Source organism: Taudactylus pleione, unplaced genomic scaffold (genome assembly GCF_031769625.1).
Source record: "Taudactylus pleione unplaced genomic scaffold, aTauple2 ptg000968l, whole genome shotgun sequence".
Classification (NCBI taxonomy): domain Eukaryota; kingdom Metazoa; phylum Chordata; class Amphibia; order Anura; family Myobatrachidae; genus Taudactylus; species Taudactylus pleione.
The window spans coordinates 168661-240749 of record NW_028285369.1 but is presented as its reverse complement, the minus strand read 5'-3'; the positions used below and the strand labels follow the sequence as shown (position 1 = coordinate 240749).

At 46.1% G+C, this 72089-nt stretch overlaps 2 protein-coding genes and 1 pseudogene across 6 annotated transcripts; 2 read left to right on the top strand and 1 right to left on the bottom strand.

Moving 5' to 3' along the window:
* Positions 1-982: 982 nt before the first annotated feature.
* On the top strand, positions 983-3871 carry LOC148454903 (uncharacterized; annotated as a pseudogene).
* Positions 3872-23574: 19703 nt separating this feature from the next.
* On the bottom strand, positions 23575-52482 carry LOC148454902 (uncharacterized). 3 transcript variants are annotated; one of them, XM_088460629.1, is made up of 8 exons: positions 52398-52482; positions 50743-50819; positions 43209-43355; positions 40453-40644; positions 39920-39998; positions 39703-39800; positions 39036-39240; positions 23575-25242 (listed from the first exon to the last, which is right to left on the bottom strand). In XM_088460629.1, the coding sequence occupies exons 3-8, from the start codon at positions 43278-43280 to the stop codon at positions 24668-24670; spliced, it is 1221 nt and encodes a 406-aa protein (XP_088316755.1). In that variant the 5' UTR covers positions 43281-43355; positions 50743-50819; positions 52398-52482; the 3' UTR covers positions 23575-24667. The 3 variants fall into 3 exon arrangements, with proteins under 3 accessions (XP_088316755.1, XP_088316757.1, XP_088316756.1); XM_088460631.1 differs by having other exon boundaries at positions 23575-25239; XM_088460630.1 differs by lacking the exon at positions 50743-50819 and having other exon boundaries at positions 52398-52429.
* Positions 52483-52780: 298 nt separating this feature from the next.
* On the top strand, positions 52781-69816 carry LOC148454901 (uncharacterized). 3 transcript variants are annotated; one of them, XM_088460624.1, is made up of 6 exons: positions 52781-52833; positions 62826-63017; positions 63275-63353; positions 63473-63570; positions 63707-64055; positions 65579-69816. In XM_088460624.1, exons 2-6 carry the CDS (start codon positions 62976-62978, stop codon positions 67249-67251), a joined length of 2241 nt encoding a protein of 746 aa, XP_088316750.1. In that variant the 5' UTR covers positions 52781-52833; positions 62826-62975; the 3' UTR covers positions 67252-69816. The 3 variants fall into 3 exon arrangements, with proteins under 3 accessions (XP_088316750.1, XP_088316751.1, XP_088316752.1); XM_088460625.1 differs by lacking the exons at positions 52781-52833; positions 62826-63017 and having other exon boundaries at positions 63269-63353; XM_088460626.1 differs by lacking the exons at positions 52781-52833; positions 62826-63017 and having other exon boundaries at positions 63714-64055.
* The last annotated feature ends 2273 nt before the right edge of the window (positions 69817-72089 follow it).

Sequence of the window (72089 nt, the reverse complement as noted above, 5' to 3'; positions counted from 1 at the left end):
CCTGACACTGGACAGGTACTAACAGATTTATTGAGCAGTGATACAGCGCACTCGGGGGCAATAATGAAATTGTTATAAATAATAGACTTGAACTACAAGTCCCAGTAATCTTGCACATATGTAAACGGATATTTGGAAACTAAAATGGTCACAAGATATATAAGGCAGACTTATTGGTGGATAGCGGAATGGAGTGAGCCATGGGGAGTAGAGCACAGAGGCAGGATAGGAGGCACAGAATAAATGCACTGATAAGCTGTGTGGGAAAAGAAAGGCTGCGGATGCAGGGCTGTGTAGGAGTAGTGAGGTATGAGGCACACGTACTGATGGACTGCAAGGCTGCACAGGCATAGCAATATTTACACTATGACACTTCTGTACTTTATAGTGGGACAGAGTGTAACTTGCAGGATCAGAGCATCAGGTGCTGGGTATATATATGGGCACCAGTGTGTACAATTTATATGTAATAATTACACTATGACACACCTGTAATGGATAGCAGCACCGTGTACATTATCAGGACAGCGTGTAACTTGCAGGCTCAGAGCAGCAGGTGCTGGGTATATATACGAGCACCAGTGTGTACAATGTATATGTAGCCATAGCTTGTTCTAGAGGTAAGACCTCTGCATTGCTGCAGGTACAGTTCTCCTGGATATTGCTCATCTTACCTACAAGCCTGGAGGCAGCCGTATTATTCTCACATTTCTGCTGTAATTTTATATAAACACCGGTCTGATATATTACAGCACATGTTATAGCTGTATTATCACCACACGTTGCTGTCATATTACAGAGTAAATTCCAGCACAAATGATTATAATAAAGCTGTAATCCCTGCTCTATGTATAACGAAGCATAAAATGTCAGGTGATGAGTTTTATATTGTGCCTTGGAGCATCTTGAGTTTATCCATTTGATGGTGATTTAAGGTCATTTGATAAGTCTTTATTGGAAAATTAAATTTATGTGGCATCAGTCATATATTTATTTTATTCTCAGCAGATGGAGGTAACAGCAGGAATATCTTGAAGGAAAATCTATATTTATCTCCAGATTGTGAAATAGAAGATAATGACATCAAAGAAGATTCTCCAAGAGAAAACCCTGTTACCCCAATTATACATCCAGTACCTCACAGTGCAGATGTATCACCTCCTGCTTATAATGAGGAATGTTCTCCTGGTACCTCTATCGCAGCTCTTAGAGTAGATAAAGTATTTCCCTCTTCTATAGATGACAAATGTTTTACACAGAATACAAAGCCTATTACCAATCAGCCAGCTAAGGCAGGTGATAGGCCATTTCCATGTTCTGAGTGTGAGAAATGTTTTAAATATAAATCACATCTTGTTACACATCAGAGAAGTCACACAGGTGAGAAACTATTTTCATGTTCCGAATGTGGGAAATGTTTTACAAACAAATCACAGCTTATTAGACATCTGAGAAGTCACACAGGTGAGAAACCTTTTCCATGTTCTGAGTGTGGAAAATGTTTTACCCGGAAATTACAACTTGGTGTACATCAGAGAAGTCACACAGGTGAGAAACTATTTGCATGCTCTGAGTGTGAGAAATGTTTTATAGGGAAATCACAGCTTGTTATACATCAGAGAAGTCACACAGGTGAGAAACCATTTTCATGTTCCGAATGTGGGAAATGTTTTACAAACAAATCACAGCTTATTAGACATCTGAGAAGTCACACATGTGAGAAGCCATTTCCATGCTTTGAGTGTGGGAAATGTTTTACAAACAAATCACAGCTTATTAGACATCTGAGAAGTCACACAGGTGAGAAACCATTTCCATGTTCTGAGTGTGGGAAATATTTTACATACAAATCAAAACTAATTATACATGAGAGAGTTCACACTGGTGAGAAACCATTTCCATGCACTGAGTGTGGGAAATGTTTTACATATAAAATTGATCTTGTTAGACATCAGAGAAGTCACACAGATGAGAAACCATTTTCGTGTTCTGAGTGTGGGAAATGTTTTATAGGGAAATCACATCTTGTTATACATCAAAGAACTCACACAGGTGAGAAACCATTTCCATGTTCTGAGTGTGGGAAATGTTTTTCACAAAAATCAAATCTTGTTAAACATCAGAGAAGTCACACAGGTGAGAAACCATTTCCATGTTCTGAGTGTGGGAAATGTTTTACACAAAAATCACAACTTGTTAAACATCAGAGAACTCACACAGGTGAGAAACCATTTCCATGTTCTGAGTGTGGAGTAAGTTTTAAACAGAAATCAGATCTTGTTTCACATGAGAGATGTCATACAGGTGAGAAACCATTTCCATGTTCTGAGTGTGGGAAATGTTTCCAACAAAAATCAGATCTTGTTAAACATCAGAGAACTCACACAGGTGAGAAACCATTTCCATGTTCTGAGTGTGGAGTAAGTTTTAAACAGAAATCAGATCTTGTTTCACATGAGAGATGTCATACAGGTGAGAAACCATTTCCATGTTCTGTGTGTGGGAAATGTTTTTCACTAAAATCAAATCTTGTTGCACATCAGAGAAGTCACACAGGTGAGAAACCATTTCCATGTTCTGAGTGTGGGAAATGTTTTACACAGAAATCAAATCTTATTACACATCAGAGACATCACACAGGTGAGAAACCATTTCCATGTTCTGAGTGTGGAATAAGTTTTACACAAAAATCAGATCTTGTTGCTCATCAGAGACGTCATACAGGTGAGAAACCATTTCCATGTTCTGAGTGTGGGAAATGTTTTTCACAAAAATCAAATCTTGTTAAACATCAGAGAAGTCACATAGGTAAGAAACCATTTCCATGATCTGAGTGTGGGAAATGTTTTTTGCAAAAATCATATCTTGTTAAACATCACAGACATTACTCAGATTAGTTATTCTCATGATCTGATTGTTAGAAATGACAAAACTAATCTCATTAAACCATTAATTGTATCCTTGAGTTATTTAGTAACTGCAGTCTTTATAGCAATTTGGTATTGGATCACCTTAAAGGTATAAAAGTGTGTAGGAAGTCATGAGGAACAGTGGCTAAGGCGGTAACAATGCTGTCATCTAATAATAGATCATAAGGTCTGAGACCTGACAGACCAGTTCCTGCCACCCACCTCATCCCCTCCATGTAATACCTATTATATGCTGCAGGGAAGCCAGGTGCCCAGAGCAATGGGATGATATAAACAGTTATATCAGATTAATTTGCTAGAGAAAGAAATAAAAGCTGTCACCATCAGGACACAACAGTGAGGAGAGAGGACTGTCCTTTATGTGGGTGTCCCTGGTGCTCCAGGTGGTGTCCCCAGTATATGTATCTTTTATTTTAAATAAACTACTTTTTGTCTACTTCTCTTAACTGAGATTAGAGGATGATGCTGTTAAGATCTATTTATGTAACAAAATTGTGCAGTATGTACTAATACAATATACCTGCTACATTGTAATATGGATTTCCATGTACAAAATGCCAGACGAACATCTACTTTCCACTATTGGGATTTGAGGGAATGTCATATGCTAATTAACTAAGGGAAGTATAAAAGCTTTTATTTTTATTCAGTATACCTGTGTTTGAGTTAATGAATAGACCGATATACCTAACACAAATTATACTGTTTCCAGACAGAATTACTGCCCTCAGAGCCACTCTATAGCCAAGCGTGAACATTGAGATTGAAGCTGGGCATATACTTACAGTCCTTTAGAGGAACACCACAGCTGGACACAGAAATGGCTGGATACAGCTCTCATTAATATTAACCCAGAGGTCTGTATTTAACATACAGGAGTTATTTGATGAGATACCAACCAGATTGATTGTTATAACAAACATTAAACTGGACACATTAGAGCGATCATATGTAATAATAAGATATAATTACCTTGGGAAGTTACAATCCATCTTTATCTAGAAGTGAGATCCAGTGAGCATATTATTCAGTGCCTATATTTTTATATATATGCTTATTGTGATTTAATATATATTTTTTGTTGAGTGTAAAAAGATTTTTTCAATGTTTTTCTTGCGTCTTGATCATTATTGGTTGTGCCATGCCTAGTACTTGTGTAGTTAATAGGTGGAATTAATTAGCGCAAAACCTTGTTTCTTCTTCTGGTTCCATAGGGCTCCACAGGGAGACATTGGGGGGAAGGGAAGTGTAGATGGTGGATGAAGACCGGACACCAGTTAAGCTTTTGGACTCTCAGAATGCTAAAGTCCTTCCCTCCTATACCCTGAGGCAAATCAGTTTGCCAGGTGTCCGGCAGGAGCTGGATCACATCTATAACGGTGGGCTGCATAATGCAACCCAAGCTTTTAATTTTATTTTTTACTTTTTTTCTACAATGAGCAAGCAGCACTAGACGTCTGTGCTGCCGCTCCATCACCCCTCAGCAGCGACTCAGCAGGGCTCCCGGGGACCGTGCTAGCGGACCCTGCGGGTGGACCCCAGGCTGCAGCCAAAACTTCAGGGGACAGAAGCGGTAACCCGCATTTCAGCACTTACCTCCATCTGAGGGGACAGGCCGGAGGCGCTGAGTGTGGACAACAGTGTATCTGGAACTCAACGGCACCACCAGGGTACATATTGGAGTGGGAGTCCAGCATCCCAGTGGTTAATAATCAGCCAGGGGATGTCAGCTCACCCTTCATGTGGCCCCTCAACTTGCCGCCCTGAGCTGTTCATCCTCCTATGCCCCCTCAGATCCCTGGCATCCATTTTCTTCAGGCACAGCCACAGCTGTTTCGAAGAGAAAAATAACTTTTTGGGGCACTCAAATACAAATATTGATAAACTTAAAACGTAGCTTTTATTTTATCTTTATCAATATTTGTCTTTGAGTGTTCCCAAACAGAGTTCTTTTTCTCTTCGAAACCAATTTCCCATGTCTATATATTCAGGGGAGCACCTCCACGCCTGTTATTTGTGATACTCTGACTAGGGTATAATTCTGAAAAATTGTGGATAATTATACACTGTTTTATATCATCTATACTGTTTCTATGATCCTGTGCTCAAAATATATTCCCCGACTTCCCTTTTCTAGTTTGTGACAGCCACAGCTGTCTCTGGGAACGCTGGGCCTGGTCCCCTCATACCTCTCCTAAGAGCCAGGTTATGTAGCACTAAAGCCTACCTGATACTGCGGTCTGAGTAGCTGATTGTAGTGCCCTTTGCAGTTATATTGATTTCTGCATTGTATGTGACTTATGCTAGCGCTGTCTGTGTATTCTCACTGTTCTGTCAGCTTATACCTTTCCCTTTTGTCTCACTATAAACCCTAACATCTGTGTATAGAGGGTCCACTGTACTTCACATCTACTTGTATTTGTGAAGGCTGTCACATACTGGGTTATTGCACTCTGCTCAGGGCCATATTCTGTGCTGTGTTCCCCTGCAGGTGTATCTAAACTAAGGCAGGGACACTGTACTACATATACACTTGTATTTGTGAAAAGCTGTCACATACTTAGTGGTTGCATGCTACTCAGTGCCATATTGTGTGCTATACTATCCTGCAGCTACATCTAGCAAAGGCAAGGGTAGCAAGAAATTTGCTGCACCTACAGTATACTGCTCTCATGCAAATCCTGTACAGCAGGCTTAACTCAGGAGGATTTAATTCAGGATGGGCTATGTGCAACGTGTTATAACATACCAGGCCAATCAGCCCCTGCCCAGGAACCCCCTGGGCTTCCTTCTCACAGGTGTTAGCTACTATAGCAGACCGCCTCAGCCTTGGCAGTAATTCCCCCTATGGGGTTGCCACAACATGTCAGGCGATACAAGTGCCTCCTATGCCTCCTCCATGGGTAGACATACTCTAACTCTACAGAGTCTAGCGGCTACCTCCATGCCCTTTCAAAATATGTTGCAATGTGAGAAGCCCCTACCCATTAAAACTACTAAAGGTGCCTACACTCATAGCGATGTACTCACGATCTGACATTGTGTACAATTTCCCCTGAACTCTTCCCTGGAGCTCCCCGGCAGTTGTGGTCACGATTAGGTCAAAAAAGCTGCCAATTTGACACATGATCTATCATGAATCGTGTCAGAATTCTAAATCGGGAGATCGTGCACGATAAATCATGAGTTTACCAAACAACATACAAGGATCTTCACGATTGGTGGGAAATTATCAGTATAAAGTGTTTGGTCACCCAAGCTGGGGTCAAGGTGATCCAGGAGAGGGCCCAGCAAAGTAGGAGAGCATGCTGGACCAAAGAGTGGCTACTGCAAAGGGATACTCGCTCTCACATGTCCCTGCTGATGGAGATCAAGGAGTACAACCCGGACGACTACCGCAACTACGTGCGCATGGATGACGCTACTTTCCAGGAGTTGCTGAGTATGGTGACCCCCCACATCTGGAGGCAGGACACAAAGTGTCGGAGGGAAATCCCTGCTAAAGAGGCTGGTGGCTACCCTGAGGTACCTGGCTACAGGAAGGTCACTGGAAAACCTGAAGTTTGGGAGACTCATCTCACCTCAGTCCTTGGGCATCATCATCCCGGAGACCTGCAAGGCTATCGATAAAGTGCTGCAGTACCAGTAATGCAAGGTACAGAAAAAAAAAACACTAGACATTTGTTTCTTGTGAAAGAAAAAAGTTGTTTTTTTGTTTTTTGAAAACTATATAATTGTAGAGAAGTTATTGGAACAAATGGGGCGCAAATCTAATAATAGCAGCTCCAAAAAATTCTACCTCGTCTTGCCCAAATACAAGAAAATTAGACATATACAGTTTGAAATATAGATAGTGTTCTTAGAGCGCTTATAACATAAATAATATATACTCATAAAAGTCCTTTATAGCTTGTCACTTCTTAGGACGTTTCCTCTTCAGACAATGCGTATACATAAAATAGAAGGGACAAAAAGCACATCTGTGTAGAATTGTTTCCAAAGTTCATATATATTTTCATACACAAAAACTCTTGTGGAAGATGAATTTTTCTCTATGATTTTCTAAGATATAGCGACGTACCACACTCACATATAGTCAATATGGTAGAAATCCTAAAAAGAAATATTTTTCTTAAAACTTCTCACAGTGTAAAACTTCAACATAAGGCCAGAGAAAAAGGTTAGATGTACGCTACCCACTTCAAATACAGTAGAGAAAAATATATAAAGGTATCTTCCAATAAAATTGCACCCAACTCACTTGTAACAAGTGCAAATAAAGCACATCAAGGTTTCTTTCATCCAAAGATCCTCAGTGTGTATCCAATATAAGCCAGCAACTGATTTTCAGAATTTATTATAAATACACAAATAACACACAAGGTCAAAAATAAAAACATAAAATATATGCACACAGTCCAAAGTGAGGGGAGAAATCACATTATCCAGGTACAGCTGTTATCAAGGATATAGTTTCAAAAAGAACTGTCCGGAACAGCCTCCAAAAATATACCCAAGTACCTTACTGGAAGTGCGATATTTCACTGCCCCCAATGTCCTAATGGTGCAGTAGGCCTCTCACAACTAATGCGTTTCGATCTGTAATCTTTCTCAAGGTCCAATGAGAGGTGCACCCTACCTGTCTTTTATACTGGAGCCAATTTACATTACTCTGGTCACATGATCCAACCGGATGTCACATCGATCCCATTATCTGGTGAATTAGAATGTTTTCAAACTAATTAAATATAGTGTATGAAGGGGCGTGGCCTGGAGTAGCTAGGAATAGGCAGCATCTTCTCTGCTCTCCCGCTGAAATCCTGATAAAATATCCTGTATTTGGTTCTCTTCACTCCAGATTGCCTCCTACTGTGGGGTAATCTCTCCTGCCTGCTTTGTGCTTCGTGGGAGACTCTCTGCAAGATATATTATGACATTATCCTCAGTTATCGTTGAAGCCGGGCCTTCCTCTATACCCTGTCCTGGTGATTCTGTTCCGACTCCCACAACTACCTACTGGAGTGGGTTTAGCTTACTGGATTTATACTTACCTCCGGCAGTGTCTCCTGAAGTTCTGCTGCCACATCCTGCTGCTGATTTCTCCGTGGTCGCAAATTGCTAGCTCCGGTGTTTGGGGTGCCTGAGACGAGGTCCGTTGCCATTTTGTTGCTGGGATCCTTCTGGCTGCCTTCTCAGTGTCCTTGTGGTGCTGATGCTTCTTAGTATGCAGACTGGATGATCATCACACTTGTCTCTCTTCACACTGGTAACTTCCTGCCTAACGCCTTCTATCTCCTGATATTTACTTTCCTGGACTTAAACCTGTTGGTTTGGTACATTTTGTGGAAGACTTCCTCACCCATCACCTCAGCTGTGATCAGCTAATTGTTTTCCAAATATTCTGCTATTTGATATCCTGGACTTATCCTTGATTTATGCTCCACACATATATATGTATATATTGGATATATCCGAGCTCGCTCACTTCAAAGATGGACAGTTCTTTGTATCAGATCCTTCGGGCAATTGAAATATCTACTCAGAATATTCTCAGTAAATCAAGTTATAGATGGACACCATGACTTCCTGTTCTGCTCCTTCGCTGATATCTGATGGGGCTGAGATGGCTGTGCCTAAATCTCTTGTTCCTGCTGTTCTCATATCCTCTCCAAAAGAGGATATTCTGGACTTATTTTTTCCACTGGCTGTGGACCTGCCTGTATTTGTCAACTATTTTGAGGCTGGGGGTGTTGGGCTTACAATGGTTTGCCACAAAATTCTGCTTCTATTTATATTAGATGTTTTGAGATTCCAAGATTTTAAACTCAAATATTTTACTTGTTTTTCTATTTGTTTCCGAGTAGGATGGGACAGGTCAATTTTTCTGTTTTTATTTTGGCAAGAGGTTGAGGCCTGGCCAGACTAATTTTATAGTTTATATAATCCTGATTGTTGTACATTTGAATGTGCGGTTTCAAGTAATTTGTATGGAGGGAGCTCAATAATTATTTTCTTTAAAACGGGAGAGCTGAGTTGACCTAGCTTAAGGTCATTAATTTATAGCCCTGGTTATTTACATTGTTTTAATATCCTGTATTAGGGATGGATGGAGGGGGGGTAGTTTCTTAGGTAGCTAGTACAGATTTGGGGGGTGGCATGTTTTGGGGATCCAAGTGTGTCTGGGTTGGGGTTAGGTCATACAGGGTGGGGGATAATTGGGTGGTTTGTTTTGGGTTTATCATTTATTTTGGTAGATGGGGTTTATTTTCTTTTTATATATTTTGTATAATATAGTGTGGTTATTTTCCATGTCCCCCTTTTTTTTACGCTGGTTCAAGTTGCAGGTATCTGGATAGCGCCTTCGGGTACCTGTTCTATTCAATTATTTGTTGGAGATTGCATTTATATCCTGTTTGCTCATATATATTCTTCAACATGTTGTTTTTGATATATGCTATTATCAGTGCTGCATATCTGTATTTTTTCATTTCTCATTGTCTACCACATTTTTTGGGGGTATTTTTGTTATGTTCGTTTCTATTTTCTTAAAATCAATAAAAAAATACTGAATTTAAATATAGTGTATGAAGATCCCCTCTAAAGGAGCTATATGCGCCAACCCTGGGAACAGTGGTTTGGCACACAGCACCAAGGGAGATCCAATGTGATTATCTTGCGCCTCACCAGAAGTGTGTCACATACTGGAACTTCCGAGATCGCGTTCAATTCCAGTGGAACGCAAGCTGGAAGTCTAATTACTGTTGCTGGTATGTCACATACAGGAAGTTCCAAAATGTGTTCCAATCTCCTGGAACGCATATTTAGGATTAAGTGCTGATAGTTCCGCAAATAAGCTATTCGGTCATGATTGGAGGGGTTTTAAATGTATATATTTTGTGTGTTCCAGTTTCACATACCCAAGTATTAATGGTTGAATCCGCAGGTAAACTACTTGGGCATATTTTTTTTTAATGTAGATGTGTATATCAATAAATGCACTATGTACTAATAATTAAAATACATTATAATAAATACAGTATAAAAAAACTGTGTATGTATATATATATATATATATATTTATAAAAAACATAGTGGTGATTTTCCAAATAGATATCACATCGTCACCTGTCCCTTATAGGATAAAATCAACATACTAAAATTTTAATGTAAAAACCACTTTAGCTCGAAATCGGCATTTAAACCCCCTGGTATTAGCGTGTCAAGGTTAAAGGTCCACCTCATTTCGGCTCTAGCGAGATTACCCTCTAAATCTCTATCCTTCCAATTGGACTTTATATTCTGGATACCTGTTCAAACTGGCATCTGACCCATCATATAACATACAGCAGCCTACCTATAGGGAGTGATAAAATTTGGTGGTAGGTATTATCTTTTTATTATTGTTGCCTGTACTATCACCAAATTTTATCAATCAATTGAACAGGCCAATACACACATGGCACAAGTACAGATTATGGCCCCAGCTTCCATCAATTTGTACTTATGCCATGTGTGTTGTGACTTTGTCCAATCACCGTCATCACCACCATATAGCATACAGCACCTATTGGGAGTGATAAAATTTGATGATAGTACAGGCAACAATAATACAAAAAAAAATACCTAATAGTTATGAATAACAGGGCAAATCATCCTCTGCCTCCAGCAAAGTAGTATAAATAGTCTGGCTTGTGGGTGGGGTACTGGGTGGGGGAGTAACCTCCAACTGGGCTGAGGGGGCCTCACATAGGCAGTTGGGACAGGTGAATACAGAAGTGGGTCTGCAATGTAAGTTGACTCATGTCAATTACTATTTAGTGACCTTATTAATAGCTCATACATGAGCCTATGGAAATTTTCTTTGTTGGGTCATCCATTTTACGCATTCTACTGTTGATATGTGCTGTGAAAGTATCAATATCATCCGGCTGTTTCTGAAGGATGCGTTCTGCTTGCTGCAGAAATATGTCCTCCTGCTCTGTGTACTGATGTTGCTTTTTCCCATGTTTTTTTCATTTTTCGTTGGGAAGGTGCGGAACATGATGGGGGGTTAGAATGGTTGTTGGCACTGGGGAAGAAGTTTCCACTTCGCTGTCCCCGATCAAACTTAGGTCCGGCGTGGAGGACATATCAGGTTCGTGGGTGGGAGTCTATATAGGAAAACAACTTTTTCTAGTTTCCAAACATCATGGAGGAGTGGAGGAGCATCGCTGAAGATTTTGAACAATGTTGGAATTTCCCTAACTGCAGAGGAGCCATCGATGGAAAACACATACGCATCAACCACCTGCCCACACCGGATCATATTACTACAACTATAAAGGCTTCTTCAGCATCGTTCTCATGGCAGTGGTGAACGCCAACTACGAATTTATGTTTGTAGATGTTGGCAAGAATGGGCGTGCTTCGGATGGTGGGTCCTTCAAATAAACGGCATTCTACCAGAGACTCACCAACAAAACCCTCAACTTGCCATCACTGTACGAGACACAGCGCAGCCTAAATTATGTTTTCATTGCAGACGAGGCTTTTGCTTTACATGAACATGTGATGAAGCCATTTGCACAGAGGGGCCTGACCAGACAGAAGAGGATCTACAACTATCGTCTATCCTGTGCACGACACACTGTGGAAAATGCATTTGGAATACTCAGCAACCGGTTCTACATTTTCCATGCCACCATAAACTTACGTGTGGACAAGATAGACTGGGTCGTGATGGCGTGCTGTGTGCTGCATAACTTTCTGTGAAGAAAGACTACACAATGAGGACCAGTCACAGCTAGACCAGAAGATGTAGGACATCCGGAAGAGATTGCCCAGTTTACATCAGTGATTTCACCTCCAATTCAAACAACATCAACTGCACATGCAAAAAAAGAGAGGGAGGAGTATATGGCCTATTTCAACTGAACAAGTGCGGTGCTATGGCAGGACTGTCTGTGAACTAACTGACTACAGTGGACATTTGGGATTATTTAAAAAAATATGAGATATGGTAAGAACTTACCCTTGTTATCTCTATTTCTACGAAGTCCATAGGGTTCCACAGGATACCTTGGGGTATAGGTGTGACGTCAGTCGCAGGGCACCAAAGAGTTAAGCTTTCAGCCTCCCAGGATGCACTAGGTCCCCCTCCTATACCCCGCCCCCGGGCCAAGGCACCTCAGTTAGTTACCAAGCCATAGGCCGGAGGAGGAGAAGGAAGAGAGAGAACAAAGATCTGGACACATACAAGAATCACATTCTCACCAGAGGGAGACGGAAAACCGGTGACCAGAGCAAAGCCCATCTGCAGCACAGGTGCGACAGGGCGGGAGTCCTGTGGAACCCTATGGACTTCGTAGAAATAGAGATAACAAGGGTAAGTTCTTACCATATCTCATATTTTCTACTTCAGGGTCCATAGGGTATCCACAGGATACCTTGGGGATGTCCCAAAGCAGTATCCTTTAAGGGTGGGGACGCTCCTGTGCAGAAAGGAGAATCCGCCGCCCGAAGGAAGCATCCTGAGAGGCGAAGGTGTCAAACCTGTAATACCTCACGAAGGTATGGACAGAAGACCACGTAGCAGCCTTGCAGATCTGAACTGCCGAGGCACCACGTCGAGCTGCCCACGAAGGACCCACAGACCTAGTGGAATGAGCCTTCAGAGAAGGAGGGACCGGTAGGCCTTCATGAAGATAAGCTTCAGAAATAGCCATACGGATCCAGGCTGCCAAAGTTTGCTTTGAAGCAGGCCAACCCTTTTTACGGAAGCCAAAGAGGACAAACAAAGCGTCCGACTTCCTAAACGAAGAAGTGCGGTCAACATAAGTCCTTAAGGCCCGCACAACATCCAATGAGGCCTCACCCACGGAAAGACCCGGTGAGTTAAAGGCCGGAACAACTATTTCCTCGTTAATATGAAACTGGGAAATAACTTTGGGAAGAAACTCGGGCCGAGTGCGGAGCACTGCCCTGTTCCCATAAAAAACCAAGAAAGGGGGTCTACAAGAAAGAGCCCCTAACTCAGAAACACGTCTGGCCGAAGCAATGGCCAGAAGGAAAACAGTCTTAGCTGTTAGCCATTTAAGATCCACTGAGCCCAGTGGTTCAAACGGCGGTCCTTGGAGAGCCCTCAGGACCACAGCCAAATCCCAAGGCGCCACAGGTGGAACAAAGGGCGGCTGAATGCGGAGAACACCCTGCATAAAGGTGCGCACATCCGGGATTGTAGCAATCCTACGGTGAAACCAGACAGATAGGGCCGAAACCTGTACCTTCAAAGAAGCAAGGCGAAGCCCATGATCTAGTCCCGCTTGCAGGAAGGCGAGAATCCGAGACAGACGAAACTCCCGCGGTGCATAACCTCTCGGTCGACACCACTGGAAGAACGTATGCCACACGCGATGGTATATCCTCGCGGAAGACGGTTTCCGAGCTCGTAACATGGTACGCACCACAGAGCTGGAAAACCCCCGGGACCTCAGCATGGCCGTCTCAACAGCCACGCCGTCAAAGACAGCCGAGTCAGGTCCGGGTGAAGGCAAGGACCCTGAGACAGAAGGTCCGGTCGTAGCGGCAACCGCAGAGGAATGTCCACGGACAGACCCTGAAGGTCTGAGAACCAGTGCCGTCTGGGCCACGCGGGAGCTATCAACAGGAGCGTCCCTCCTTCCTGTTTGAATTTCCGGATTACCCGTGGAAGAAGGGAGACCGGAGGGAACAGGTATGCGAACCGGAACGTCCACCGGACGGACAGAGCATCCACCAGAGACGCCCCTTTGTCTCTTGTGCGAGACCCGTACACCGGCAACTTGTTGTTGTGCCGGGACGCCATGAGGTCGATTTCTGGAAGACCCCACCTGTCCACCAGTAGTTGAAAAACGTCCGGGTGCAGGGACCATTCCCCCGGATGAACGTCCTGGCGACTTAGAAAGTCCGCCTCCCAATTGAGCACTCCCGGGATGAAGACCGCTGATATGGCCGGAAGATTGCGCTCCGCCCAAACCAGGATCCGAGAGACCTCTACGAGAGCCGCCCGACTGCGAGTTCCTCCTTGCCTGTTTATGTAGGCCACGGTGGTAGCGTTGTCCGACTGGACCTGCACCGGGCGACCCTGGAGAAACCGCTGTGCCTGCTGGAGAGCATTGAAGACCGCACGGAGTTCCAAGATATTTATTGGAAGCTCCGCTTCTGTCGGCGTCCACCTGCCCTGGAACAAGTGTGGACCCGAAACTGCTCCCCAGCCCCGAAGACTGGCGTCCGTTGTCAACAGGACCCAATTTGGAACCCAGAACGGACGTCCCTTGTTGAGGTGGGTCGTCTGTAACCACCACGTAAGGGACAGGCGAACCTCCTGGGTGAGCACAATCGTCTGGGACTTCAGAGACTGAGTCAGCCCGTTCCACTTGGACAGGATCAGGTGCTGCAGAGGTCTGGAGTGAAACTGGGCGTATTCCACCATGTCGAACACCGACACCATGGAGCCCAGTAACCTCATCGCCGAGTGTAAGGACACCCGGCGGCTGTGCAGACAACTGCGCACCCTTGACTGTAAAGCAGAGATCTTGTCCTCCGTCACGAAGATCCTTTGCTGTCCCGAGTCCAATAAGGCTCCAAGATGCAGAATCCTCCGAGACGGGATTAGAGTGGACTTCTGCCAGTTGATTAGCCAGCCGTGCCGTTGCAGCAGTGCAATGGTCAGGTCCAAGTGGCGTAACAGGAGCTCTGGAGATCCTGCCACCAATAACAGGTCGTCCAAATACGGCAACATGCGGACTCCCTGCAGCCGCAGAGAAGCCGCCATGACCGCCATCACCTTGGTGAAAACACGTGGTGCTGTTGCCAGGCCAAAAGGTAACGCCCGAAACTGGAAGTGGTCGCTGCTGATTGCAAACCTGAGGAACTGTTGATGGCGCCAAAGAATAGGGACATGCAGGTAAGCGTCCTGTATGTCCAATGACACCAAGTAGTCCCCAGGTTCCAGCGCCAGAATGATGGACCGTAGGGTCTCCATCCGAAACTTCGGGACCCGCAAAGACTTGTTGAGTGCTTTGAGGTTGAGTATCGGACGATATGACCCATTGGGTTTCTGTACCAAAAATAGATTTGAATAGAAACCCTGGCCCCTCTGGGAGAATGGAACCGCCACTATAACTCCAGCCTGGAGCATAGTGTGCAATACCTTCTGCAGCTCCGTAGCCTTGTTCCGGTCTGATGGGAGACCCGTGGTGAAGAAGCGAGCCGGGGGTCTGTGCCGGAAGGAGAGGGCGTATCCGTGGGAAACCACCTCCAGAACCCAAGTGTCTGTCGTAGTGGTCGACCAACACTGGGCGAACTGTAGCAGGCGGCCTCCCACCCTGGGATCCCCCAAAGGGAGGCCCGGACCGTCAGGCCGCAGGCTTGTCATCTGGCTTGGGGGCCGGACGTCTGGTACTCCATGCCTGCTTCCGGGGCTTGACCGATTTCTTAGGGCCAGCCTGTCGAGGAAACGACTGTGGTTTGGGCCTGCCCTGGGCCCTAGATGACCGAAAGGACGATGGTCCCGAACCAGAAGGAGCAGCGGCCGACGGGAGACAGGCAGATTTGGCTGCCGCCAGCGTGGCCACAATCTTATCCAGATCCGGACCGAAGAGAACTTCTCCGGTAAACGGCAACGCTTCCAGACCTTTCTTGGAATCTGCGTCCGCCTTCCAGGATCGCAGCCACAAGGTGCGACGAGCAGCTACCACTGCTGAAGAAATTCTAGACACCAGAGTACTAATGTCTAGAGCCGCCTCGTTGATGTAGGTGGCCGAATCACGGAGATTGCCAATCAACTCCGCCTGATCGGCCGGACAGTCGGATTCAAAAGAAGCCTCTAATGAATCCGCCCAGCGCTCCATCGCTCTGGCAACCCAGCAAATGGCCATAGCCGGCCGTGCTGCCCCCCCTGCAAGGGAATAAGCGGACTTCAGGCAGATTTCTACCTTGCGGTCCGTAGCATCCTTAAGGGAGGACATGGATGGCATCGGCAATGTGGCACTACGGACAAGACGGGTCACGTGAGAATCCACCTGTGGAGGGGATTCCCACTTAGCAAAATAATTATCCGCGAACGGATAAGCCACCGCCAGGCGTCTCTGCGGCTGGTATCTTTTGCCAGGTTGTTTCCACGCCTCCTCTAAATGGTCCACCAACTGACCCGAAAGAGGAAAGACTGTGGCATCGCCCTTCACATCTTTGAAAAAGGCATACTTAGATTTAGCCGCTGGGGGAACTTCGTCCTCAATCACCAAGGCTGTGCGGACCGCCCGAATAAGTCCAGGAATATATACTTTGGACTTAGCATCAGCGTCCTTAGTATGGAGAGGTTCCTGATCGTAAGGATCTAGAATCTCCCCATCATCAGACGTCCCTTCGTCATCCTCATAAGGAGCGGACAGAGACGCCACCGGTCTTTTATGAGACCGCATCACAGACTCCCCTTGCAACACATCCGACAAGTGCTGTACAGAACTTGTCAGGGAGTTAACCCACGCTGGCTCCTGAGAACCCGGGAGCGGGGAAATAGGGAGACTGTGGGGTACCACCAATTGTCGTGGGAACCCCTGCATGGGTGACGACACCACAGACTGCTGGGACAAACCCATCGGAGTAAACGCGGGCTGCGGAGCTAACTGGCCCACTAAAGCTGTTAACGCCTGAGCGAAACAAGCCCAGGGCGGCTCCTGTACCGGTGCTGTAACCGTAATAGGCCGCGCCATGGACAAACACTGCCGGCAAAGGCCCTCCGCGCTACCCTCCCCCTCCGCTAACGGTACTTTGCACGTGGTACACTGTAGCCGGAGGGGAAAATCACTTTCAGACATGATGGCACCACGTATGTGACCTCTCTCACCAATTAAGTATTAAATAGGCGAGAGACCACCCTGCAGCACCGCACCGCAAGGGCTTTAGCAGAAAGAACAGGGACAGTAATAAAGCTGACAGTTTAGAGAAGAAAAGATTACAGGCAGCAGCGCTAGCACAGTCACATACAATGCAGAAAAATAACAATTCCTGCACTAACAGCGCTGATCACTCAACTACACAGACACAGGGCCTGGTAGGACACAGCGCTGCATACACAGACCTGACCACAGCGGAGGAGAGGTATGCGGGGGGACCCAGACCACGATGCTTCCGTCCAGCGCTTCCAGCAGCGTTCACCATGCGTTCTGGAGAAGATGGCCGCCGAGGAGCAGAGAGGAGGCTGGCCTGGGGGAGGAGCGCTGCCACAGGACCAGTCGGCAGCATGCAGAGAGGGCTGTGTGCAGCGGGGGAGGCGCCGGCTGTGAGACAGGGAAGGCGCGCTCCCCTGGCATGCATTTAACCCCTGGGACGCCGCAGCGCTACCGCTCTGCTGCGGTCCGCTGTCCCAGGGGGTAGTGGAAGCGCAGGTTGGTCGCCTGGCTCCACGCTGCAGCCAGTCCCCAGGGAGCCCCCTGCCTGGGGACTTAGGACCATGTGATCAGCGGGGACCCACCGCGGGACCCCGCTGCTTACCTCTGTCCCCCTTGAATCCGGCCATGGTCCGGAGCATCTGGGGTCACCGCTAGCTGTGACCCCAGACGCCCACCAGCATCCCCGGATCAGTACCGGCGTTCTGGTACCGGCGGGGTGTAGGGAAGACAGCATGGACGTCAGGACTGACTGTCCATGCTGTTCATCCAGATGTGCAGCCACAGCTGCATGAAGAATAAGCTTCAGGGGCTCTTCTAGCCCCCACTCCAACAGGTGCACCCGACTCCGGCCGGGCACCAAACTAAACTGAGGTGCCTTGGCCCGGGGGCGGGGTATAGGAGGGGGACCTAGTGCATCCTGGGAGGCTGAAAGCTTAACTCTTTGGTGCCCTGCGACTGACGTCACACCTATACCCCAAGGTATCCTGTGGATACCCTATGGACCCTGAAGTAGAAAAAAAAAGTTTTGGTGTATGAACAAAATCTCCTTAGATGGTCCACTCACTTCTGCCGCCTCCTCTTCTCCCTCTGGCTCGGCCATCAGGACGACAGATGGGCATTGTGGCTCCTGTTCACTGATGAAGCTTATCAAGTTATAGTACCACAGCATTGGATGATGCACGTCATCGGTGCCTGCTCCGGACCTTTTTGATTCGGCCATTTTTTCTTCTTGATGTACACCGTACACAAGTTTTGGATTTTCAGACGGACTGTTTTGAGGGTAGCATCCGCAATAAACTTTTTGGTGTACTCCAAAAACACCTCCAAAGCTGCCAATTTTTGAGACTTATTATGGTATTGTCTACAGCTTATCCGCCATAGACATTCTTTGGACTGTAGGATTTTGAGGAATCCAGTCACTGACTCTCGCTCATAATCCATAGACATTCCTAGGAAGAAGAAAAATATGGACATATAGATTTTTAGCTATAATTGGAAATTATTTTGTGATTTTTAATGTTAATGTTAAATGTTTTAATATGTTTATTTTTTACAGAATTTTAATATTTGTTATTGTATTGTAATATGTTTTTTTTACAGGAATGTAATGTGCTTTTATTTGTATTGTTATGTTTTGTTTTTTTATTGAAGCACGACACAATGATACAAGTGTAATAGAGACATATCAAAGAGTAAGCATGGGTACAAAATTGGTATTACAAGTGAGTGATGTGCATACGATATCACATAGAGAAAACAAGGATGTATCCATGCGATACAAAGGCAACACATGAAGCACATAGTAACTGTATAGAACATAATAGAGTTAATGACTAGAACCACAGTGTAGACAGTAAAGTACTAAATTGTCGCCTCAACCACTTATCTTAATTTTTCTATCCAAACAAATGTGACTATCTCTGGAGTGGTGTTAGGATCTGCGCTTAGCAGATAATTTTTTAATTGCCATTGAGACACTGCAATTAATCCTGTCTGTGTGCTGATCACATGTGTTCAGTAATTAACTGTCTGCCTGTGTGCAGTATCAGCTGCTCACTAATTTATTTGCCAGTGTGCATAGGCCAGCTGCTCATTGGTCTGTCATTAGGGAGGCTTACAAGGCTTTCTCTGATTGGCCTTTGTATCTGTTATATTCCAGCCAGTCCTGCAATCCTTGCCGGTGATAGAGTATCTTGTGCTTCCGGTTGTTCCAGTCTCCTGATTCTCAGTCGAGTTCCTGTGCCAGTTCACTGTGTTTGTTTGCTGCAGTTTGTACCATCCAGGCAGCGCAGTCTGCATTCCACCTGCTCATGTCGCTTGTGTCATCTAGGCGGCACGGTGTGCTTCCTCCTCCTGAAGCACCAGTCTAGCCCGGCAGCTTGTGTCAACCTGGCGACATAGGCCACAACTTAGCATTCCTAGTGCGCAATCCTGTGCATCGTCTCGTGTCATCCCGGCGGCATCGGTAACAACTTTGTGTTCCCACTGCACAAACCAGCGCACCATCGCCAGTGTCATCCTGGTGGGACTGGTAGCTACTCAGCATTCTATGTGTACAAATCCGTGCACCATCACCAGTGTCATCCCGGCGACATTGGTAGCAGCACTATGTCTAAGACCCATCAGCCCAAAGGCTGCTTCTAACCCTGGGGTCCCAGGTCACAACGTGCCATGGCAAACCAGCCCTCAAGGCTGCTTCACCAGCCCAAAGGCTGCATCTTGATCCAGGCCCTCAGGCCACCAGTCAAGGCAAACCAGCCCTCAAGGCTGCTTTACCAGCCCAAAGGCTGCATCTTGCTCCTGGCCCTCAAGGCTGCTTCAACAGCCCATTGGCTGCATCACACCTTTGGTCCATTGGCCGCCACTACCTACATCTAAATCGGCCCCAAAGGCTGCTCCAACACCCCAAAGGTTAGCTCTCACCTCTAGCCTTTCGGCTACCACCAATTCATGCAAATCAGCCCTCAAGGCTGTTTACACCAGGTCTAACCAAGACTAACCCTCAGTCTTTAACATTATCGCCGGCCATACAAACTAGAGGTTAGTCATGAAACCCGGACTCAATCCAGCACAAATTCTGGCAGCCCAGATTCAAGTCCTAACCCAGGAGGTCCAGGAACTTTCCCTCAACATTGAAGAGAAACGGACAGCACCCATTCGTGCCATGGGTCTTGAGCCCAAACTCAATCTGCCTGACCATTTTTCTGGAACTCACAAGGACTTTGTTAACTTTAGAGAGAGTTGCAAACCTTATTTTAAGCTTAGGCCTCTAACCTCGGGATCTGAAGTCCAACGTGTAGGCATTATCATTTCCCTCCTGCAGGGGGACCCACAGACTTGGGCATTCGGTCTTCCTCCCAGTTCTGTGGTCCTTCAGACCGTAGACTCCTTTTTCGCTGCCCTCAGACTGCTTTACGATGACCCAGACAAAGCAGCTTTGGCAGAGGCTAGCCTCCGGTCTCTGAGACAGGACAGCTGGGCAGTGGAAGATTATTGTCCTGTGTACTGGAAGTGGGCTGTGGATTCTAGGTGGAATGATCCTGCACTGTGGAGTCAGTTCTGATCGGGGTTGTCAGACCAGATCAAGGAGAAAATAATGACATACAGATACAGTACATCCTATAGCAAGCAAATAGCTAACTTACTCCTCCATAAATAGAGAAATGACAGACCAAACCGAGCGTGTCAGCATACAATCCACCCAGCACACACCACAGGACACCAAACTGTGACGTCTCACCGTATCCCAGTGCATTCCCTTGAGGCACGCACGCCGTTACCTGGCAACACATGACTCCAGGTCGAGAGCCTTCAAGAAATGTATGGTGGTCCATCATTCAACTTTTAGAGCGGCTGTTGCTAACCAGACCAGCGACCAGCCAGTGGCAAAACATTTAGATTTTTCTGCTTTTTTGTCTACTATAGATATTGTTGTGGTATTTATAGTTGTGGGATTTATGATTATTTTTTTTTATAATTTTTTTTGTATTTTTTACTCTTTGTCTCTTATTTTGTTTGTTTATTATTATCATCATCTTGGCTTTTATTCTTTGTTTAGATATGTCTAGATTAGGTTGAAATTTCTTGGGTGATTGGCATTGTTTTATTTACTTATGTTTTTTGTATTATAATTTTTTCATTATTATTTTTTAATATTTTTTTTCAATATGTTTCTATTCATTAAGGTTTATCTAATTTGTTTATTCATTTTTCTTTTTGGGTTTCTCCCTTCCCTTTAACTATGGTTTATTATACACTTACGGGGGGGTTGTTTCTTTGTTTGTATGTTTCCGTTTTTCATCTTGGCCTATTTTTTTGTTCCATCTAACTCTTGCTTTTAGTCTGTATTATTTTATTTCTAGCTGGTTGTTTGGGGTTCTTATACTGTAGCTTTCTACACTTGTATATCTCTTACAGCATGATTGGTTCACAGGCTCCCGGCCGCATAATATAGCCCCTCATGGGCATCTAATGATATACACCACAAAACATGTGGTGCATGTGACAACTTGACGTATAGGGATATATTTGCCACTGTGCAGGTGTCGAAAAGAACCCCCCGTGTTCGATACCTGCAAGTTACACAGTTTATGCACCTGTAACAACCCAGTCTCTTTGTGGTAGGTCGCAGTCTGTACTGATCAAAGTTGATGATGTCAGTCCAAACCACCAGGTCCCTAATGTTCCTGCCCCAGCAATAACATGCTATGGGAACTTTGTTCTTAAATGATTTCAAGTCTTTATCTGTAGACACTATAGGCCATATTGCTCTAGTAGCCTTTTGTACAATAGGGCTGCTTGCCCCGATCACTTGATCTTGTTTATTTTTAGATTTAGGTTTAATATCTTTTAAAAAGTGCTTCTCTAGGTAATTGAAGAACCTTATTCTTACGTTGCTGGAGAAGATCTTCCGGATATCCACGTATAGTGAATTTCTGTATCATCTCATTAAGTTGTTTTTCAAGTAGCGATCTGTTATTATTGATCCTGGTCACACGTAACATCTGTGAGCAGGGAAGACCGGACTTCAATGCTTCAGGATGAAAACTAGAGTATCACGATAATGTCCGTGTCCTTCTGGAACACTGTAGTCTGTAATCCGTGCTTACTCATAGTAATCCTCACATCATGATATACAATCTCCTTATAGTTCTGTATGTAAATTTGATGGGTCCCCCTAGTTGGTTAATAGTCTCAATGTGTTGATGTAGTATTTCTGCATTGCCTGTCCACAAAATGAGGTCATCAATATAACAAAAGGATATGCCAATTAATTTCTGTATAATCGAAAAAACTATTTTTTTTCTCCTGTGAAAACAAAAATATTTGCATAGGTTGGTGCGACATTCGAACCCATGGCGCATCCGGCCTCTTGCAAATAAAACTTGCCATCAAATAAAAAATCATTTTGATGCAATAGCAAAGATATTAGTTTTATAATAAAGCTAGGTCCCGGGCCCACATAGGGAGAGTTGTCAATAATAATTTCCTGTACTGCTTTCAACCCCGCTTCATGGGGAATGGAGGTGCACAAGTTGCGTACATCAAGGGTACACAGCAGAGTATTGTTAGGCAGGGTTCCCAGGTGTTGCAATTCAACCAAAAGGGAAGTCGTATCCTTAAGGTAAGTCTTTAGTGACACACGGCTGCAACAAAATATCTAAACATTGTGAAATGGGTTGGAAAATTGAACCATGGGCAGAAACAATCGGCCGACCTGGTGGGCTAGTCGCACTCTTGTGTATCTTTGGGATGGTGTATAATAAAGGAACGTACAAAAAAGCGCTCTGTGGTATTGGAGTCTAATGTCTGAGTGCCAGTTGGGAAGTGTAATGAGACAGTATAACTAACAATTGTGTTAATATGTAATGGGTCTTAAAGACACGCTGGTAGGCGAAAACTTTAGGCTGGGTGTTCAGGACCAAAGTCCTTAAACGGGGATAGTCTGATTATGAAGTGAAGCTTCCTGGTGCCATAATTGTATAGCTATAGTATAATCTTGTTACCAAACTGGTGGGCAAAAACTTGGGGCTGGATGTTCAGGGCTAACAAGCCCCAGATGATATATTGCCCAAATAGACAGGATTTTTAGAACTGCTATCAAGAGGTAGACCACAGCTCCCGTGGGCAAAAACTGTAGGCAGGATATTCACATAACATAGTACCTTGTAATGTTTAAACCAGGTAGGCAAAAACTGTGGGCAGGTGGTTCCAACCACAGAACATTTTCTTTTTTGTACATTTGTTGAAGGAATTTGGGATATTTCCTGAAAGAGCAGCTAGTGGTTCAACATCTTGTCTTCCCCCCCTATGAGCGCCGACTGCTGTTATCTGTTCTTGATTTATAATAAAGGAACAACAGGGTATTCCTGACCAAGTGCCTCCATGATTTGTTTGGTAATGATACCATCTGTGACAGCCTGTTGTAACACATTGTCAATTTCCAGTTTGAACGACATGGTGGGATCTCTCATTAATTTACTGTATGTAACTCCATCATTAGGCCGATTCATGATATCAGACCTATAAATCAGACACAATCTGTATGACAATCGCTCTGCCCTTGTCAGCAGGGTGGATAACTATGTCATCATTTTTACTATATATTTTATATACACACACACAGAGATATATATATATATATATATATATACACACACACACACACACACACATAAATAAAGAGGTAAAAAAAATCACATTCTCAGGTCTGGACTATTTTGTGAACCCGGGGTGGATGCAGGAGTACATACAGGAACGGGTTTGCAGTACTGAAATGCAGCAGGTTTATTCGGATTATTAATATTCATGAAATGGTAGTAAACAAGTAACTGGCAGTAAATAAACAAGTCAGAGTGATGTGAGGCAGAAAACATGTCCTGGCAGAAGAGCAAAGTCCAAATAGTGAGGCTGAGAATCAATGACAGGGAGAGAAGCAGAGAGTCCAATGGAGGAGTAACTGAGGAACAGAAGTCTGTATACTGGAGTGGGCTGTGAGTCCGGAGAGCTGACAAAGTCACAACAGTGAGGTAAGTATCGGGGTATGGCAGGGTAGATGCGGGTATCCAGGAACAGCGTGAGGTGGAGACAGATCAGGAAACGAGTCACAGCTGGAACTGCAATAACAGGAGCTAAGGAGCACAGAGAACTCTCACACAGCTATGCCGTGTATACGTTACACTGGCAACTAGAGGGTGTGCTGACAACCCTTAAGTACCATGGGAAGGTGCATGATTGGTTGCTGAGAGTTCACACCAGATGCTCTGACCTAATTGGCCCATTTATGTCACATGTCCAAAACCAAGATGGCGGCACCCAGCAGTGCCCATCCATGCACACCTCACGCCAACCTCCAGACACCAGCATCCCCACCGGTAGGACCGCGCCAAAGCACCCGTACAGGCAGAGACCGCGACTCACCAGATAAAAAACAGCTCTGGCCGTGACACATAAGTGAAGTCATACAGGAGCAGGTGAGGGGGTTCTTCTATCTGAAAGACCACAGAAATATCAGGTGATAGTGTTCAGTTCGATTGATTAAATCATTTGGGTGGAGGGAATTCAGTTAGAACATCCAGATTTCCTCCTGAAGGTACAGATGAAATCTATCACCACCCCTGAGAGTCTTCATATTCAACCTATACAATTTTATTGCATCTTTATCAAGCCCTATATGAATTATTTATTGTTGTTTAGATTTCCCAAGCGCTGCACATCCCTCCTCTTTTTATATCAATGACACACATCCCAATTATCTGCGGAAAAACAAATGAAGATGTTAAAATACTGTGTGACCGAAGTGTTGCCATAATCTTGTTTTGTTACAGCTCATAGAAATGCCTTTCTCCTGTGCGACAGCTGATGTCTACCAAGGTGCGATTTCCGTGTAAAACATTTCCCACACTCAGAGCATGGAAATGGCCTCTCACCTGTGTGAATTTTCTCATGTCTAATGAGATCTGATTTCTGTGTAAAACATTTCCCACACTCAGAACATGGAAATGGTTTCTCACCAGTGTGATATCTCTGATGTCTAACACAATGTGATTTCTCCTTAAAGCATCTCCCACACTCAGAACATGAAAATGGTTTCTCCCCTGTGTGACTTCTCTGATGTGTAACAAGATGTGATTTGTGTGTAAAACATTTCCCACACTCTGAACAAGGAAATATTTTATCAGGTGTATGAGCTGCACTATGTGTAACAAAAGCGGAGGTATCAGAAGAACATTGGTTACAATTAGAGAGATCACATGATATAGCTGCACTGTGAGGTACTGGATGTATATTTAGCATAACAGGATTATCTCCTGGAAATTTCTGTATGATGTCATCTTCTATTTTAATATCTGTAGACAAGATGAGATCTCCCTCCAAGTCATTCCTGCTTGTGCGTCCATCTGCTGGAAATACAATAACTGTATTATTACTCACAGTTCTTTATATAGCACAGAGACACTGAGAAGCACTTTATATAGCACAGACACACTGAGTGGCACTTTATATAGCACAGACACACTGAGAGGCACTTTATATAGCACAGACACACTGAGTGGCACGTTATATAGCACAGACACACTGAGAGGCACTTTATATAGCACAGACACACTGAGAAGCACTTTATATAGCGCAGACACACCAAGCGGCACTTTATATAGCACAGACACACTGAGAAGCACTTTATATAGCACAGACACACTGAGAAGCACTTTATATAGCACAGACATACTGAGAAGCACTTTATATAGCACAGACACACTGAGAAGCACTTTATACAGCACAGACATACCGAGCGCCACTTTATATAGCACAGACATACCGAGCGCCACTTTATATAGCACAGACATACCAAGCACCACTTTATATAGCACAGACATACCAAGCGCCACTTTATATAGCACAGACATACCGAGCGCCACTTTATATAGCACATGTAATGTTCTGGTTTAGTTGTGGACCCGGGGTGGTGACAGGAGCAAACACAGAAGCAGATTAAATAAAAAGGTAGAATTTTTAATGAGTGGCTTAGAAGATATGGGAATGGCAAAAGCAAAAGTCCAGGTTTAGCACTAAAGTGCACTTGATTACTGTAGTGAGGATAATGGTAGAATGTCCAGATAGTGGCAGATAAGAACAGTCCAGGTATGCAGGTTAGTGAACTGAAATAAACACAGGCAGAGGTGATGGGTCCAGCTGGGAGTGAAATAGAGGCAGGGTGTAGGGTGTCAGCAGGCTCAGGCAGGGGAAAAGGCAGTGGAGGATGCAGGGTAGTCCAGTGGGTTATTTGGAGCGGACAAGTAGGCTGGCAGATAGCGTATACACAGGAACAAGAGATGAGCACAGAGAACTCCCTCTCAGCTAGGCTGAGATACACGTTGCACTGGCAATGAAGGAAGGCTCTGGACCTTCCTAAATACCCCGTGCCGTGCTATGACTGGCTGGAGGGAAAACATGAGTCACCAGGATTGGGCAGTTGAATCACATGGTCAGAAGGCAAGATGGCGGCGCCCATGCCAAACGGCACAGAAACACCGCCAGGCCTCACCACGTGACAATGTGCCCGCACAGAACCACGCGCAGCCAAAGCCTCTCGCCAAACACCAGTGCCACCACCAGACACCCCCCGCCATAGCGACCTCACAGGTAATACCCGCCGACCACCATGCCGAGACCCTCCTGGCCGTGACAGCACAGACATACTGAGCAACACTTTATATAGCAGACACACTGAGCAGCACTTTATATAGCACAGACACACTGAGCAGCACATACCGAGAAGCACGTTATATAGCACAGACACACTGAGAAGCATATTATATAGCAGACACTGAGTAGCACTTTATATAGCACAGACACACTGAGCAGCACTTTATATAGCAGACATACCGAGAAGCACGTTATATAGCACAGACATACCGAGAAGCATGTTATATAGCACAAACAACCGAGAAGCACTTTATATAGCACAAACAACCGAGAAGCACTGTATATAGCACAGACACACCGAGAAGCACTTTATATAGCACAGACACACCGAGCAGCACTTTATATAGCACAGACACACCGAGCAGCACTTTATATAGCACAGACACACTGAGAAGCACTTTATATAGCACAGACACACTGAGAAGCACTTTATATAGCACAGACACACTGAGAAGCACTTTATATAGCACAGACACACTGAGAAGCATGTTATATAGCACAAACACACTGAGAAGCATGTTATATAGCACAAACACACTGAGAAGCACTTTATATAGCACAGACACACTGAGAAGCACTTTATATAGCACAGACACACTGAGAAGTACTTTATATAGCACAGACACACTGAGAAGCACTTTATATAGCACAGACATACTGAGAAGCACTTTATATAGCACAGACACACTGAGCAGAACTTTATATAGCACAGACACACTGAGCAGCACTTTATATAGCACAGACACACTGAGAAGCACTTTACGGAGAATATTTAGCCATTCACATCAGTCCATGCCCCAGTGGAACTTACAATCTATATTCCCTACCACATGGAGACACATATACACACACACTAGGGTTAATTTTTGTGTCAGAAGCCAACCTACCACTATGGCCCGTATTCAATTAGTTTCGCATTCGCAATACTTTTTCCGCATGCAATACTTTTCGCCGACTACGCGTGTTTTGGCTGTGGAAACTTTTCGTGCGCGCCCCCACTATTCGCCTTATTCAATTCCAAAGGACGAGAAAAAACGAGACCTGTCGAAACTTAAACATGCGAAAAGTACTGTAAAAAAAGGAGAAATGAGCCTGACACCCCCCAAAAGATGCACTAACATTGGGGATCACTATAGATGTCCCCGATTAGCCCTAATGGAGTAATTTGGGGCACTTAACTTGTGACAATTGCTTCCAATTAGCGCCAGAGCACAAGTGATGAAGTATAACATTTAACTTTTATTTTTGGAGAAAATAAGTAGTCCTGTCAAATTTGGGGTACATGAAAATGGGTACTAGCATGGTTTAAAGTCGCTAAAGTGAATTTTTCAAAAACAAAAAAACGCACCCTCAACAAGCACCTGCAATCAAAAGCTCACCTCACCTACACTTGCAGACCCCCAAAAAACTATTTTGCTAGTTTTGAAGTTTGTACCTCGACTTTGTACTTTTTCACACCCATTTTCAAAGTCATTTTTTGGGGTGTCTCACTTTTTTTTTTACGCAGTTATCCTTTTTGGGGCTGACCCCAAGGGCCCAGAGTGGTTTCCCCACCTTTGCACCCCAAAATAAAAATTCTGCACTTTTTTCCGCCTGCTATTCATAGGCTAATCTTTTTCGCCTATTACATTACGTATTCGGGAATGCAAAAACAAGTTTCAATTGAATACGGCGGAAAGTTTTCGCCTGGCGAAATGACGTCATCCGCTATACTTTTCCGCAGTTTCAGACTTTTCGCACCTAATTGAATACGGGCCTATGGTTTTTAAAGGGTTGGAGGAAACACATACAAACTCCACAGAGATGGCACCTTGGGTTAGAATTAAACTCATGACTTCAGTGTGGAGAGATAGCAATGCTAACCACTACACCACTATGTTACTATTATGAATGAAGAAGTATATTTGTTTAATTTGCAGGTACAAACTACAACCACATTATTACATTTACAAATATACAAACTACAGCCGTGGCCAAATGTTATGAGAATGACACAAGTTTTGGTTTTCACAAGGTTTGGTGCTTCAGTGTTTTTAGCCCTTTCTGTGAGATGTTACTATGGTCTACTGTCAGATGTTACTATGGTATACTGTCATGTTACTATGGTATACTGTCAGATGTTACTATGGTCTACTGTCAGATGTTACTATAGTCTACTGTCATGTTACTATGTTCTACTGTCAGATGTTACTATAGTATACTGTCATGTTACTATGTTCTACTGTCAGATGTTACTATAGTATACTGTCAGATGTTACTATGGTATACTGTCAGATGTTACTATAGTATACTGTCATGTTACTATGGTATACTGTCAGATGTTACTATGTTCTACTGTCAGATGTTACTATGGTATACTGTCATGTTACTATGGTATACTGTCAGATGTTACTATGGTCTACGGTCAGATGTTACTATGGTCTACTGTCAGATGTTACTATAGTATACTGTCATGTTACTATGTTCTACTGTCAGATGTTACTATGTTCTACTGTCAGATGTTACTATGTTCTACTGTCAGATGTTACTATAGTATACTGTCATGTTACTATGTTCTACTGTCAGATGTTACTATAGTATACTGTCTGATGTTACTATGGTCTACTGTCAGATGTTACTATGGTATACCGGTATACTGTCAGATGTTACTATGGTATACCGGTATACTGTCAGATGTTACTATGGTCTACTGAAGTAAAATTACAAGCATTTCATAAGTGTCAAAGGCTTTTATTGACAATTACATTAAGTTTATGCAAAGAGTCAATATTTGCAGTGTTGATCCTTCTTTTTCAAGACCTCTGCAATTCGCCCTGGCATGCTGTCACTCAACTTCTAGGCCACATACTGACTGATGGCTGCCCATTCTTGCCTAATCAATGCTTGGAGTTTGTCAGAATTTGTGGGTTTTTGTTTGTCCACCCGCCTCTTGAGGACTGACCACAAGTTCTCAATGGGATTAATGTTTGAAGAGTTTCCTAGCCAAGTACCCAAAATTTTGATGTTTTATTCCCTGAACCACTTAGTTATCACTTTTGCCTTATGGCAAGGTGCTCCATTGTTCTGGAAAAGGCATTGTTCGTCAATAAACTGTTCATGGATGGTTGGGAGAAGTTGCTCTTGGAGGATGTTTTGGTACCATTCTTTATTCATGGCTGTGTTCATAGGCAAAAATGTGAGTGAGCCCACTCCCTTGGCTGAGAAGCAATCTCGCACATGAATGGTCTCAGGATGCTTTACTGTTAGCACGACACTGGACTGAAGCAGTATGATTTACTGCCGGACCCATGCCCAGCGGTTGGAATCCTGACAGCGGCATCCCAGCAGAGGAGGAAATCCTGATCGTCAAAGGTAAATATATACTAACCTATTTCTACCCCCTAACCCTCCCTTAGGGGTGCTTAACCCTAACCTTCCCCCCAGTGCGTAAACCTAACCCCCCCCTTCCCCACCGCCTGAACCCAAGTCCCCCGGGGAGTTGCCTAACCCCAAGTCCCCCCGGGGGTGCCTAACGCTAACCCCCCCTTCCCCTAGCCTAAACCGAACCTCCCGGGAGGGGGGTGCCTAACCCTAAGTCCCCCCTGGGAACCCTAAACCTAGCCCTCCCCCAATGCGGCTATCCACGCTCGGTGCCCGGCGTCCCTTCATTCGGGATGACGGGCGTCGAACTCCCGGCGTATGTCTAATGACAGGCGTCGGCATATCGACGCCTGTCTTTAGACCCTTGCCATGATATGATAGTCGGGAAGCCGGTTGTCGGGATTAGGTCCGCCGGCTTCCCAACTGCATACCCACAGGACTGATGGTAGCGCTCACCTTTCCTTCTCCTGACAAGCATTTTTCCAGATGCCTCAAACAATCTGAAAGGGGATTCATCAAAGAAAATAACTTTACCCCAGTCCTCAGCAGTCCAATCCCTTACTTTTTGCAGAATATTAGTCTGTCCCTGATGTTTTTCCTGGAGAGAATTGGCTTCTTTGCTGCCCTTCTTGACACCAGGCCATCCTCCAAAAGTCTTCGTCCTGTGTCATGCCAACAGCAAAGCATCCTGAGACTATTCATGTGTGGGTTTGCTTCTCAGTCAAGGGAGTGGGATCACTCACAATGCTTGTCATTTTACTTCAGTATACCTGTTAGGCTCTGCAGTTTCCAGCCTGAGGCACGGCATTAATTACTGCCTGTCTATGTGTGCACATTGATTGATTCTTCTGTCTGAACACAGCCCAGGTGCTCAATAATCTGTCATTATGGATACCTGCTCTGGTTGGGCCCTGTTTCTGTAAATTCCAGCCAGCCCTTCACTCAATGCCGGTGATAGAGTTTTTCGTACTTCTGGTTCCCAGTCTCCTGCGTGTCAGTCGAGCTCCTGAGTCAGTCTACCTGTATTTCATGTGTGCCGTTTATTCCATCCAGGCGGCACACTTACATCTCGTCCACGCGTGCTGCTTGTACCATCTGGGCAGGACGGAGCGCTTCCTACCCCAGAAGCATCTGTCACCATTCGGTGCCAGTACCATCCCGGCGGCACTGGTAGCTACTCTGCGTTCCAGGTGCGCAATCTAGCACACAGTCGCCAGTGTCATCCCGGCGGCACTGGTAGCAGCTTTGCGTTCTTGTTGCATACCTCACCTGAGTCTAATCAGCCCAAAGGCTGCAACGGTCCTGGGCCCCAGGTCACAATCAGCCCTCAAGGTTACTCCCACAGCCCAAAGGCTGCTAAACACCATTAGTACCTTGGCCACGACTATAAAGGCCACAACCAGGCCTCTAGGCTGCTCCAACAGCCCAAAGGCTGCATCTCACCTCCGCGCCTCTGGCCACAATGAGCCAAAGCTCGCCAGCCCCAAGGCTGCCTCCCAAAGCCCAAAAAACCTGTACCACCTCCGTAAGCCTCGTGGCCACAATTAGTCCATGCAAAATCCACCCTCAAGACTGGCACTATTTCTGACCAGACTACAATCAGTTTCTAACAATACCATAATAACATCTGACAAAAAGGGCCAAAAACATTGAAGCAGCAAACTTTGCCAAAACCAATACTGGTGTCATTCTCAACTTTTGGCCATGGCTGTACAAATAAGACTCTAAATGAACAGATAAAATATTTGCTTATAAAGTCACAATCACATTAACAGCATATTTCAAACATGAAGATGGCACATATCTCACCCAAATACAGACTTTGCTGGGTAACGTTCCCTAGCCATCATCACAGAGCAGAAAGCCTCATTAGCCAGTGACAGTGGTTCACCACAATATCCATCTAGACTGCCCTCACACATAAACATGGGAAACTTGTAGACTACCAACAACTGCTGATTCCACGCTACACAAAGTTCTCCAGGTGGATATATATGTAGCAAAAGCAGCTCTATATGGTCCTCTAGTCATCCTCAGGGAGAGTAGCCCCACCAAAGTCATGCTACTAAATTAGGGTAATGAGTCACTGTATAATAAGAGATATGGTAAGAACTTACCCTTGTTATCTCTATTTCTACGAAGTCCATAGGGTTCCACAGGATACCTTGGGGTATAGGCGATGACGTCAGACATCGGGCACCACAGAGTTAATTTTCAGCCTCCCAGGGTGCACTGGGGTCCCTCTCCTATACCCCACCCCCTAGCCAGGGCAAGCCAGGTTATGTGACAAAAGCCATAGGCCGGAGAAGGAGGAGAAGAAAGTCTGGAACAATCAAGAATCACATTCTCACCAAAAGGAGACGGAAAAACCGGTGACCAGAGCAAAGCCCATCTGCAGTACAGGTGCGACAGGGCGGGAGTCCTGTGGAAGCCTATGGACTTCGTAGAAATAGAGATAACAAGGGTAAGTTCTTACCATCTCTCTTATTTTCTACTGGAGGGTCCATAGGGTTTCCACAGGATACCTTGGGGATGTCCCAAAGCAGTATCCTTTAAAGGCGGGGATGCTCCTGTGCTGGAAGGAGAATCCGCCGTCCGAAGGGAGCATCCTGAGAGGCAAAGGTATAAAAAGCATAATACCTCACAAAGGTATGGACAGAAGACCACGTGGCTGCCTTGCAAAGCTGAACAGCAGAGTCACCATGGTGAGTTGCCCATGAAGGACCCACAGACAGAGTAGAATGAGCTCTAACAGAGGATGGTACAGAAAAGCCTTCATGAATGTATGCCTCTGAAATCTCCATGCGAATCCATCCTGCCAAAGATTGCTTAGTGGCAGGCCAACCCTTCTTATGGAAACTATAGAGGAGAAACAGAGAGTCTGATTTCCTAAATGAACTGGTACGGTCAACATAAATCCGTAAAGCCCGTATCACATCCAAGGAGGACTCACCAGCAGAGAGGTCTGGGGAATTAAAGGCCAGTACTATGATTTCCTCATTGATGTGGAAACTAGATACCACCTTAGGTAGGAACCCAGGGCGAGTGTGAAGCACTGCCCTGTCCCTATGGAAAATCAGAAAGGGAGGGTGACATGAGAGAGCCCCCAAATCTGACACCCTTCTGGCCGAAGCAATGGCCAGAAGAAACACAGTTTTAGCTGTAAGCCATTTTAAATCCACTGAGCCCAGTGGTTCAAATGGCGGTCCTTGAAGAGCCCTCAGGACAACAGTCAGAGTCCAAGGAGCCACACGTGGAACAAAGGGAGGGTGTATGCAAAGTACACCTTGCATAAAGGTGCGGACATAAGGAAGTGTAGCAACCCTACGCTGAAACCACACTGAGAGGGCAGAAACCTGCACCTTCAGGGAAGCAAGGCGAAGACCGTGATCTAAGCCCACCTGTAGGAAAGCCAAAACCCTGGATATCCTAAAAACCTGAGGATCATAGCCTCTAGGGCGACACCATTCAAAGAAAGTATGCCACACTCGGTGGTAAATTCTTGCAGAAGCCGGCTTCCGAGCTCTGAGCATGGTGTTAACTACAGAGCTGGAAAAACCCTGGACCTCAAGAGGGCAGTCTCAACAGCCACGCCGTCAAAGACAGACGACCCAGGTCCGGGTGATGGCAAGGACCTTGAGATAACAGGTCCGGACGTAGAGGCAACAGCATCGGAGCGTCTATGGATAGACTCCGGAAGTCTGAGTACCAGTGCCGTCTGGGACTCGCTGGAGCTATCAGCAGGAGCGTGCCGCCTTCTTGCTTGAATTTGTGAATCACGTGAGGAAGAAGGGAGAATGGAGGGAAGAGGTATGCAAACTGTAAGGTCCACCGGACCGGCAGAGTGTCTACCACCAGAAGTGCCTCTGTGTCTCTTGTTCTTGACCCGTACACAGGAAACTTGTTGTGTCGGGAGACCATGAGGTCTATCTCTGGAAGGCCCCACTTGTTCACCAGTAGCTGAAACACCTCCTGGTGGAGAGACCACTCTCCTGGATGCATGTCTTGACAGCTGGGAAAGTCTGCTTCCCAGTTGAGGACTCCTTTTATGAGCACTGCCAAGATGGCAGGGAGATTGCATTCCGCCCATGCTAGCATGCGGGACACCTCTGTCAGGGCCGCCTGACTGCAGATTCCTCCTTGGCGATTTATGCAAGCCACCGTGGTGGCGTTGTCTGACTGCACCTGCACGGGTTTTCCGTGGATGACATGTCTTGCTTATTGGAGAGCCTTGAATACTGCCCTTAGTTCCAAGATGTTTATTAGAAGTGCAGATTCTGTTGGCGTCCACCTTCCCTGAAAGTAGTGTGGACCCGTCACTGCTCTCCAGTCTCAGAGACTGGCGTCCGTCATCAGAAGGACCCAGTCCGCAATCCAAAAGGGATGGCCCCTGTTCAGGTGAGCAGTCTGCAGCCACCAGGTTAGGGACAGACGTTCCTCCGGGGAAAGCACAATTGTCTGTGTCTTTATCCGATTGGGCAACCCATTCCATCTGGAGAGGATCAACCTCTGCAGAAGTCTGGAGTGGAACTGGGCATATTCCACCATGTCGAACATCGACACCATGGAGCCCAGTAACCTCATTGCTGAGTGCACAGACTGCGGAGGCAATTGCGTATCCTTGCCTGTAATGCAGATATCTAGTCTTCTGTCACAAAGATCCTCTGGTATTGGGAGTCCAACAGGGCTCCGAGATGGAGCATCCTCTGTGAGGGAACCAAGGAGGACTTCTTCCCGTTTATCAGCCAGCCATGATTCTGCCGCACAGATATTGTCAGTTGCAGATGGTGCTGAAGGATTTCTGGAGACCCTGCTAACAACAGGAGGTCATGCAGATAGGGCAACAGGCGGACCCCCTGCATCCGCAGGTGGGCTGCCATGACCGCCATGACTTTGGTAAATACTCGAGGCGCAGTGGCCAGACCAAAGGGCAGTGCTTGAAACTGAAAATGGCGGTTTAGCACCGCAAACCTGAGGAATTGCTGGTGCGCCAAAACAATAGGGACATGCAGGTAGGCATCCTGAATGTCCATGGACACCATGAAATCCCCAGGTTCCATTGCCAATATAATGGAACAGAGGGTCTGCATCCAGAACCGAGGAACCCTCAAAGACTTGTTTAGGGACTTGAGGCTGAGGATGGGCCGGTAAGACCCATTGGGTTTCTGTACCAGAAAGAGATTCGAGTAATATCCCGTTCCCTGCTGGGATAACGGAACAGGCACTATAACTCCAGCCTGCAGCATAGAGTGCAGCATTTTCTGGGATTCCAGGGCCTTGACCTGATCTGATGGAAGGCCTGTAGTGAAACAACCTTTGCCGAAAAGGAAAGGGCGTACCCCCGAGAGACCACTTCTCTGACCCAAGTGTCCACGGTAGTTAGATACCAGCACTGGGCGAACTGAAGATGCCGGCCTCCCACTTTGGGGTCCCCCAAGGGGAGGCCCGTCCAATCAGGCTGAAGGCTTATCGTCAAACTTGGGAGTAGGATGTCTTGTACTCCAAGCCTGCTTCTTTGGCTTGGCAGATTTCCTGGTTGCTGACTGCCTAAAAAAGGACTGCACTTTGGACTTACCCTGGGCCCTATAGGGCCGAAAGGACGAAGCACCAGACACTGATGGGACCGTAGCCGATGGCAGACACGCAGACTTAGCTGCTGCCAGAGTAGCCACAATTTTGTCCAGATCAGGGTCAAAGAGGACCTGTCCATTAAAGGGCAAGCATTCCAAACCCTTTTTGGAATTTGCATCCGCTTTCCAAAAGCGCAACCATAGGGTGCGGCAAGCTGCCATGGCTGCCGAGACTCTGGAAGCGAGGAGACCTATGTCCAGGGCTGCCGCATTAATATACATGGCTGAGTCTCTGAGATTGCCCACCAACTCCGCTTGTTCAGTCGACGAGTCAGAGTCCAGAGACAATTCCAAGCTATCAGCCCAGCGCTCCATGGCTCTGGCTACCAAGCACATGGCCATAGCCGGTCTGGACGCCCCTCCAGCAAGGGAATAAATGGATTTTAGGCATATTTCAACCATACAATCCGTGGCATCCTTTAAGGAGGACACGGAGGGCATGGGTAATGTAGCACTCCTCACTAGGCGTGTTACATGAGAATCCACCTGCGGAGGAGTTTCCCACTTGGAAAAAATAATTATCCTCAAAGAAGTATGCAACCGCCAAACGTTTCTGAGGCTGGAATCTGCTACCCGGATTTCTCCACGCCTCCTCTAAATGATCCACCAACTGACCAGATCGAGGAATACAGTGGCATAACCTTTAATACCCTTAAAGAAGGCATATTTAGTTTTGGCCATGGGGGGATCGTCATCTTCAACAACCAAGACCACACGGACTGCCCGTATAATGCCTGGTATATATATTTTAGGCAGACTTAGACCGCCTACTTAGTACGAAGGGGCTCCTGGTCTGAAAGGTCAAAAATGTAAAAGTCATCAGATGTCATGTCATCCTCATCATGCAGAACATTCTGAGACACTACAGGCCGCTTAGCAGGCCACAATGATGACTCCCCCTGTAACACGTCCGTTAGGTGCTGCACCCTATTGGACAGTGAACTCACCCACGCAGGCTCCTGCGAGGCTTGGGGGGGCGAGCTGTATGGGTGAGGACACTACCGAATGCTGTGATAACCCCATTTGGGGCAACGCAGGGGGTGTGGCCAGCTGACCCACAAGGGTTGTAAGTGCCTTAGCAAAACAAGCCCAGGGTGGTTCCTGCACAGGCGCAGTGACAGTAATCGGGTGTGATATCAGAAAACATGCCCTGCATAAACCCTCAGTGGTTACAGCACCCTCCACTATTGGTACATTACATGTGGTACACTTTAGCAGTAGGGAAAAATCACGTTCACTCTCAGACATGATGAGTGCAACGGAGGGTATGTGACCCCCCACAAATAAATGCTTTTATAGTGAGACAATAACTACCCTGCAGCACCGGACCGCAAGGGCTTGTAGCAGAGAAAGGACAGGGATAGTAAAATGGCTGACAAAGTGAAAGTACAGGCAGACAGCGCTAGCAGTAAGTCACATACAATGCAGAAATAACTCCCTGCACTACTAACACTGTAATCAACTACACAGACACAGAGCCTGGTAGGAAACAGTGCTGCATACTCTGACCTTAGCTCGAAAGAGAGGTATGCGGGGGCACCCGGACCACACAGCCACCAGCTTCAGCGTCCAGCAGCGCTTGCACATCTGAATAAAATGGCCGCCGAGGTGCAGAGAGGAGGCGATCCCGGGGAGGAACGCTGAACACTGCCTGCCAAACCGCTGTGGAGAGGCACTGTGCAGTGGGGGAGCCGTCGGCTGTCAGACAGGGAAGGCGCACTCCCCTGGCATACTATTAACCCCTGGAGTGTATCCTCAACGCCGCAGCCCGCTGTCCCTGGTGGTCTAGTGGAAGCGCAGGATCAGTACCTGGCTCCACGTGCATGCCTGTCCCCAGGAAGTCCCCTGTCTGGAGACAAGACAGTGTTATTGGCAGGAACCCTCCGTGGGACCCCGCCGCTTACCTGCCCCCCTTGAATCCGGCCACAGTCCAGGTTATCCGGGGTCACCGCTAGCTGTGACCTCAGATACCTACCAGCATCCCCGGATCAGTACCGGCGTTCTGGACCGGCGGGGTGTAGGAGCGACAGCATGGACGTCAGTACTGACTGTCCATGCTCTACAGCTCATCTTGTACAGCCACAGCTGCCTTGAAGAAATTTTCAGGGGCCATTACAGCCCCCCTCTGTTATGGTGATCCGACTTCTGGCCGGGCACCTACAAAACTGGCTTGCCCTGGCTAGGAGGCGGGGTATAGGAGAGGGACCCCAGTGCATCCTGGGAGGCTGAAAATTAACTCTGTGGTCACCTATACCCCAAGGTATTCTGTGGATACCCTATGGACCCTGAAGTAGAAATAACCGCAGAGAGGGAAGGAGAGCGATAGGACAGAGCAACACAGAATTATGGCGGTACAGAGCGGGGGAGGCAGCAGGACAGAGTAGGGGAATGGTGCAGGGCACAGAGCGGAGGAGGCAGCAGCATAGGGTAGGGGAATGGTGCAGGGCACAGAGCAGGGGAGGGGAATGGTGCAGGGCACAGAGCGGGGGAGGCAGCAGGACAGGGTAGGGGAATGGTGCAGGGCACAGAGCGGAGGAGGCAGCAGCACAGGGTAGGGGAATGGTGCAGGGCACAGAGCAGGGGAGGCAGCAGGACAGGGTACGGGAATGGCGCAGGGCACAGATGTGCAAAAGCAGAATGAGGAAGTAGGGAGAAGGACAGAGCAGGATAGAGATACAGGTCAGCAGATAAAACGCAAAAGTACAGATCATCCAAGCACAGAGACTGGAGGAAGCCATTGTGATATGACGGGAGTGTGGTTATAGCTCTGTGTGTGTAAAAAGGTCGAGTTTGTGTGACATTTGCATTGTCTAATATAGAGCATATTTGGGCAAGTAACACACAGTGACATGATGTGAGGAGGAGAGCAGGAGTATAATAGGGGCTGATGGCTCCTGATGTATGACATACACCAGAGAGTGTGAGGAGGAGACTGGTCAGATCTCTGGGCTGGTAACACACAGTGATATGATGTGAGGGGGAGAGCAGGAGTATAATAGGGGCTGATGGCTCCTGATGTATGAGATACACCAGAGAGTGTGGGGAGGAGACTGGTCAGATCTCTGGGCTGGTAACACACAGTGACATGATGTGAGGGGGAGAGCAGGAGTATAATAGAGGCTGATGGCTCCTAATGTATGAGATACACCAGAGAGTGTGGGGAGGAGACTGGTCAGATCTCTGGGCTGGTAACACACAGTGACATGATGTGAGGAGGAGAGCAGGAGTATAATAGGGGCTGATGGCTCCTGATGTATGACATACACCAGAGAGTGTGAGGAGGAGACTGGTCAGATCTCTGGGCTGGTAACACACAGTGATATGATGTGAGGGGGAGAGCAGGAGTATAATAGGGGCTGATGGATCCTGACTCCCCCACTTGTTAGATAAATTTCTCTCATTAGTCTGTACAGACAGAGGAGGATGTATAATAAGAACGTGTTGTAGTGACTGAACAAGGAGAATATATGACTCTTTTCTGTAATGTGTTTATTACTCACCTGTGCTGATATCTGTAGGGATTTCCTCCTCCTTACACTGCTGATCACCCCTCATATACGTCTCTTCTTCTCCCTCTATATCTTCTGCCTTCATATCAGTCACATACGTCTCTTCTTCTCCCTCTATATCTTCTGCCTTCATATCAGTCACATATGTCTCTTTTTCTTCTATATAATTTATCTTAATATTAGTCAGATCTTCACCCTAATTAAATAATAAAAATAAAAATTGCATAATGTCTGATGTTACTACTTGAAATTACACAGTATAATATCAGTGTATAAGACACTCACAGCTTCTCTATAGATCACACAGAGAAAGTCACTTTGGTATATTGGTGTTGGGCATGGGTACCCGGCGGTCGGGATGCCACCACTGGTCAGAATACAGACAGCGGCATCTTGACAGTGAGAATCCCGAAACCCTTAAAGTAAGTATCCCAATCCTCCCTACTCGGTGCCTAAATCTAACTTCCCCCTCCCGCATCCTAAACCAGACCCTCCTCCCTTAGTGCCTAACCCTCCCCTAACTGCCGATACTTACCTTCGGGATGCCGGTGGTCGGGATACTGTTGTCGGGATTTCGATGCCGATATTTAGACAGTCGGCATCCCGCACACCAGGATGCTGACTACATCCCATTGTTTAGATCATAAATCCCATCTACCTGATTTTTCTGTGGGGTCCTGTGATTCTCCTCTGTACAATCCTGGGAATAATGAGGACGGGGACATCTCTCTGGGGTATTTCTGTTACTGGGTCCATCTGTAGGAGACACACAGTGACTGAGTACATTGTATATATGTGATTATCAGGAGATGTGTATATATAGGGGGCTCCCATACCTGCTCTCCCCTGTATAATAAATGACAGTCTTTTCTTACCCAGTGATGCGAGGGGCTGGTGATTCTCCATCATCACGTCCTTGTACAGACCCCTGTGTTCCTCTATATACTCCCCCTCCTGCATGGAGACATAGACAGTGACATCCTGACACCTTATAGGAACCTGACACACACAATGATACAGTCATCACCCAGACACATCCCCTGGTGTTACTGTATAATGTCCCATTCCCAGCAGTCACCTCTCCAGTCATCACCCAGACACATCCCCTGGTGTTACTGTATAATGTCCCATTCCCAGCAGTCACCTCTCCAGTCATCACCCAGACACATCCCCTGGTGTTACTGTATAATGTCCCATTCCCAGCAGTCACCTCTCCAGTCATCACCCAGACACATCCCCTGGTGTTACTGTATAATGTCCCATTCCCAGCAGTCACCTCTCCAGTCATCACCCAGACACATCCCCTGGTGTTACTGTATAATGTCCCATTCCCAGCAGTCACCTCTCCAGTCATCACCCAGACACATCCCCTGGTGTTACTGTATAGTGTCCCATTCCCAGCAGTCACCTCTCCAGTCAGAAGCTGAATTTTCTTGTTGGTGAGTTCCAGGATCTTCTGGTCATTGTGTCTCTCATGTATCAGTGAGTGAGGTGGAGGCACCGTGATGGGGCTCTGGGTCCTGCTCAGTCCTCCTGACACACGGGGATGACTGCTGGGTGTCTCACAGTCACCGGATGTCTTCTTCACTACTGTGTAACCCTGTGTTTTAAGGGAGACATCAATGAGAAAAATCTTTTAATATGGATTTGTAAGTTTAAGGGGTTAATTATGCAAAAATCTATTAACAGAACCAGTAGTCCATATGTAACAGGAAAGTGGCGTGTATCAAGTGCTTATCACTACTGCAGGACCAGGCTTCTACAGTTAGTTTATTGTTCTGTGTCCTCTGTATGTGGGCAGCCTGAGAATATAAATAGCATAGTGCAAACAGCAATATCACTCTATGGTATTGGCTGGGCAAACACAGAGCACTCAGTAAAGCTGCAGGAGTAATAATAATAATAATAATTAGATGTATTATTTATTTGAATAAATTATATATGTGATGTCACTGTGACACTCCCAGATCCTCTCACCTCCCCAGTAATGTCCCTGTATTATTACTATAGATATAAGTGATGTCACTGTGACACTCCCAGATCCTCTCACCTCCCCAGTCATGTCCCTGTATTATTACTATAGATATAAGTGATGTCACTGTGACACTCCCAGATCCCCTCACCTCCCCAGTCATGTCCCTGTATTATTACTATAGATATAAGTGATGTCACTGTGACACTCCAAGATCCCCTCACCTCCCCAGTCATGTCCCTGTATTATTACTATAGATATAAGTGATGTCACTGTCACACTCCCAGATCCCCTCACCTACACAGTCATGTCCCTGTATTATTACTATAGATATAAGTGATGTCACAGTGAGCCTCTCAGATCCCCTTACCTCCCCAGTCATGTCCCTGTATTATTACTATAGATATAAGTGATGTCACAGTGAGCCTCTCAGATCCTCTCACCTCCCCAGTCATGTCCCTGTATTACTATAGATATAAGTGATGTCACTGTGACACTCCCAGATCCTCTCACCTCCCCAGTCATGTCCCTGTATTATTACTATAGATATAAGTGATGTCACTGTGACACTCCCAGATCCACTCACCTTCCCAGTCATGTCCCTGTATTATTACTATAGATAGAAGTGATGTCACTGTGACACTCCCAGATCCCCTCACCTCCCCAGTCATGTCCCTGTATTATTACTATAGATATAAGTGATGTCACTGTGACACTCCCAGATCCCCTCACCTACACAGTCATGTCCCTGTATTATTACTATAGATATAAGTGATGTCACTGTGACACTCCCAGATCCCCTCACCTCCCCAGTCATGTCCCTGTATTATTACTATAGATATAAGTGATGTCACAGTGAGCCTCTCAGATCCCCTCACCTCCCCAGTCATGTCCCTGTATTATTACTATAGATATAAGTGATGTCACTGTGACACTCCCAGATCCCCCTCACCTCCCCAGTCATGTCCCTGTATTATTACTATAGATATAAGTGATGTCACTGTCACACTCCCAGATCCCCTCACCTCCCCAGTCATGTCCCTGTATTATTACTATAGATATAAGTGATGTCACAGTGAGCCTCTCAGATCCCCTTACCTCCCCAGTCATGTCCCTGTATTATTACTATAGATATAAGTGATGTCACAGTGAGCCTCTCAGATCCTCTCACCTCCCCAGTCATGTCCCTGTATTACTATAGATATAAGTGATGTCACTGTGACACTCCCAGATCCTCTCACCTCCCCAGTCATGTCCCTGTATTATTACTATAGATATAAGCGATGTCACTGTGACACTCCCAGATCCCCCTCACCTCCCCAGTCATGTCCCTGTATTATTACTATAGATATAAGTGATGTCACTGTGACACTCCCAGATCCACTCACCTCCCCAGTCATGTCCCTGTATTATTACTATAGATAGAAGTGATGTCACTGTGACACTCCCAGATCCCCTCACCTCCCCAGTCATGTCCCTGTATTATTACTATAGATATAAGTGATGTCACTGTGACACTCCCAGATCCTCTCACCTCCCCAGTCATGTCCCTGTATTATTACTATAGATATAAGTGATGTCACTGTGACACTCCCAGATCCCCTCACCTCCCCAGTCATGTCCCTGTATTATTACTATAGATATAAGTGATGTCACTGTGACACTCCCAGATCCCCTCACCTCCCCAGTCATGTCCCTGTATTATTACTATAGATATAAGTGATGTCACTGTGACACTATCAGATCCCCTCACCTCCCCAGTCATGTCCCTGTATTATTACTATAGATATAAGTGATGTCACTGTGACACTATCAGATCCCCTCACCTCCCCAGTCATGTCCCTGTATTATTACTATAGATATAAGTGATGTCACTGTGACACCCCCAGATCCCCTCACCTCCCCAGTCATGTCCCTGTATTATTACTATAGATATAAGTGATGTCACTGTGACACTATCAGATCCCCTCACCTCCCCAGTCATGTCCCTGTATTATTACTATAGATATAAGTGATGTCACTGTGACACTCCCAGATCCCCTCACCTCCCCAGTCATGTCCCTGTATTATTACTATAGATATAAGTGATGTCACTGTGACACTCCCAGACCCTCTCACCTCCCCAGTCATGTCCCTGTATTATTACTATAGATATAAGTGATGTCACTGTGACACTCCCAGGTCCCCCTCACCTCCCCAGTCAGCAGGTAGATGATCTCCAGGGTGAGATTTAGTATCCTCTCAGTTATGTGACTTTTGTCCATGTCCAACCTCAGTGATCAGCAACACGTCTCACCGTCACGTAACTTCTAGTAAAGATTCTCTAGTTCCTCACGTGTCTAAAAGTAAATATAATTATAATAAATATCAGAATACATGTAACATATTCATTCAGGAAACACTGAGTAACTATTAAGCCCTCCTCTTTCCTGAGCCATATCACTCACTGATCACTATACACAGGTCACAATAATATCACACACTGATCACTATACACAGGTCACAATAATATCACACACCTGATACACACTGATCACTATACACAGGTCACACTGATATCACACACCTGATACACACTGATCACTATACACAGCTCACACACTGATCACTATACACAGGTCACCCTGATATCGCACACCTGATACACACTAATCATCACTATACACAGGTCACACACCTGATAACCAGTGATTACTACACACAGTATAATATACACAAGTACACAACACCATATAACAAGATATTTCCCCAGGCCAGATCCCTCACAGACCACCCACCTTTTCCTCCTCATTCCACCCTCAGGTCATTCTCCGCAGTAACCTGGGATAAAGTCTCTGCCCCCATCATCTCTCCCTACTTCTCTGCTCCCCCATTATACGCTCTCCGATAGCGCACCACATCTCCCAGCCCAGCCTCTCTCCCCCACTACTGCCCTATTCCTCTGTCTCCTAATATCTGGGCGACTTGTGTACAATCACCCATATTATTTTCTCTGCTCCCACATCTGTAATAATTACTGAGTGACAGCAGTGTTATACAGTCTGTGACTCCGCAGCTGTAGTGGGACCATAAGTCCCAGCATGCCATGTCATGCTGGAATACACAGTAAGGATGTACGTTACATGTGTGACAATCCTGCCGGCCATGTGTATGTAGCATAGGGATGAGGCTGAAGCATTTATTGGAGGATAATCCCTTTCGCACTGAAGATCTAGAACAGTGTTTCTCATCTCCAGTCACCAGGGATTCCTAACAGGGCATGTTTTCTATATCTCCTTACTAGTGCCTTCATTACTGACTGACACAATCTAAATGATCCAGAGGTGGAGATAATTATCTCACTGGTGATTTTGTGAGACCTGGAAAACATGCCCTGTTTTATAGTTCCCTGAGGACTGGCACTGGGAAACACTGGTCCCTACACACAGGGTAGTAATAGAGAAAGTGCTGGGAGCAGAGGGAGCTCCATACAGGTTGGTGATAATTAGAGGAATGAAAAGAAAGTCTCAGACAGGTGAGGAGTCAGCAGGGCCTATTACAGAGGACGTCTGTGCATCTTATACATCACCCGGTGTATACTATGGTGTCTCTCTGTGTATTCTGTCACTTCCACACTAATAACCACCTACTGAGGGTACTGACCACCAGCTACAGCTGCTACGTTCTGTATGGGGGGTCTGAGTGCTCCGTACACCTCCCTTTCTCTATAGTCTATTACCCACCGAGCAGTGACTACTCCACCTGTATTATATGTAACACCAGGGTCTGCTGCACCTGTATTATATGTAACACTAATAACCACCTACTGAGGGTACTGACCGCCAGCTACAGATGATACGTTCTGTATGGGGGGGTCTGAGTGCACCGGACACCTCCCTTTCTCTATAGTCTGCTACCCACCGAGCAGTGACTGCTCCACCTGTATTATATGTAACACCAGGGTCTGCTCCACCTGTATTATATGTAACACTAATAACCACCTACTGAGGGTACTGACCGCCAGCTACAGCTGCTACGTTCTGTATGGGGGGTCTGAGTGCACCGGACACCTCCCTTTCTCTATAGTCTGTTACCCACCGAGCAGTGACTACTCCAGCTGTATTATATGTAACACCAGGGTCTACTCCAGCTGTACTATATGCAGGGTTGCATAAGAATGGGATTTTAAAAAATAAAATAAAAAAATAAATAAAAAAATCGGATTTATTTGATTTAAATAAGATTTTTGGGATTTAAATAGGATTTCTTTAAGTAAACTGTTTAATTTTGGATGTTTACACCTTGTTTTAGTAATACATGAACAATTTTTGAAGTGAGAAAAGTAACAAATTGAACACAGTAATAGAATAAATACACACTAAACAGTTGCATCAAGAAGTACAATTAGGCTGAATTTCACTCAATCAGTTGTGTGAGTCTGAGTTAATCATGTACATGTCTTTGTCCACGTCCTCACGTTTGTCCACAACAGAAAAGGCTCTTAGCATGGAACCAGATTAGCTGCTTTTTCATTTTCCAATCTGTTGCGCGTACAAAACCGTACGTTGAAAAAATCCTTTCAATTCCTGCACTTGATGAAACTGAGGTGACCATCTGCTTCATAGGATTTACTACAGAAGTGTCTAACTGAGGTGACCATCTGCTTCATAGGATTTACTACAGAAGTGTCTAACTGAGGTGACCTTCTGCTTCATAGGATTTACTACAGAAGTGTCTAACTGAGGTGACCATCTGCTTCATAGGATTTACTACAGAAGTGTCTAACTGAGGTGACCATCTGCTTCATAGGATTTACTACAGAAGTGTCTAACTGAGGTGACATCTGCTTCAGAGGATTTACTACAGAAGTGTCTAACTGAGGTGACCATCTGCTTCATAGGATTTACTACAGAAGTGTCTAACTGAGGTGACCATCTGCTTCATAGGATTTACTACAGAAGTGTCTAACTGAGGTGACCTTCTGCTTCATAGGATTTACTACAGAAGTGTCTAACTGAGGTGACCATCTGCTTCATAGGATTTACTACAGAAGTGTCTAACTGAGGTGACCATCTGCTTCATAGGATTTACTACAGAAGTGTCTAACTGAGGTGACATCTGCTTCAGAGGATTTACTACAGAAGTGTCTAACTGAGGTGACCATCTGCTTCATAGGATTTACTACAGAAGTGTCTAACTGAGGTGACCATCTGCTTCATAGGATTTACTACAGAAGTGTCTAACTGAGGTGACCATCTGCTTCATAGGATTTACTACAGAAGTGTCTAACTGAGGTGACCATCTGCTTCATAGGATTTACTACAGAAGTGTCTAACTGAGGTGACATCTGCTTCAGAGGATTTACTACAGAAGTGTCTAACTGAGGTGACCATCTGCTTCAGAGGATTTACTACAGAAGTGTCTAACTGAGGTGACCATCTGCTTCAGAGGATTTACTACAGAAGTATCTAACTGAGGTGACATCTGCTTCATAGGATTTACTACAGAAGTGTCTAACTGAGGTGGAGCTGCGTAGGACATCCACCAGGCTAGAGGAGATACTTGGTGGCCACTTCAAACATGTATGGTGCAAATGGTTTCATGGATGCACGAAAGTTGATAATGACCGGCATAATCTGATGATTAATGGCATGAGCAAACTCTATAGCAGTCTCAAATTCAGCAGAACTAAGCTTTGTTTCCCCTGTACCGAGGATCAGATAGATGGGATTATTCTATGTATGTTACATGTGACTGCATCATGTCAGATATATTATTCCATGTGTGTTACATGTGAATGCACCATGTCAGATAAATGTGATTACTCTATGTATGTTACATGTGAATGCATCATGTCAGATATATTATTCCATATGTGTTACATGTGAATGCACCATGTCAGATATATGGGATTATTCTGGGTGTAGCAGGTATTACCGCCAGCCGCATGGGGGGGGGTGCCTAACCCTAACTCACCCCGGGAGCCCTAAGACCTAACCACACACACTGAAACCCCCCCCCGCGGCTGTCCGCGCCCGGTGTACCTTCGTTCGGTATGCCGGGCGTCGGTCTTCCGGCATCTGGTTAATGACAGGCGTCTAGTTTTCGAAGCCTGTCATTAGTATAACGCCGGGATTAGAGAGTCTGGAAGCCGTGGGTCGGCATTTAGGCCGTCGGCTTCCAGACTACATCCCAATTATTCTATGTATGTTACATAAGAGTGCACCATGTCAGATATATGTGATTATTCTATGTATGTTACAAAAGAGTGCACCATGTCAGATATATGTGATTATTCTATGTATGTTACATAAGAGTGCACCATGTCAGATATATGGAATTATCCTATGTATGTTACATGTGACTGCACCACGTCAGATATATGGTATAATTCTATGTATGTTACATGTGAATGCACCATGTCAGATATATGGGATTATCCTATGTATGTTACATGTGACTGCACCACGTCAGATATATGGTATAATTCTATGTATGTTACACGTGAATGCACCATGTCAGATATATGGGATTATTCTATGTATGTTACACGTGAATGGACCATGTCAGATATATGGGATTATTCTATGTATGTTACACGTGAATGGACCATGTCAGATATATGGGATTATTCTATGGGCGGAATTCAATAGTTTACGCGGTCCGGATCTCCCGTCTAAAGTGACAGGAGATCGCGGGCTGCTATTCAATTGTTGCCATTTTTCGCGCTAATCGCGCCCAAAGTGGTCGGGTTTAGCCGCGTAAAGCAGCTACCCCCGACCAAATTGCTGGGCGTGACCGCGAAAAGTGATGTTTGGATGCCCAAACAGGTCACTTTTCGCACAGTTCAGCTCTCACCCCCCTGGGGCTGCGAGCTGAAATGGAGCGCTGACAGCTGATCGCGCCCGACAGGAGCAGCAATTAAAGAGCTCCGCCGGGCGCGATGGGGGCTGGAAACAAATGAATTCTGCCCTATGTATGTTACATGTGACACCATGTCAGATATATGGGATTATTCTAAGTATGTTACATGTGACACCATGTCAGATATATGGGATTATTCTAAGGGTATGCAATCGGGAAGCCGGCAGCCTTAATACCGGCAGCCGGCTTCCCGAATGTCATATCCCGGCGAGGGTGAAATGCCGGGCGTCTAGATGTAGACGCCCGGCATTTCCCCGATGCAGGGGGACCGGCGCCCGGCATCCCGATTGTAGTGATGCCGGGCGCCGCGAGCGGACAGCCGCGCAGGGGGGGGGGGGGTAGTGTAAGGTTTAGGCCACCCAGGGGGGACTTAGGGGTAGGCACCCCCCAGGGAGGGTTAGGCTAGGGGGAGGGAGGGTTAGGCACCCCCCCGGGGGACTTAGGTTTAGGCAGCGGGGAAGGGGGTGGTTAGGGTTAGGCACTTAGAGGGGAGGTTAGGGTTAGGCACCCCTAAGGAGGGTTAGGGTTAGGGGGGTTAGGTTAGAGAATACTTATCTATCCACGATCGAGATTTCCAGCGCTGTCGGGCTGCCGCTGCCGGGAATCGAACTTTCATACCGATTCCATTCTAAGAGGGGTATTCAATATGAAACATAAACTTCGCTGTCGAAGTTTACGTTTCATATCGGAGATTTTACCTGGGATAAAGTATCGGGCGCGCGCCCGCTTATCCCCGTATTCAATATGAAACTAACGAAAACGGGAGCCTCCGAAGTGGGATTTGCGTAAAGTTACAAATTTTTCCTTAAAAAAATTGTAGGACCCCCCTAAAGTTGTAAAAACACTATGGATCCCCCCGTTTTAGCCTGCAAATATAAGTCGGGGATTTAAACAGCCGCAGCAGGTGCTTTTTTCCCGACATTGAAGAAGTGATGCAGAAGAGCACTTAGGTTATTTTTTTCGTTTTTTTAAGTTGTTCCATCAAATTTGGGGTACATGAAAATGGGTACTAGCATATTTTGATGTCACTAAAGTAAGTTTTCAAAACTTCTGCATTTGTGCACCTGCCGCTAATAATCTATTCTAGAATACACCTGCCGCTAATAATCTATTCTAGAATACACCTGCCGCTAATAATCTATTCTAGAATACACCTGTCGCTAATAATCTATTCTAGAATACACCTGCCGCTATAAATCTATTCTAGAATACACCTGCCGCTATAAATCTATTCTAGAATACACCTGCCGCTAATAATCTATTCTAGAATACACCGGCCGCTATAAATCTATTCTAGAATACACCTGCCGCTATAAATCTATTCTAGAATACACCTGCCGCTAATAATCTATTCTAGAATACACCTGCCGCTAATAATCTATTCTATAATACACCTGCCGCTATAAATCTATTCTAGAATACACCTGCCGCTATAAATCTATTCTAGAATACACCTGCCGCTAATAATCTATTCTAGAATACACCTGCCGCTAATAATCTATTCTATAATACACCTGCCGCTATAAATCTATTCTAGAATACACCTGCCGCTATAAATCTATTCTAGAATACACCTGCCGCTAATAATCTATTCTATAATACACCTGCCGCTATAAATCTATTCTAGAATACACCTGCCGCTAATAATCTATTCTAGAATACACCTGCAGCTATAAATCTATTCTAGAATACACCTGCCGCTAATAATCTATTCTAGAATACACCTGCCGCTAATAATCTATTCTAGAATACACCTGCCGCTATAAATCTATTCTAGAATACACCTGCCGCTAATAATCTATTCTAGAATACACCTGCCGCTAATAATCTATTCTAGAATACACCTGCCGCTAATAATCTATTCTAGAATACACCTGTCGCTAATAATCTATTCTAGAATACACCTGCCGCTAATAATCTATTCTAGAATACACCTGCCGCTAGTAATCTATTCTAGGATACACCTGCCGCTAATAATCTATTCTAGAATACACCTGTCGCTAATAATCTATTCTAGAATACACCTGCCGCTAATAATCTATTCTAGAATACACCTGCCGCTAATAATCTATTCTAGAATACACCTGCCGCTAATAATCTATTCTAGAATACACCTGCCGCTATAAATCTATTCTAGAATACACCTGCCGCGAATAATCTATTCTAGAAAACATCTGCCGCATCCTTACAGAATAGCCCTGAACCTATTTCCCTATTGTTAAACAATTTTTTTCCCATTTTTTTTTTTCCACCCCAATTTTTAACTCAATTTTTTGGGGTGTCCCTATTTTTTTTTTTTAAACTTTTTTTTGACACAGTTATTTTTTAAATGTCATTCCCAGGGGTGCAGGCTATTTTTTTGTAAGCCTGCACCCCTAAACCCCAATTCTGCACTTTTTTTCTACACCTATTCAATGGTGAAAAGTTATCCCCGTTTTTTATCAAAGACTTTTCGAACCTGCGAAAAGTCTTTGAAATTGAATACGGTGTAAAACTAAAACCTGCGATAATGACGTCATAGGTGCGATATTAAGGCAAAAACGGAGTTATCGCACCCATATTGAATTCCCCTATAAGTATGTTACATGTGAATGCACCAGGTCATATATGAGCAATCAGATAGGTCAGACAATAACATATTATCAGGTGATGGCCGACGCTGTATTATAAAGAGGAAATCTTCCTCCTCACACTTATTGTGAAATATATATATATATGAGAAGGTAGCACTCATTGATAATAGGCAAAGGGGTGCACGGTCCTTAACAAAACATAAACCACTAACACTTCCTGAAGCAGCAAAGTGTAAAAACCAGCACTCACGTTTGGTAGGTAGAAATGTTCCTTTATTCACATAGTGATAAGCAGCAGCCCGACGTCCTTTACCGCTGTAACTGCCCCTGAGGAAAACGGACATTACAGGTGTAAATGTAAGTATATATATTCCCCATACCTCTGAGCACTGGGCCATGATGTATGTGTCTGACCATAAATGATACAGATAATCACTATATACGTCTCCCATCACACATAGCGTTCCCGCTAGGCTGTTTTAGCGGGGCGCGGCGCCCTGCCCTCCTTCTGGAGGGCAAAAAGCGCCCTGCCCTCACAGCCTGCGGGAGCCGTTCTCACCCGCGGGACGCAGTGTCCCGCGGGTGGAGAAATATGCGGTGACCCGGTCACCGCCGGGGAATAGACGCTGGGCGCATGCGCCCGGCATCTATTCTCCCTGTCTGCAGGGCTTGGGGGCTGCCCGGCGTGTCCGTAAGTGCCGGGCACGCCCCCAAGAGTGACGAAAAGGGGACGCGTCTTATAGACACGCCTCCTTTTCCGATGACCACGCCCCCTTCTCGGTCGCGCGCGCGTGCATGCCCTCTCTAGCTCCGGCGCGCTGCCTCCCGCCGGAGCTAGAAGGAACACTACACACAGCTGGTCAGTGCTGAGGGGTTATTGGCCCTGGTTAGACCAGGCTTTATATATTATCTTTCTGTTACATTCTGTGTATTTCCTGACTTAGGCCCTGATTCAGAACCGGACGCTCTGACAGAGTGCTCGCTCTGAATCAAGGCCGGGCTATTTTTGTTTTAGAACGGCCTCCTGGCCGCTCACATAGCTGTGGGTGACCACCCACAGCTTTAGCGAGCGGCCAGGAAGATGGTCGCGATGGTCATGACCATCGGGCTTGCGACAAGACCCCTGTGGTAGGGTCTCGTTGCCGCAAGCCCCAGAGAGATTTCGGCTCTAACAGAGCCGAAATCTCTCCCACTGACATCACTCATGATGTTAGTGGGGCCGCCCCCAAACGGAGGCGTTCACATAGGAACGCCTCCGTTTGGGCAGCCACTCCCCCGGCACGCCCCCTTTGGTAGCGATTGCCCGTCGCTATCCGAATGGTGCGCTCTGGGCCACCATCGACCCGGTTGCGAGCGCTTGCGACCGGGTCTGAATCAGGCCCTTATTGCACTATACAGTTAACACCTCGGTCATTTCTTACTGACACTATTACAGGTTACACTTTATTAGTAGGGTGAGTGCCCCCAAATATAGAGAACTTCCTATTTCTTTTGATATCACCTGTATAATGATAATGCAGCACCAAAGTCTACACCAGCTGAATATTAGTAACAAAAAGTTCTACTCCACCTGTATTATACCAACACTGCTGTCTGCTCCACTTGTATAATAATGCAACACCAGAGTCTGCTCTACCTAAATTATACCAACACTTGGGTCTGCTCCATCTGTATAAAGAAAATGCAGCACCAGAGGCTGTTCCAGCTGTACTTTTATAACAAAAGGATCTGCTCCACCTGTATTATACCAACACTGGCGTCTGCTCTACCTGTATAATGATAATGCTACCCCAGAAGGATCTACTCCACCTGTATCATATAAACACTGAGGTCTGCTCCACCTGTATGATAATAATAAGGCACCAGATTCTGCTTCTCAAGTATGATAATAAAAAATACCATTACCTGCTGCCAGACACAACAATGGCCGATTTCTGCCTCTTCCCGCTGAGACCCGGAAACTGCAGATACACAAGAAGTAACGCCCCTATAGATAGCCACGCCCCTCCCCTCCTCCGTGTAACTATGGCTCCTGTCTGCCCCGCCTCTATTATCATAGTGACCGCCCTCCTCTCATTCCCCTCAGTGCGGTGATTGGCAGCAGCCAGTAGCCAATCAGACGGCACAAAGTAGGAAGGACGTCCTGTAACTAGCAGCCACCTGCACCTGCCACTCACAGCTTCATCACTAGAGTAACAGCAGAACAGTGTAATGGTGTCCTCATGTACGGTGACCGGCGGCCATGTTCTTATAGTCTCCCAATCACAGAGCAGGGGGGGCGGGGCCACAGGGGCTTTAGCTGCCATTTTGTCATAGATATTCCTGATACAGCCGGAGCCAGGTAACGTGTCCTGTATATATTATATTAATATTATATAGGGGAGAGGGGACCGTACAGTGATATATGAGAGGGAATAACACAGCTCCCAGCACACACTGATATGTGGTATTATTATATAGGGGAGAGGGGTCTGTACAGTGATATATGAGGGGGAATAACACAGCTCCCAGCACACACTGATATGTGATATTATTATATAGGGGAGAGGGGATCGTACAGTGATATATGAGGGAATAACACAGCTCCCAGCACACACTGATATGTGGTATTATTATTATATAGGGGAGAGGGGACTGTATAGTGATATATGAGAGGGAATAACACAGCTCCCAGCACACACTGATATGTGATATTATTATTATATAGGTGAGAGGGGACTGTACAGTGATATATGAGGGGGAATAACACAGCTCCCAGCACACACTGATATGTGATATTATTATATAGGGGAGAGGGGACTGTACAGTGATATATGAGGGGGAATAACACAGCTCCCAGCACACACTGATATGTGATATTATTATATAGGGGAGAGGGGACTGTACAGTGATATATGAGGGGGAATAACACAGCTCCCAGCACACACTGATATGTGTTATTATTATTTTCTACTTCAGGGTCCATAGGGTATCCACAGGATACCTTGGGGTATAGGTGTGACGTCAGTCGCAGGGCACCAAAGAGTTAAGCTTTCAGCCTCCCAGGATGCACTAGGTCCCCCAACTATACCCCGCCCCCGGGCCAAGGCACCTCAGTTTAGTTTGGTGCCCGGCCGGCGTCGGGTGCACCTGTCGGAGTGGGGGCTAGAAGAGCCCCTGAAGCTTTCTTCAGTGCAGCTGTGGCTGAACATCTGGATGTACAGCATGGACAGTTAGTCCTGACGTCCATGCTGTCTTCCCTACACCCCCGCCGGTACCAGAACGCCGGTACTGATCCGGGGATGCTGGTGAGCATCTGGGGTCACAGCTAGCGGTGACCCCAGATGTTCTGGACCATGGCCGGATCCAAGGGGGACAAAGGTAAGCAGCGGGGTCCCGCGGTGGGTCCCTGCTGGTCACATGGTCCTAAGTCCCCAGGCAGGGGGCTCCCTGGGGACTGGCTGCAGCGTGGAGCCAGGTACTGAACCTGCGCTTTCCACTACCCCCTGGGACAGCGGACCGCAGCAGAGCGGTAGCGCTGCGGCGTCCCAGGGGTTAAATGCATGCCAGGGGAGCGCGCCTTCCCTGTCTCACAGCCGGCGCCTCCCCCGCTGCACACAGCCCTCTCTGCACTGTGCTGACTGGTCCTGTGTCAGCGCTCCTCCCCCAGGCCAGCTTCTCTCTGCTCCTCGGCGCCCATCTTCTCTGCAACGCATGGTGAACGCTGCTGGAAGCCTGGAAGGAAGCATCGTGGTCTGGGTCCCCCCGCATACCTCTCCTCCGCTGTGGCTCAGGTCTGTGTATGCAGCGCTGTGTCCTACCAGGCCCTGTGTCTGTGTAGTTGAGTGATCAGCGCTGTTAGTGCAGGAATTGTTATTTCTCTGCATTGTATGTGACTGTGCTAGCGCTGCTGCCTATAACTTTATCTTCTCAAAACTGTCAGCTTTATTACTGTCCCTGTTCTTTCTGCTAAAGCCCTTGCAGTGCGGTGCTGCAGGGTGGTCTCTCGCCTATTTAATACTTAATTGGTGAGAGAGGTCACATACGTGGTGCCATCATGTCTGAAAGTGATTTTCCCCTCCGGCTACAGTGTACCACGTGCAAAGTACCGTTAGCGGAGGGGGAGGGTAGCGCGGAGGGCCTTTGCCGGCAGTGTTTGTCCATGGCGCGGCCTATTACGGTTACAGCACCGGTACAGGAGCCGCCCTGGGCTTGTTTCGCTCAGGCGTTAACAGCTTTAGTGGGCCAGTTAGCTCCGCAGCCCGCGTTTACTCCGATGGGTTTGTCCCAGCAGTCTGTGGTGTCGTCACACATGCAGGGGTTCCCACGACAATTGGTGGTACCCCACAGTCTCCCTATTTCCCCGCTCCCGGGTTCTCAGGAGCCAGCGTGGGTTAACTCCCTGACGAGTTCTGTACAGCACTTGTCGGATGTGTTGCAAGGGGAGTCTGTGATGCGGCCTCATAAAAGGCCGGTGGCGTCTCTGTCCGCTCCTTATGAGGATGACAAAGGGACGTCTGATGATGGGGAGATTCTGGATCCTTACGATCAGGAACCTCTCCATACTAAGGACGCTGATGCTAAATCCAAAGTATATATTCCTGGACTTATTCGGGCGGTCCGCACAGCCTTGGTGATTGAGGACGAAGTTCTCCCAGCGGCTAAATCTAAGTATGCCTTTTTCAAAGATGTGAAGGGCGATGCCACAGTCTTTCCTCTTTCGGGTCAGTTGGTGGACCATTTAGAGGAGGCGTGGAAACAACCTGGCAAAAGATACCAGCCGCAGAGACGCCTGGCGGTGGCTTATCCGTTCGCGGATAATTATTTTGCTAAGTGGGAATCCCCTCCACAGGTGGATTCTCACGTGACCCGTCTTGTCCGTAGTGCCACATTGCCGATGCCATCCATGTCCTCCCTTAAGGATGCTACGGACCGCAAGGTAGAAATCTGCCTGAAGTCCGCTTATTCCCTTGCAGGGGGGGCAGCACGGCCGGCTATGGCCATTTGCTGGGTTGCCAGAGCGATGGAGCGCTGGGCGGATTCATTAGAGGCTTCTTTTGAATCCGACTGTCCGGCCGAACAGGCGGAGTTGATTGGCAATCTCCGTGATTCGGCCACCTACATCAACGAGGCGGCTCTAGACATTAGTACTCTGGTGTCTACAATTTCTTCAGCAGCGGTAGCTGCTCGTCGCACCTTGTGGCTACGATCCTGGAAGGCGGACGCAGATTCCAAGAAAGGTCTGGAAGCGTTGCCGTTTACCGGAGAAGTTCTCTTCGGTCCGGATCTGGATAAGATTGTGGCCACGCTGGCGGCAGCCAAATCTGCTTGTCTCCCGTCGGCCGCTGCTCCTTCTGGTTCTGGACCATCGTCCTTTCGGTCATCTAGGGCCCAGGGCAGGCCCAAACCACAGTCGTTTCCTCGACAGGCTGGCCCTAAGAAATCGGTCAAGCCCCGGAAACAGGCATGGAGTACCAGACGTCCGGCCCCCAAGCCAGATGACAAGCCTGCGGCCTGACGGTCCGGGCCTCCCTTTGGGGGATCCCAGGGTGGGAGGCCGCCTGCTGTAGTTCTCCCAGTGTTGGTCGTTCACTACGATAGACACTTGGGTTCTGGAGGTGGTCTCCCACGGGTACGCCCTCTCCTTCCGGCACAGACCCCCGGCTCGATTCTTCACCACGGGTCTACCATCAGACCGGAACAAGGCTACGGAGCTGCGGAAGGTATTGCACACTATGCTCCAGGCTGGAGTTATAGTGCCTGTTCCATTCTCCCAGAGGGGCCAGGGTTTCTATTCAAATCTATTTTTGGTACAGAAACCCAATGGGTCATATTGTCCGATTCTCAACCTCAAAGCACTCAACAAGTCTTTGCGGGTCCCGAAGTTTCGGATGGAGACCCTACGGTCCATCATTCTGGCGCTGGAACCTGGGGACTACATGGTGTCATTGGACATACAGGACGCTTACCTGCATGTCCCTATTCTTTTGCGCCATCAAGAGTTCCTTCGGTTTGCAATCCGCAGCGACCACTTCCAGTTTCGGGCGTTACCTTTTGGCCTGGCGACAGCACCACGTGTTTTCACCAAGGTGATGGCGGTCATGGCGGCTTCTCTGCGGCTGCAGGGAGTCCGCATGTTGCCGTACTTGGACGACCTGTTATTGGTGGCAGGATCTCCAGAGCTCCTGTTACACCACTTGGACCTGACCATTGCACTGCTGCAACGGCACGGCTGGCTAATCAACTGGCAGAAGTCCACTCTAATCCCGTCTCGGAGGATTCTGCATCTTGGAGCCTTATTGGACTCGGGACAGCAAAGGATCTTCGTGACGGAGGACAAGATCTCTGCTTTACAGTCAAGGGGGCGCAGTTGTCTGCACAGCCGCCGGGTGTCCTTACACTCGGCGATGAGGTTACTGGGCTCCATGGTGTCGGTGTTCGACATGGTGGAATACGCCCAGTTTCACTCCAGACCTCTGCAGCACCTGATCCTGTCCAAGTGGAACGGGCTGCCTCAGTCTCTGAAGTTCCAGACGATTGTGCTCACCCCGGAGGTTCGCCTGTCCCTTGTGTGGTGGTTAAAGACGACCCACCTCAACAAGTGACGTCCGTTCTGGGTTCCAAATTGGGTCCTGTTGACAACGGACGCCAGTCTTCGGGGCTGGGGAGCAGTTTCGGGTCCACACTTGTTCCAGGGCAGGTGGACGCCGACAGAAGCGGAGCTTCCAATAAATATCTTGGAACTCCGTGCGGTCTTCAATGCTCTCCTGCAGGCACAGCGGTTTCTCCAGGGTCACCCGGTGCAGGTCCAGTCGGACAACGCTACCACCGTGGCCTACATAAACAGGCAAGGAGGAACTCGCAGTCGGGCGGCTCTCGTAGAGGTCTCTCGGATCCTGGTTTGGGCGGAGCGCAATCTTCCGGCCATATCAGCGGTCTTCATCCTGGGAGTGCTAAATTGGGAGGCGGACTTTCTAAGTCGCCAGGACGTTCATCCAGGGGAATGGTCCCTGCACCCGGACGTTTTTCAACTACTGGTGGACAGGTGGGGTCTTCCAGAAATTGACCTCATGGCGTCCCGGCACAACAACAAGTTGCCGGTGTACGGGTCTCGCACAAGAGACGAAGGGGCGTCTCTGGTAGATGCTCTGTCCGTCCGGTGGACGTTCCGGTTCGCATACCTGTTCCCTCCGGTCTCCCTTCTTCCACGGGTAATCCGGAAATTCAAACAGGAAGGAGGGACGCTCCTGTTGATAGCTCCCGCGTGGCCCAGACGGCACTGGTTCTCAGACCTTCAGGGTCTGTCCGTGGACAGTCCTCTGCGGTTGCCGCTACGACCGGACCTTCTGTCTCAGGGTCCTTGCCTTCACCCGGACCTGACTCGGCTGTCTTTGATGTGCGCACCTTTATGCAAGGTGTTCTCCGTATTCAGCCGCCCTTTGTTCCACCTGTGGCGCCTTGGGATTTGGCTGTGGTCCTGAGGGCTCTCCAAGGACCGCCGTTTGAACCACTGGGCTCAGTGGATATTAAATGGCTAACAGCTAAGACTGTTTTCCTTCTGGCCATTGCTTCGGCCAGATGTGTTTCTGAGTTAGGGGCTCTTTCTTGTAGACCCCCTTTCTTGGTTTTTCATGGGAACAGGGCAGTGCTCCGCACTCGGCCAGAGTTTCTTCCCAAAGTTGTTTCCCAGTTTCATGTTAATGAGGAAATAGTTGTTCCGGCCTTTAACTCACCGGGTCTTTCCGTGGGTGAGGCCTCTTTGGATGTTGTGCGGGCCTTAAGGACTTATGTTGACCGCACTTCTTCGTTTAGCAAGTCGGACGCTTTGTTTGTCCTCTATGGCTTCCGTAAAAACTGTTGGCCTGCTTCAAAGCAAACTTTGGCAGCCTGGATCCGTATGGCTATTTCTGAAGCTTATCTTCATGAAGGCCTACCGGTCCCTCCTTCTCTGAAGGCTCATTCCACTAGGTCTGTGGGTCCTTCGTGGGCAGCTCGACGTGGTGCCTCGGCAGTTCAGATCTGCAAGGCTGCTACGTGGTCTTCTGTCCATACCTTCGTGAGGTATTACAGGTTTGACACCTTCGCCTCTCAGGATGCTTCCTTCGGGCGGCGGATTCTCCTTTCTGCACAGGAGCGTCCCCACCCTTAAAGGATACTGCTTTGGGACATCCCCAAGGTATCCTGTGGATACCCTATGGACCCTGAAGTAGAAAATATGAGATATGGTAAGAACTTACCCTTGTTATCTCTATTTCTACGAAGTCCATAGGGTTCCACAGGACTCCCGCCCTGTCGCACCTGTGCTGCAGATGGGCTTTGCTCTGGTCACCGGTTTTCCGTCTCCCTCTGGTGAGAATGTGATTCTTGTATGTGTCCAGATCTTTGTTCTCTCTCTTCCTTCTCCTCCTCCGGCCTATGGCTTGGTAACTAACTGAGGTGCCTTGGCCCGGGGGCGGGGTATAGGAGGGGGACCTAGTGCATCCTGGGAGGCTGAAAGCTTAACTCTTTGGTGCCCTGCGACTGACGTCACACCTATACCCCAAGGTATCCTGTGGAACCCTATGGACTTCGTAGAAATAGAGATAACAAGGGTAAGTTCTTACCATATCTCATATTATTATTATATAGGGGAGAGGGGACCATACAGTGATATATGAGGGGGAATAACAGCTTCCAGCACTCACTGATATGTGGTATTATTAGTGTTCATTCTAGGTCCGGCAAGAGGTATTTCACTCAAGCGCTCGCCTGCAAAGGGGGCATGATGCGCCCCCTGTTCATCACTCTTGGGGACTTGCCCAGCTAGGCTCTCCCTTCTCTGTGAATATTCACCAGCGGTGAGCGCTGCACCGCAATTTTTCCCACCCGAGGGGCACTGCAGTCCGCATTTGGGGACACCACCCAGCATGTTGTTTTAGCGGTTTGCCAACAGGGCACCGCCAAAGGGGCAGGGTGCATTCTGCCCTTTGAAATTGGCCCACTAAAACAGCCTAGTCAGAACGCTATATTATTAATATTTAGAGGATAAGGGACTGCAGTGATATATAATGGGGATTAAATCAGCTGTTACAACAGACTGATATGTTGTAATAATATAAAGAGCTGTGGGAACTGTTTAGTGATACTTCAGCATGGAAAAATAGATCTCACCACACACTTATATGTGGTAGAATTATTATATAAGGGAGAAAGGACATGACAGAACAGTTTTTTAACTGAAGCGCGAAAAATGCAACCTTGCAGTGTCAAACGGCAGAAAGTAATGGCATCTTACTGTACAGAGGGAGTGGCCTGTGGTGTCCTACACTATATAGGTGGAGCTGCCGGTGGTGTCCTACTATACTGGGGGAGTGGCCTGTGGTGTCCTATACAGTGGTAGCAGCCTGCATTGTCCTATTGCACAGGGGGATCGGCATGTTTTTTCCAACACTATACAGGGGGAGCGGCCTGTGATGTCCTACTATACTGGAAGAGCGGCCTATTGTGTCCTACTGTGGTGCCTTATACAGGGGGAGCAGTCTGTAGTGTCCTACTATATAGGGGGAGCATCCAGTGGTATCCTACTATACAGGGGAAGCGGCCTGTTGCACTCTACTATACAGGGGAAGCAACATGTATTGTCCTACCATACAGGGGGAGCAACCTGTGGTGCCTTCATATAGAGGGGGATTAGCTTGTTGCACTCTACTATACAGGGGGAGTGGCCTGTGGTGTCCTACTTTACAGGGAAGTGGCCTGTGTTGCCCTACTATACTGGTCGAGTGGCCTGTGGTGTCCTACTATACACTGGGAGCCTACGGTGTCCTACTTTACAGGTGGAGTGGACTGCGGTGTCAGTGTGTCCTGCTATACAGGAGGAGCAGCCTTCGGTGTCCTATTATACAGGGAGAGCGGCCTGTGGTGTCCTTATATACCAGGGGAGTGACCTGTAGTATCCTACTATACAGGGGGAGCAGCCTGTGGTGTCCTACTATACAGGAGAAGCCGCCTGTGTTGCCCTACTATACTGAACGAGTGGCCTGTGGTGTCCTACTATACAGTGGGAGCAGCCTGCGGTATCCTACTATACAGGGAGAGCAGCCTGTGGTGCTTATTATGGCCTGTTTCGCTTTACTATTCAGGGGGAACATCCTATGTTGTTCTATACAGGAGGAGTGGCCTGAGGTGCCTTATACAGGGGGAGCAGCCTGTGGTGTCCTATTATACAAGGGAGTGGCCTGTTGAGCTCTAATAAACAGTGGTAGTGGCCTATGATGTCCTACTATACAGTAAGAGCAGCCTGTTTCTACCCTTATGTAAAGGGAGCAGCCTGCAGTGTCCTATATACAGGGAGAACAGGCTGCAGTGTTCTACACTATACAAGGGGTGTGGCCTGTGGTGTCCTACTATACAAGGTTATCGGCGTGTGGTGTCCTCGTTTATAGGGTTTTCTGTCTATTGCATCCTACTATATAGGGGGTGCAGCCCCTTGTATCCTACTATACAGGGGGAGCATCATGTGGTGTCCTACTATACAGGGAGAGCATCCTGTTGTGTCCTGTTATTTTTATTATACATGGGGAGCAGCCTGTTGTGTCCTGTTACTAATATTATACAGGGGTAGCAGCCTCTTGTGTCCTGTTATAGCAGCAGCTGTAGAGTAATAATAACAGTAATGAGTGGTCAGGGAATAACACATAATGGGTATAACATGTATGTACTGTATATACCAGATGATACATAACAGGAGCTGGGGAAGGATGTGTGAGAAGGATACAGACAGGCCATGTAACAAAGGGCTGCACTCCCTGACCTGAGACTGTCTGTCAGGGCCTCTTGTTACCCTGAGCAATAGAGACTCTCAGAGACAGCCAGTGGCTGTGACAGTCCCCAGATCCTCAGAGTGTCACTGATTATCTCCCAGGACATGTCTCACCCCACCCTACGCTGCACACACACGGCCGGCAGGCTGGTCACACATGTAACATACATCTGAGGTGCGGTCATTTGTCATTTCATCATTTGTGCAGAGTGACTGATGGGATTCTGTATTGCTTAACCCTTTGTTTGTCCCCTGGGCTGCCTGCTGTCCTATCCCTGTGTTATTAACCTCTTCTGTTCCCCTCCCCTGTGTTACTGCTACCTCTGTACAGCTGTTACACCCCCTGTTGTGTGCTCTGTATTCCTACGTTACTTCCCCTCTCCCCATATCTGCACACCTTCTGCTCTCCTGTGTACTCTCCCCTCACACCCCTGTTATCTGTATGACCTCAGTATAGTCACAGACTCTCTCCCCATATCTGCACCCCTTCTGCTCTCCTGTGTACTCTCCCCTCACACCCCTGTTATCTGTATGACCTCAGTATAGTCACAGACTCTCTCCCCATATCTGCACCCCTTCTGCTCTCCTGTGTACTCTCCCCTCACACCCCTGTTATCTGTATGACCTCAGTATAGTCACAGACTCTCTCCCCATATCTGCACCCCTTCTGCTCTCCTGTGTACTCTCTCCTCACACCCCTGTTATCTGTATGACCTCAGTATAGTCACAGATTCTCTCAGTTTCTGGAATAAATGTAAAACAAAAGTGAAAAGTCCCCAAATCCCTAATTCATGTGTCTGTAAAAGATTCACGTGGAGCAAATTGCACCAAATCTGTGTCTGGGAGGAATAAGACCCCCGGCCAGGAGAGGAGCATTGGTGTAACCTTATACAGTACAGCGTTGTGTGACGGCCTCTGAGGACCCTTATGGGGCTGGGTCACAGGAACCTCTGACAGACACTAACCAGGGCTCTATGGCTGGGGGGAAAGGGGAGACTTACTGGTCACTCAGTGTAACATGTCTGACAGTTTTACATGTGTTCTCTGTGATATTTATTCTATTTATTCCTAGATAGTCCTGCTGTGAGGAACCAGTCTTTATTACACATCACACATTCTATATTCTCACTGATTAATTGAGGATAGACAAGGACATGAGTCACAGGACTGAGATGATCTTACATCTCACCCTGGAGATCATCTACCTGCTGACTGGGGAGGTGAGGGCCTGGGGGTGTCACAGTGACATCACTTATATCTATAGTAATAATACAGGGACATGACTGGGGAGGTGAGGGTATCTGGGAGTGTCACAGTGACATCACTTATGTCTATAATAATAATACAGGGACATGACTGGGGAGGTGAGGGGATCTGATAGTGTCACAGTGACATCACTTACATCTATAGTAATAATACAGGGACACGACTAGGGAGGTGAGGGGATCTGGGAGTGTCACAGTGACATCACATATATATAGTAATAATACAGGGATATGACTGGTGAGGTGAGAGTGTATGTAGTGATGTTTGGTGTCTTCCCCAATTCACAGGATTACACAGTAGTGAAGAAGACATCCGGTGAGTGTGAGACACCCAGCAGCTATCCTCGTGTGTCGGGAGGACTGAGCAGGACCCAGAGCCTCATCACGGTGACTCCACCTCAGTCACTGATATATGAGATCTACAATGAACAGAAGATCATGGATCTCACCAACAAGATCATTCAGCTGCTGACTGGAGAGGTGACTGCTGGGAATGGGACATTATACAGTAACACCAGGGGATGTGTCTGGGTGATGACTGGTTGAGTTGACTTCTGGGAATGGGACATTATACAGTAACACCAGGGGATGTGTCTGGGTGATGACTGGAGAGGTGACTGCTGGGAATGGGACATTATACAGTAACATCAGGGGATGTGTCTGGGTGATGACTGTATCATTGTTTGTGTCATGTTCCTACAAGTTGTCAGGATGTCACTGACTATGTCTCCATGCAGGAGGAGGAATATATAGAGGAACATAGGGGTCTGTTCAAGGACGTAATGAAAGAGAATCACAGGCCCCTCACATCACTGGGTAAGAGGAGACTGTAATTTATTGTACAGGGGAGAGCAGGTATGGGGGCCCCCTCTATACACTCATCACCTGATAATCACATATATACAATGTACGCAGTCACTGTGTGTCTCCTACAGATGGACCCAGTAACAGAAATACCCCAGAGATATGTCCCCGTCCTCTTTATTCACAGGATTATACAGAGGAGAATCACAGGACCCCACAGGAGCATCAGGTAGATGGGATTTAGGGTCTCACCAATATACCAAAGTCAATGTCACTATATGATCTGTTGCTGTTTGTCTCTCATACATTGATATTCTACATTTTATTGTCAATTAAATCAAACATTAAAAAAACATTTTGGTTAGGGTACAGCTCAGACTAATGAGCTAGAAGATACAGAGGGAGAAGAAGAGATGTATGTGACTGATATGAAGGCAGAAGATACAGAGGGAGAAGAAGAGACGTATGTGACTGATATCAAGATAGAAGATACAGAGGGGGAAGAAGAGACGTATGTGACTGATATGAAGGCTGAAGATACAGAGGGAGAAGAAGAGACGTATGTGACTGATTTGAAGGCAGAAGATATAGAGGGAGAAGAAGAGACGTATGTGACTGATATGAAGGTAGAAGATATAGAGGGAGAAGAAGAGATGCATGTGAGTGGTGATCAGCAGTGTAAGGAGGAGGAAATCCCTACAGATATCAGCACAGGTGAGTACCACTTTTTATAGAAAAAACTGACATATTCTCCATGCTCAGTCACTGCAGCAATCTATTATTCTATGTATCCTATTATTCTAAACCCTCCTCTGTCATTACAAACTAATGGGGTAAATGTCTGCCCAGTTGGGGAGTCGGGAGCCATCAGCCCCTATTAATACTCCTTATCTTCCCCTCACATCATGTCACTGTATGTTACCAGCCGAGAAAACTGACCAGTCTCCTCCCCACACTCTCTGGTGTATCTCATATATCAGGAGCCATTAGCCCCTATTATACTCCTGCTCTCCTCCTCACATCATGTCACTGTGTGCTACCAGCCCAGGTATCTGACCAGTCTCCTCCCCACACCGTCTGGTGTATCTCGCATACTGAAATGAAGATCACTGCAGGATGCAGCTAGTATGATCTGTGTGTGATATAATGTATAGACCATTCCTGCACTCTGTTACACATACTGAGATGGAGATCAGGAGAGTGTGAGGATACAGCAGGGTGCAGCTAGTATGACCTGTGTGTGATATAATGTATAGACCATGCCTGCACTCTGTTACACATACTGAGATTGAGATCCGGAGAGTGTGAGGACATAGCAGTATGCAGCTAGTATGACCTGTGTGTGATATAATGTATAGACCATGCCTGCACTCTGTTACACATACTGAGATGGAGATATGGAGAGTGTGAGGACACAGCAGGGTGCAGCTAGTATGACCTGTGTGTGAGATAATGTATAGACCACTCTGCTCTCTGTTAGTAGTGACTGTTTTAGCTCTGTGTAACAACCATTACAGTGTAGTTTTATAGGTAAGGTGTCTGAATTCAGTGCAGCAAATCAGAGGTTTAAGCCCAGATGTTACACCCATCGTACACAGCATGTCATAAAAGAGTGAATCATGGGGAAATGTATGAAGCCCTAGAGAGAGATACAGTGGAGAAATTGCCCACAGCAGCCAATCAGCTTCTAGCTATCATTTAAAGTACAGTCAGTAAAATGACAGAAGCTGGTTGGTTGCTAAGGGCAACTACTCCACAAACCTTCTGTAAGGTTTGGTACAACCCCCCCCCTTTGTCTTTTTTAGTGATTACTCCCTGACCAGTGTTACTGCTACAACTTAAACCTCCTCAAGAAAAAAAACCTCACCAAATACATGATGAAGTCATTGGCCGCCATTCACTATAGCGCAATCTTTCTGAGGGTGCAAGGAGAAATTCGATGAAAGCTTCGGCTGCACGGCTGTTTGACAGCTTAACACAGCACTAACAGCCTCACAGCCACACTTTAGTCGGAGAATGCCAGTTCTCACTGCTAAATACCCAGGTTAAATCGTGAGAACTGGCATTCTCTGACTTAACACCGCGCTGAATTGAATTGCTTCGGCAGCTCCCACAATCTCGGCCACTGACTGTTTGGAGACGTTGGGATACAACTGGGGACGTCTTATTATAGTTACACAGTATGGTATAGTTCTGCAGGGGCGCTAATTCCCATATAATTATTCTGTTTCCGGCAGATGGACACAGCAGCAGGAATAACTCGGGGAGACGTCTCATATTATCTCCAGATTGTGACCTAGATCATGATAACTTCTCACAGGACTCTCCAGGAGAAAACCCCATTATCCCCAGTGTACATCCAGCATCTCACAGTGTAGATATATCATCTGATCGCTCTAACCATGAGGAATATTCCCTTGGTTATCCCAGTAGTGTTACACACAGCTCAGATCACACAGGTGATAAACTATTGTCATGTTCTGAATGTGGGAAAGTATTTACCAAACAGATCAGTCTTTCTATACATCAGAAGAGAGTTCACACAGCTGAAAGGCCTTTTCTATGTTCTGAATGTGGAAAATGTTTTACTCTGAAAAGTGATGTTACTAGACATACAAAGATTCACACAGGTGAGAGACCATATTCATGTTCTGAGTGTGGGAAATGTTTTCTACAGCAGGGAGCACTTGCTGTACATGAGAGAAGTCACACAGGTGAGAGGCCATTTCCATGTTCTGAGTGTGGGAAATGTTTTACACGGAAATCAGATCTTGTTACACACCAGAGAACTCACACAGGTGACAAACCGTTTTCATGTTCTGAATGTGGTAAATGTTTTACACACAAATCAGCACTTGTTATACATCAGAGATGTCACACAGGTGAGAAACCATTTTCATGTTCTGAATGTGGGAAATGTTTTACACAGAAATCGTCTCTTGTTATACATCAGAGATGTCACACAGGTGAGAAACCATTTTCATGTTCTGAATGTGGGAAATGGTTTACACACAAATCAGCTCTTGTTAAACATCAGAGAATTCACACAGGTGAGAAACAATTTCCATGCTCTGAATGTGGGAAATGTTTTGCACAGAAATCAGATCTAGTTGCACATCAGAGAAGTCAAACAGGTGAGAAACCATTTCCATGTTCTGAGTGTGGGAAATGTTTTACACACAAAACACATCTTGTTAAACATCAGAGAGTTCACACAGGTGAGAAACCATTTTCATGTTCCGATTGCGGAAAATGTTTTACACAGAAATCAGATCTAGTTAAACATCAGAGAACTCACACAGGTGAGAGGCCATTTTCATGTCCTGTGTGTGGGAAAAGGTTTACACAGAAATCAGATCTAGTTGCACATCAGAGAAGTCACACAGGTGAGAAACCATTTCCATGCTCAGAGTGTGGGAAATGTTTTACAAAGAAATCACATCTTGTTACACATCAGAGAAGTCACACAGGTGAGAAACCATTTTCATGTTCCGATTGTGGGAAATCTTTTACATGTCATTCAATACTTGCTTCTCATAAGAGATCTCATACCGCTGAAAAACCATTTCCATGTCCTCAGTGTAGGAAATGTTTTACACAGAAAGCAGATCTTGTTAGACATCAGAGAATTCACACAGGTGAGAAACCATTTCCATGCTCTGAGTGTGGGAAATATTTTACGCAGAAATCAGATCTTGTTACACATCAGAGAATTCACACAGGTGAGAAACCATTTCCATGCTCTGAATGTGGGAAATGTTTTACGGTTAAATCATATCTTGTTACACATCAGCGAATTCACACAGGTGAGAAACCATTTTCATGTTCTGAGTGTGGGGAATGTTTTACAAAGCAATCAGCTCTTTTAAGTCATCAGAAACGTCACACAGCAGAAAAACAATGTGTATGAGCGTCTAGAAATATATATAAACTTCGGCGATATTTGCAGTACTGTAATATCATTGGGAATTATCAGAACAAGCATAAATACAATGTTAGCCTAGATTGCTGTCCCTGCTTGATGAAGGGTAAATGACATTTGCATTATCACACTATGGGCCTGATTCAGCAGCGGAAGCAAATGCAGCTGCAGCCTCTTACAGATCGCAGGTACTAATATATGCTAATGCCGAGGCACAGCCGCCATAACCACGCCCACTGCTGCCTTCTCATTATCCTCCAATGTCGCCCTCCTGTGTAATCATCGCTACCATCTCCGTACATCAAGCAGTTACGCAGCATTTACATCAGGTCTGACCAGCCGCAAACACTGCAGATCTCCTGACACGTAAAGAGGTCTCATGCTGCAGCTGTTATCGCTATGGCTAATTTATACACGCCCATGACATGGCGATCACACGGACACACACACCTGCATGATGGTGATCACACGGACAGACACGCCTGCAGTTTTCTGTCCACCCCGTTACCTCCCCCAAACGCTGTCACCCTGCCACTCACTATGTGATGTATTCCTCAGTACGTCCGTAATCGCAATGTGATCGCTGTGTGTGCGCAGTGTGACTTATACACAGGTGTGATGGCAAACATTCGCTCTATCTGCGTAACTATCGTCATTGTGTCCTCTGCTGAATAAGCCCCTATATACTAATATATTACACTTTATTATATATCCACACGGATGTCACCAACATAGGGCTCCAACATGTTCCTCATGTAATGGCTGTCAGTTTACTTATTCTATCAGATCAGAGGTTCCCAAACTCTGATATTACAGGCTGGGTATTAAGGACATCCATGGTTGAGCACAAGTTACTTAATTAGTACCTCAGTCAGTTTGATTTAACCATTTGGACTCAGGCATGGATATCCTTAAACCCGGGCCTGTAAAGGGGGAGTTTGGGAAGCTCTGTATTAGAATATTATTGTGCTCTTGGCCTATTTGTAAAGTAACACGATCGCATGATGTAATATAGGGACATACCTAATCTGTCACAATGACAATGTGCTGGGGATGTAATATGGAAAGTGGGAAACTATGACATCATGTGATGACTGGGCTGTAAGTGATGGTGTGAGATGGGGCGATATAATGACATCTGTAACCTCTGATGTTATCTCACTGGATCCAGTGTTCTCTGGTTGGGTTTCCTGGTAAATGAATCTCTAATCTCCTTACAGCAGTCTGATGTCTGGTTCCTTCTAATTACATCCTCTGTAACCTACTATTTACACTATTCCAAAAGATAAGGACATTAATATCATGATCACTTATGTAATTTATACATTATTAGATAATGTAATTATTGTTGGGACACAGGAAGCTGCTGGTCCTGGTATTTTGATATATATTTTATATATATATATATATATATTTTTTTTTTTTTTTTTTGATATATATATTGTGTTTTGATGGCAGTTTTGCAGCGGTTTTGGCCTCAGTAAATCTGCAGATAGCAAAACTGCCGCCAAACCACAGTCAAAACACATTATAGAATAGAATAGAACAGGGCTGTCATTTAGAAACTGCTGCAAAACCAAACCCCTGGGGTTTAGAATAGAATAGAAACCGCCACCAAATCCCCGGGGTTTAGAATAGAATAGAAACCGCCACCAAATCCCCGGGGTTTAGAATAGAATTGAAACCGCCACCAAACCCCCGGGGTTTAGAATAGAATAGAAACCGCCGTCAAGCCTCCACTTAGTAAATTTTGCCCAAAGAGTTTGGTAACGAGTGAGAAAACCAAACGCCACATGGACCTGTCTGACGTCCATGTGGGGTAACACAGCTGCGTGTGGCGCTTGTTTGTTAGTATTTACCACACTTTTTGACCTGAAAGTTTTTGTACATTGTGAGTAAAGCTGGAATAGTTGCCCTCTCGGTGGTGCACATGTTCTGTGATGGCCTAGGTGTAAGATCTAGTGATTTGGTGTAAGACGTGATTTTGTGGAAACATTGATGTTACCAGAGATGTCACAAGGAAGTATAGAGGTTTCTGCATGAGGGTGAGTTGTGTCTCACGGACTGGTCACACTAGGCCACAGCTGGCAGGAGAAAATAACAGAGATAGGGACAGGGCAGTCAGCTATAGACCAGGGTACAAGCCGAAGTCAGGGCCACAGAAGAACAAATGTCAGTCACAAGCCGGGTCGGTATTTGTCAGTCAGACAATTACTCATTCAGAACTGGATATAAACTGATGTAAAGCTGTATTACTCTGTCACTTTAGGTACCGGTGATTATAGGTATATATTGGGGTTGCACCAGCTCTTTGTATTCCTAGTTTCTTGTTATGCAGTTATTTATTGTTCTGTGTTTTAGCTTTTTCCTAACTTTGCTTTTGGTATCTTTATACTGTGACTGTCTTAGTAAAATATTTAAACAGAGCGCTGTCGACACAATCTAGATAGATTATATATAATAAATATTCCTAGCGCTGTAAGGCCAAGAGGAACTTACTGTGAGGGTTCCATAATAAATTGACGAGAAAAAACACACAGGTCTTGCGCTGCTAGGAATAGTATCAACATTTTAATAAAATATCAAAATATTAAATAATAATAAATACATATATATGGCACATAAATATAGGAACTAAAAATAAAGGAAGAAAATATAATACAGCATCATAACATAGATTGAAATGAATATCTAAACCAGAAATCCAAGATTCTCAATTGTAACAATCAAACAATGTATCTCTTCATATGAAAAGAAACGTAGTATCTTATGTTCGAATCAGTCATGTATCCCCTGTGAGAGAAAACAAATAGATCTATTTGTGGTTTGAATTAATTCCTTGAATAAGGCAGGGGGCTCACTTAGCGTACTGATAAGTCCCGTTGGTAACAGCTGATGTAAACACTCCCAGTTATAACATATTCTGGGATCCTGATATCTGCCGTAATAAAACTGGGCTGGATGTAATCAAAAGACAATCGTCACACTATAACTAGCGCGTGTTCACACTGTATTTCCAAGTGGATAAGCAGTAATAAGTACCTGGTCCGTCCGAGCGTCCTCGGAACAATGCGGGGACCAGAGCTCCACTAGCGGCAGTGTCCGAGTGAGCGGTGGCTGTCCGGATCAGCCGGGTGCTCAGCCCAAGAAAGAGCAGCAGGTACAGATGAGCCCTTGAATCAGGCCCTCAGTGTGAACACGCTAGTTATAGTGTGACGATTGTCTTTTGATTACATCCAGCCCAGTTTTATTACGGCAGATATCAGGATCCCAGAATATGTTATAACTGGGAGTGTTTACATCAGCTGTTACCAACGGGACTTATCAGTACGCTAAGTGAGCCCCCTGCCTTATTCAAGGAATTAATTCAAACCACAAATAAATCTATTTGTTTTCTCTCACAGGGGATACATGACTGATTCGAACATAAGATACTACGTTTCTTTTCATATGAAGAGATACATTGTTTGATTGCTACAATTGAGAATTTGGATTTCTGGTTTAGATATTCATTTCAATCTATTTTATGATGCTGTATTATATTTTTTTCCTTTATTTTTAGTTCCTATATTTATGTGCCATATATATGTATTTATTATTATTTAATATTTTGATATTTTATTAAACTTTTGATACTATTCCTAGCAGCGCAAGACCTGTGTGTGTTTTTTCTTGTGACTGATTTAGTGTCCATTTCTCATACCCAAACAAGAAAGGTTTTGTCTTACACGTGTGCCCCTCTTTCCTGTCTCCTGTCACTGTGACACCGCTCTGGTGTTGGGGATTTGCTCTCTGATGGGCACCTGCATGGATACACTGGCCTGTCCTGTTATTACCTCCTATCATGATATATATCAGCATTTTATTAGTACATATGTATTAGATAATATGTCATCTCTATTGTATGTGTGCCATGGAGGGAATGACAGCACTGTGCGAGTATCATATCCTGCAGCTTATAATACATGAGTAATACAGAAATGACACATTGTACACAAGCCATGAATAATAACAGGAATTGCTCTGTATGAGTAACTGGACGTTACAGGACTATTATGTGCAGGATGTTACTCTCATCATTAATGTAAGGACCATATTATACCAAAGAGAGAAAGCCAGGACAGCTATTCCTCATGGATGGCTCCTAATACGTACAGACCCCACCTGATGGAAAATGCCAGGATGCTGCACATCTCTGAGCATTGGATGTATGATCTGTTATCTATATACAGGTGCACAGCACAGAGTCACTGCACCAGTATGCCGGGAGCCTCACATCATTACTCTGTACTGTTACCTAGCTGTATCCATGTCAGTCTTGTCTGATCATAGTTGTAATGGAGTTACATTAACTGAAATACTCTGTGCTGCAGTTACAGTTTTCTTTAGTTACAGATTTCCAGCACCACCCACCTTATCTGCTGCTTGTGTGTCTGCCCCCAGGTTTGCAGGATACAGCAGCTGCTCATTTTATAATCTGCTTTTCTTGCCGCATTCACACAATATTAAAGTAAACTGTGGTATTACGTATGCAATAAATAACATTCCAAGTGTTACTACAGAAGGAAACTATATTCTTGTAATTTTGCAATAAAATGACTGATTCTGCCTCACTGCTGTGTTTAGTGATAACTTGTGTATAAAGGAAAAGGCGGGGTGTGGGGGGAATGAGGGAGAGGGTGATACATAATAATTTAATGGTAATGTTCAATAAACAAGAAATGTAATGTGTGGGGAAAAAAACTACAAATGTACAGTAAGTAAAGCCCATAATTTGGTGTAATGGGTACGAGGACCTGTGTATAATGTGGGGTAATGGGTACGAG

Excerpts from the sequence above, each read along its gene's own strand:
- LOC148454902 (XM_088460629.1), bottom strand. The coding sequence starts at position 43,280 with ATGGACAAAAGTCACATAACTGAGAGGATACTAAATCTCACCCTGGAG. Across the intron at positions 40,645-43,208 it reads TCTACCTGCTGACTGGGGAG|GGTTACACAGTAGTGAAGAA; the intron begins GTGAGGGGGACC and ends CTTAAAACACAG. Across the intron at positions 39,801-39,919 it reads CCAGCCCCTCGCATCACTGG|ATGGACCCAGTAACAGAAAT; the intron begins GTAAGAAAAGAC and ends TGTCTCCTACAG.
- LOC148454901 (XM_088460624.1), top strand. The coding sequence starts at position 62,976 with ATGGATCTCACCAACAAGATCATTCAGCTGCTGACTGGAGAG. Across the intron at positions 63,018-63,274 it reads TTCAGCTGCTGACTGGAGAG|GAGGAGGAATATATAGAGGA; the intron begins GTGACTGCTGGG and ends GTCTCCATGCAG. Across the intron at positions 63,354-63,472 it reads CAGGCCCCTCACATCACTGG|ATGGACCCAGTAACAGAAAT; the intron begins GTAAGAGGAGAC and ends TGTCTCCTACAG.